The 71,391-nt window shown below is 47.2% G+C and overlaps 1 protein-coding gene across 2 annotated transcripts; it reads right to left on the bottom strand.

Moving 5' to 3' along the window:
• Positions 1-34,023: 34,023 nt before the first annotated feature.
• TBX22 (T-box transcription factor 22) lies at positions 34,024-54,553 on the bottom strand. 2 transcript variants are annotated; one of them, XM_048514538.1, is made up of 8 exons: positions 54,315-54,553; positions 53,076-53,223; positions 47,031-47,132; positions 41,716-41,890; positions 39,485-39,649; positions 36,787-36,851; positions 35,991-36,076; positions 34,024-34,901 (listed from the first exon to the last, which is right to left on the bottom strand). In XM_048514538.1, the coding sequence occupies exons 1-8, from the start codon at positions 54,451-54,453 to the stop codon at positions 34,309-34,311; spliced, it is 1,473 nt and encodes a 490-aa protein (XP_048370495.1). In that variant the 5' UTR covers positions 54,454-54,553; the 3' UTR covers positions 34,024-34,308. The 2 variants fall into 2 exon arrangements, with proteins under 2 accessions (XP_048370495.1, XP_048370496.1); XM_048514539.1 differs by lacking the exon at positions 54,315-54,553 and adding an exon at positions 54,130-54,233.
• Between the last annotated feature and the right edge of the window lie 16,838 nt (positions 54,554-71,391).

Genomic DNA, 71,391 nt, shown 5'->3' with positions numbered 1-71,391 from the left:
CTGTCCCTGGAGGCCTCAGAACATCTTGAAGAGCAATTTGCAAGCCCAAGTCAGCGCGTCTCCTCTCCATGCCATTGTGGTATTTCCTCCCCGAGCTGGATTGATTGGCATGTGTCTGTTGCGGGAGAGGTATCCTGTTTCAAGGAAAATACATGTCAGGTGCACATGTTGGAAAGAGGGCACTCAAACGCTGGAGGAATTAACAACCTTAAATAATTTGATTTAGCCCAGTTGATTGACGGGTGCAAACAAGCAAATGGAATGTTGAGTTCAGATGATTAACAGGGATGGGGGCTGGTCCCCCCCCCCCCCCCGTTCCAACTCAGTTGAAAATACCAACGGCATGACCAAATAATTAATACGCTGCTTATAAACACGCTCTAGGGATTTTTAAAGAAAGGAGCAACTGGAAACCAAGAGAGACTGATCTAAACAAGGCTGCGCGGCAAAGAAGAATCCGCCCGGGCAAACAAAACAACCGCAACAGATCAGCTACAATTGCCACATGTAACGCACATTTTATTCTGCAAGGCTACCTGGGAAGGAGGAGATGGAAAACCGAGTTGCTTTATCAAAGATGTATTGTGTGGTGTGTTTTAATAGGGCAGCCCATTCCAGCCGTTGGGGGGAAGCGTCGGATAAGGTTACCAAACGGTTCGACTTGGCTGGACAAGACGCCCGGCCTTTTTCAAGGCAAGCCCGGGTCTTGCATTATCTGTTTAATATGCTGCACGCCGTGTATGGCATAAACATTTCCAGTTCATTTTGACTTCATATCGGAGGAGAATGCGAAAGACAGCCCACTGATTGGCCACAGCTGTGGGCATGTGCTAAATGTAACCTTCCAAAATTGGGCTGTCAAACGGCCGGCGCAAGGGAGCATTGTTTTCCTTTCCAATATGGCTTTTAAAAAAAAAGAAGTTGAAGGTAGGCTTTTATGAAATATCCATGCAATTAAATCCTGCTTAGTGATAAAAAGCAATTTCTTGCCTATATATGATTACATATGTGTGCATATGTATGCATATACCCTGTTTCCCCGAATATAAGCCATCCCCTGAAAATAAGATGTAGTAGAGGTTTTGCTGAAGTGCGATATATAAGGCATCCCCCGAAAGTAAGACGTAGCAAAGTTTTTGTTTGGAAGCATGCCCGACGAACAGAACACAGAAAAATAAGACATCCCCTGAAAATAAGACATAGCGCATCTTTGGGAGCAAAAATTAATATAAGACACTGTCTTATTTTCGGGGAAACACGGTATATGAAGATGTTCATGCCTTAGACCAGTGGTTCTCAACCTGGGGGTCGGGACCTCTTTGGGGGTCGAACGACCCTTTCACAGAGGTTGCCTACGACTCTCTGCATCAGTGTTCTCCATCTGTAAAATGGATAACTGTTAGGGTTGGGGGTCACCACAACATGAGGAACTTTATTAAAGGGTCGCGGCATTAGGAAGGTTGAGAACCACTGCCCTTAGACTCACTCAATGGGAATTGAAATTCTCATTGTCTAGAGCGGTGAAGTTTGGTATACCTTTAATAATCGTTATTTGTAAATGAAACATACACTTTTCTGTGGAAGCAAGAAGATGCCAAACAATAAAACTACCTTCCGCTAGAGGCTTCTTCCGCCCGTGCAGAATAATGCACTTTCAATCCCCTTTCAGTGCACTTTGCAGCTGGATTTTACTGTGCAGAAGAGCAGAATCCACTTGCAAACCATTGTGAAAGTGGATTGAAAGTGCATTATTCTGCTGCAATTTCATGCAAACATGTGTAGCCCATGGCTTCTTGACTATAATGAAAGTCCAAAGGGGAAATACTTACACACCTCTCTGTCAAACCACAAGGCTCAAAGTGTACTCCAAAATAAGGTTTTGCAGAAGGGTAACCTGGCTATGCAGTAGATCCTTGGCATTCACTGTTCCAAGATGAGTGATTTCACTTACAAGCAGTCCACAATCCAACCACATGATATGGCTGGGCCAAAGCACATGACCTCTCTGCATACTGGGAAATGGAGAGCAGGCATAAGCCCACTGGGACTATACCTTTCCACTGCACCATCGAAGGCTTGTCAGAACCGTGTGTACCTGTGGAGGAAAGGTGTGCACCAAGCGAATGGCACAATACCCAGTTTCCCCCAGGCTCCATTCCTAAATCTCCAGGAGTTTCCCATACCTGCATACGGCTAGTCTACCCGTGCATCTGGCAGTGACGTTCACTATCTGGCAGTGAAGACGGTCCTGAGTCACTGAGTGCTATCAGTCACAGACCAGGAAAGGGATTTGGGCGTCTTAGTTGATAGTTCCATGGGAATGTCAACTCAATGCATGGCAGCTGTGAAAAAGGCAAACTCTATGCTGGGGATAATTAGGAAAGGAGTTGATAATAAAACTGCAAGGATTGTCATGCCCTCATATAAAGCTGTGGTGCGACGGCACTTGGAGTACTGTGTTCAGTTATGGTCGCCACATCTCAAAAAGGATATTGAAGAGGTAGAAAAAGTGCAGAGAAGGGCAACGAGGATGATTGAAGGATTGGAGCACCTTCCTTATGAGGAGAGGCTGCAGCGTTTGGGACTCTTTAGTTTGGAGAGGAGACGTCTGAGGGGGGATATGATTGAAGTCTATAAAATTATGCATGGGGTAGAAAATGTTGACAGAGAGACATTTTCTCTCTTTCTCACAATACTAGAACCAGGGGGCATTCATTGAAAATGCTGGGGGGAAGAATTAGGACTAATAAAAGGAAACACTTCTTCACACAACGTGTGATTGGTGTTTGGAATATGCTGCCACAGGAGGTGGTGATGGCCACTAACCTGGATAGCTTTAAAAAGGGCTTGGACAGATTTATGGAGGAGAAGTCGATCTATGGCTACCAACCTTGATCCTCCTTGATCTCAGATTGCAAATGCCCTAGCAGACCAGGTGCTCAGGAGCAGCAGCAGCAGAAGGCCATTGCTTTCACAACCTGCATGTGAGCTCCCAAATGCACCTGGTGGGCCACTGCAAGTAACAGAATGCTGGACTAGATGGACTCTGGTCTGATCCAGCAGGCTAGTTCTTATGTTCTTATGTTCTTATGAGTCCAGAGACTCATAGAAAGAGGAAATTGTCTTTGGATTTGCACCCAAGATTGACAAGACAAAATGTTCTCTTATGTATTCATCTTGAGTCTTTCAAATGGAAGGGTGTCTCTAAATGGAAGGGGTGTGACTAGCTGCAATGGCATGAGAGATTAAAATGAAGCTGCCCTTATTCACTTATTATGGTCTGGGAGATTTGGGACTGAGCAATTTAACATTGCCACAGGCTCTCCTTGAGTCTCCTTACAGGAGAGAAAAGTGGGGGTATAAATCCAAACTCTTCAACTCTTCTTCTTCTTCTTATTTCAGTTCTAATCCTTACAACAATTCAGTTAGTTTTACTATTCCCTTGCTGCAAGCACAGTGAGCGGGGCAAGGATGGATGACGCAGGAGGGCTTCTCGCCGTGGCAGAAGCAAGCTTCAAACTGAGGCCCTCCCGATTCGCGGCCCAGTCTCGTAGCTCCTATGGTATGCTACGTGTCATTATATTATTTTAATTTATTGCATTTTAAGAACACAAGAATGTAAGCAGAAACGTCCGGGGTCAGATCAAAGGTCTACCTAATCCGGTATCCGTTTTTCATCGACAGGAACCAGATGCCTGCAGAAAACCAACACCAAGGAAAGAAAACGATCACCCTGCCTCTGCCTAGGGTTGTCAGCCTACAGGTGGGGCCGGGAGAATTCCCAGAAGTACAACTGATCTCTGCAGTGGTGGGATCCAAAATTTTTAGTAACAGGTTCCCATGGTGGTGGGATTCAAACTGTGGCGTAGCGCCAATGGGGCTGGGCGGGGCACGACGGGGGTGTGGCTGGGCATTCCGAGGGTGGGGCATTCCTGGGCGGGGCTGTGGCAAGGACGCAGCCGCTGCGCCGGTCCTTGGGCGGGAAACGAATGCACGCCAGGCTGCCACGCACGCCGGTGCACCTCCTGCTAGACTGCTTCAAGTTCTGTGCGCTACTGCTGAGAGGAGGGGCATAACTAAGGCAAAAATCACGTGGCAAAATCCCCAATTAGTAACCCCCTCTCGGCACACACAAATAATTAGTAACCTACTCTCGGGAACCTGTGAGAACCTGCTGGATCCCACCTCTGGATCTCTGCCATCGGGAGACCAGTTCCTCTGGAGAAAATGGCTACTTTGAAGGGTGGAGCTGTATGGCTCTGAGGCAGGAGTGTAGCGCGGGCAGGGGGGTGCGACTCTCTGGGTGGAGCAGTGGTGGGGGTGTGGCTGGGGCATGGCGTGGTGTGGTGTGGTGTGGAGTTGCGTGGCATGGTGGGGGCATTCCAGGGGGTTCCGGGGAGGGGGGGCGCAGGGCACGTGCGTACCCCAGGTGTAGTTTCTCCTCATTCCACTCCTGCTCTGAGGACCTTCCCCTCTCCAAACATTGCCTTCCACAGGCTCCATACCCAAATCTCCAGGAATATCCCAGTCTGGAGTTGTCAGCCCAGATCTATTTTTCTCGCTCCCAGCCACAATTTTTCAGAGGTTCTAAAAGTGAGGGGTCAGTTTATCTATCTGAATGGGCAGCTTAATTTAAATCGGGGAGAGGAGTTTTGCAGCAGCTGGGAACGGCTCAGCAAAGGTGCTGCTCCGTTGCCTCCAAAGGGGCTTTGGGCTGCGTGGAAAGGAGGGAAAACAAAATACTCTCCTCCCACTTGAATTGCCTCACTGGGAAAACAGGCTTATACCACACTTCTGTGTGGCTAAGTCTCTGGGCTCGGAGTGTGGCATTCCCAGGCTGGAATGCTGGTGGAAGCCAACTAAAGTCAGCTCAAGAAGAAGAAGAAGAAGGAGAAGGAGGAGGAGGAGGAGGAGGAGGAGTTTGGATTTATATCCCCCCTTTCTCTCCTGTAGGAGACTCAAAGGGGCTTACAATTTCCTTGCCCTTCCCCCCTCACAACAAACACCCTGTGAGGTAGGTGGGGCTGAGAGAGCTCCGAGAAGCTGTGACTAGCCCAAGGTCACCCAGCTGGCATGTGTGGGAGTGCACAGGCTAATCTGAATTCCCCAGATAAGCCTCAACAGCTCAGGTGGCAGAGCTGGGAATCAAACCCGGTTCCTCCAGATTAGATACACGAGCACTTAACCTCCTACGCCACTCTACCCCTGGAAATGCTTCTGGTCTGGCTCCTCTGAGCTGGCATCAGTTCACTTGCCTGCCAGCATAGCTCCATGGTGGCACCCACTTCCATGCTTGGCCGCCACAGAGCTGTGTGACACCCAGATGCTGCCAAGCTTTCCCTCTCCAGTGGTGTGGGTGACCCTTATGTGGTGAAGGGGGCAGATGCACCAGCGGGGGCCTCTGCCGCTCCCAAACAGCGCCCCCTCCTGCAAATACAGAATAATGCACGTTCAATCCACTTTCACAATTGTTTGCAAATGGATTTTGCTATTTCGCACAGTAAAATCCAGCTGCAAAGTGCATTGAAAGTGGGTTGAAAGTGCATTATTCTGCAGGTGAGGAAGGGGCCAGCATTCCACACCCCTGCATCTCTATAAAAGTCTTTCATACGCCATGAACTAATCTGCTCATGTAAAGCCATCTAAAGTAGCAGCTGACTACCAGCAGCAAATGACATAAATTGTACACTATATGAAAAAGAAATTGTCCCGATTCTACTACCACTTTTTGGAAATTTTAAAGATGTTTTTAGGCTGCCTTTAGGCATGGCAATAAACATATTGGACTCAAACACACACCTTCACATCTGTTAACGAAACCATCATGTTTTAAAACATTTCATATCAAAATGTAACAGTGAAATAGCAGAAACTCATACCAAATAAGCATGTCAGCTTAAAGATCACTGTTTTCATATTGTCATCATAACGAATCTGTGCAATTAACTAAAAATAATTAATAATGTGCCCTGTTGTTGCTGATTTATCAGAGCACGGCAATAATCAAAGCTAAACCTCACAAATAAATGAAGAATTGTTCTCCCTCCCTGCAAATAAACATCCCAAAGGAAAGCAGGTTTGATAACAACAAATGCCCACAACTGATTCCTTGAGGTGTTGACTAGGGCCCCTTCCGCACACGCAAAATAGTGTGTTTTCAAACCACTTTCACAACTGTTTGCAAGTGGATTTTGCTATTCCGCACGGCTTCAAAGAGCACTGAAAGCAGTTTGAAAGTGCATTATTTTGCATGTGCGGAATGAGCCTAGGACAGCCATAAATAAGCATTGTAATCTGCTCCACGTTGTTCAAAAGCACCATGCTTCATATATTGTAGGCAATAAATATATTGTGCCAGTGTGGGATCACTAGAGCAAATAATCAAATCCATTTAAAAAGCTCCTTAATACATCCCAGACTGCCACTATATTTGAGAAGAATGCTTCAGAAAACTCCCAGAGGCACACAGGTATATTTAGTTCCTACTGGAATACATCATAGTAGTCCTCTTCACAGCAAATGCTGATGTACTTGCTGGTAGAAGAAGAAGAAGAGTTTGGATTTATATCCTCCCTTTCTCTCCTGCAGGAGATTCAAAGGGGCTGACAATCTCCTTGCCCTTCCCCCCTCACAGCAAACACCCTGTGAGGTGGGTGGGGCTGAGAGAGCTCCGAGAAGCTGTGACTAGCCCAAGGTCACCCAGCTGGCATGTGTGGGAGTGCACAAGCTAATCTAGTTCACCAGATAAGCCTCCACAGCTCAGGCGGCAGAGCTGGGAATCAAACCCGGTTCCTCCAGATTAGATACACAAGATCTTAACCTCCTACGCCACTGCTGCCGCAGGTAGGGATTTTCCCACTAGCTGAGCTCTCCAACATACTCTTGTCTCTGGAACAGTGGGAGAACAGTGATGGAAATGAGGTCACATGTTGGTGTCACATCCAGCAGAAAACTCAAGATGTGATGTCAGCACTTCAGGTGATCCTCTGGAAGCTCTGTGCTATTAAGTTCCCCCAGCAAACTTCCATGATAGAGTGAGAAATTTGAACCTGGATCTCACAGATCATACACCTGCAGCATGCTAGCCCTCTGCCATATTTTATCCTAAATGGCCAAATTGTGGCTTCAACCAGTGTAGTGCAGTGGTTAGGGCATCAGACTAGGATCTGGGAGGCCCAGCTTTGAATCCCCACTCTGCCACTCCCTGCACCAGTCACACTCACCCTAGCCTGCCTCACAGGGTTGCTGTGAGAATAAAATGGAGGAAAGAAGACCAATGTAAGCTAGTTTGGGTCCCCACAGAGGTGAAAAACAGGATATAAGTGGAGTGAAATAGAAATCCAGCTGCTTTGTACATCACTGCTATTATCATCTATTTTTGGATAGTGGTGGCGAACCTTTGGCATTCCAGATGTTATGGACTACAATTCCCATCAGCCCCTGCCAGCATGGCCAATTGGCATAACATCTGGAGTGCCAAAGGTAGTCCATAACATCTGGAGTGCCAAAGGTAGTCCATAACATCTGGAGTGCCAAAGGTTCGCCACCACGGATTGAGGTGGGAAAGAAATCTAAATAAAGAGACAGGCATGCATATTATTGATCTTTTTTGAAAATTCTTTGCTTGAGGCTTTAAACAAAATTATAGTAAGAGCAGCAGAAATTGGCTTGAACACCTAAAACGCTCTCGATTTTCCAGGAATAGGAGGAGAGTCCCATTTTCACCAAGCTAAGCGTAGGGAATATTTTGGATCCCAACCCTGTTTTATTCCCAGCCTTGACTTAAAGCAGATGGATCTGTCAAAGATCACTCACCCAGGTGAGCCAAATTGAGATGATTAGTTGCTAAGTGTTCACAGCTGTGAGGTTCCACCAGGAGGAAACTTTGCAGGGATCCCCTGCCTGCTAAAATATGAGATCTGAATCAAATACGTTAGGAAGAAACAACAGAGCTTAGCTGGGAAGCAATTCCGTTGATATAGACATTTATAACCCATAGCCTGTGGGCAAAATGCAGACATTTCCTCCTTCTGTCTTCACCTCCGCTATTCATGCTCAGAGCAGACAGGGATAGAACTGTTAACTCTTAAAGGGCACAAATAGACGCAGCCTGGCCCAGGGCCCACCCATCAATACACTTAAGAGGCGGAGTCAAGTGGGATCTCGGGCCAAGGGTAGAAAACTAGGGACAGGAGGCAGAGAAAAAGGGGTAAGGGGCACATCAGAGAAAATCCTAAATCATCTAAGGTGCTCAACGCATACACACAACCAAAATAAAATGTTTTGAGGCAGGAAATGGAATGCTCCCTCCAAGGAGTTCCGCAACATTATTAGCCAGAAACATTTTATTTTCCCCCTGAAAACAGTTTAAATGCATCCTTGATTTTAGCGAAATGTTTTCAAAATGTTTTGGCTTGCTTTGTGTATTTCTTTGAAAATGTTTCCCACGCCTCTGTGCCGTCCCTGGACTTTCTCCTCTGTGCTATTTTCTGAGCTTGCTCTGTCATCTTGCCTGTTTGTTTTCATCAGGTTTTTAAAAATTATTTTGGGGTGTGATATCGTCAAAGCGTTTGGTGCACAACATATGAAGAATCTGAGCACGAGGCTTTAAAGCATCGAAACATCAGATCCAAGGAGAAGTTTTAAAAAATAGAACAAGCAAAAAATGACATCCAAGAATCGTTTTAAGGGGGTACGTGCAAACAAATGGGGGGAGATTGAAAATGTTTTGTAAACGTTTTGAAACATTTTCACTGACTTGTGCGGAAATGGTGCCTGTCTTTTTCCATTCAGGTTCAGAAACTTTCCAAAAGAAAGGGGAAACAGAAAAGGCAGACAGCTGCATAGTTTTCAGAATCTCCTTTTGTGGCACAGAAAAGTGTGGGCAGAAAATAAAAGTAGAAATTGGCTGCAAACCTAGTTCCACGTAAGTCTTGCAGTACAGAAAATTCCTTTACCTCAAACATTACTGACCAATTAGAATTGTCCATGGCCCTTTCCCTACTTACCTTTGTCCGAGGGTTGCTGCGTGCAATTCCCAGCGCGCACAATTCCTGGTGCGCGCCCCAGCTTCCCCACAACCCCGCGCTCTGCGCGGGGTCAAAAAAAGGCGCCATTTCAAAAGGCGCCAGGAATTACGCACGCTGAGGGGGCGCGAGAGAGGCAGCGTCGGGGTGGCTGCGTTCTCGCCGCCCCTGAAGTGGGGAGTGCAGCTGGACCCCGCGCTACTTGAGGAGAGTAGCGTGGGGCTTAAGGTAAGTGGGGAAAGGGCCCATGACTTGGTTGCGCTGCCCATCTCCACCAGTTCCATACTGAGGTGATCTAGATGGTTCAGTTTCAACAGGTGGCTTTCTCATAAGCCTGTATTCTATAATCTGTATTCTTCAGCAGGTACAGCACATTAAAATGGCAGAGTGCGCATTAAGTGCCTTAGTATTCATGTACATGTGTTTATGTTGTTATATATTTCCTGCTTCCCTGAGCAGAGACATGTTCCAGAGGCAGCATTTAATCATGTTGGTTCCCTTTGGAAGAACAAGCCGTGGGGACATCTGGCATTTTTGTAATATTTGGTTTGTAAAGAAGTAAAGCGGCATTCCTGCAAGGCAGCAGATCTGCGAGCTCCCATCAGATGCCGGGACAAAGAAGACCTTTACCGTCAAGACATTTAAGCCAACTTGTGACTGTGTATTTCTTTATGCCTCTGCCTCCCCCACCTTTTCTTCCAAACAAACTGCTGTTTCTACTGACCCGGACCCTTCTGTCAGATAGGGGGAGGTCATCTTTCTCAAGCTCTGCTGAATACTTGACCAGAGCCATTTCCTGACAATTAGCCCCCAGGAAGAAACATCCACACCCATTAAGAACCACCGGGGCCAATCTTGTTCCCATTGACATGACCAGACGGCAGTATTCAAGAAAATCTGGTCCTCAGAGAAGGTTGCGGATCCTAACTGGCACCTTGGCAGGAGAACTGGGAGATGGGTGGCAAATAATCCAGCATTGCTCCAAAGCACAATATTACTTCTGGTGTGACATGGACCTGAAGAAAGATCTGTCCACGAAAAAAGGAACAGTGGAACATATCCATTACATTTTCAGAAAATAAAACTAATCAAGTCAAACAATGAGTTGTGTATATATATTTATTAACTTCAAATGAGCTATCCTCCCTCCCTCCCTCCCTCCCTCCCTCCCTCCCCCTTCCTTCCTTCCTTCCTTCCTTCTTCCTTCCTTCCTTCCTTCCTTCCTTCCTTCCTTCCTTCCTTCCTTCCTTCCTTCCTTCCTTCCTTCCTTCCTTCCTTCCTTCCTTCCTTCCTTCCTTCCTTCCTTCCTTCCAATCTGTGATTTTTTGAAAAAAAAAATTTCCTGTTTAGGTCCGTTTTCAAAATAGTTTACGTTTGCATTTAACATCATCATCTCTAATGGTTGTGGTGGGTTTTCCGGGCTGTGTGGCCGTGGTCTGGTGGATCCTGTTCCAAACGTTTCGCCTGCATCTGTGGCTGGCATCTTCAGAGGTGTATCACAGAGGGAAGTCTGTTACACACTGTGTCCAGAGAAAAGGGGATGTTTGGGGTATATATTCTCCATGTCCCAGGGTGAGAAACCAATCAGAAAGTGTTTGGGTGGAACTTGTTATGCAAAGATGTGGTTGATACTTCAACCACATCTTTGCATAACAAGTTCCATCCAAACACTTATTGATTGGTCCTCCCCTGCTCCCCCACCCTTGACATGGACAATATATATCCAAACATTCCCTTTTCTGTGGACACAGTGTGTAACAGACTTTCCTCTGTGATACACCTCTGAAGATGCCAGCCACAGACGCAGGCGAAACATTAGGAACAAGATCCACCAGACCACGGCCACGCAGCCCGGAAAACCCACCACAACCAGTTGAATCCGGCCGTGAAAGCCTTCAACAATACATCATCTCTAACGTTTGAAAAATGTTAAAATCTTTGTTTTCATGCAATGCAATTAGTATTCATCACAAAACCCAAGCCCTTTAGACCCTTCAATTTCAAAGGATAATTTGAAAGGCAGGATTTTGCCAGGACCATTTTGCATGACTTATGGCAGTCAATCAGAGGCTGCTTGGTAGAAAAAAGCAAGCTAGACAAATGGATTGTGAAATAGTTGTAAAACATAAGGTGTATTATAAGGAATCAGCTGTACGATACATGAGCCGGAAGCCTAGAAGCTATGAGGTAATCGTCCCCAACATCTGTAAAACTCTGCCAGTCAATGTTGTTCTTTATAATATATAGAGGATGAAAATCTAGCTTACCAGCAGAGCTGTGCTTACTTCAAACTAAGCCCTTTCATGTGAAATATTTATACGTTTCCTTGGCTCAATGAGGGGGAAGATCAACTAGAGCTCATACCTGGGGAATCCAATGAAAAAGTCATTGGATGCAATAATGCAGCCTTGACGGGTTTCTAATCAGTTTTACTGTGGGTTAGGTCAACAAAATGGTTCCTTGGGGTTCAGTGGACTGGATGGGACTTCATAGCAAGGAAGCACAGAGAAGCAGCCTTCTCACCCTAATCTTTTCAACTGTTGAATTATAGGAATAATTCAACCTTTTGTTCCTCCTAGGCCAGGTGGAATGGAACTTTCTTCATACCAGTGTGCCCTTTTCCATCCACCTACATAACCACCTACTTATTTTAATTGTGGAAGATCACTGCTGCTAGTGTTTTAATGTTTAATTTATTTATTGTTTTAATTGAAACTATTTGCTGTATTCAAATGTTGATTGTTTTGCAACCGCCCTAAGCCCTTCGGGGGTAAGGCAGTCTATTAAATTTAAATGATGATGATGATGATGATGATGATGATGATGATGATGATGATGATGATGATGATGATGATGATGATGATGATGATGATGATGATGATGATGATACCAAACCAGACCACTAGCTGGTCTAGTCTGGAAGCGTCTACTCTGCTTGGTGGGAACCTTCCAGGGAAAAGTTCTTTCCCAACTCTTTTTAAGAACCTTTAACTGTATAAGCCAGAGATGACAGACACAAAACATGAATTCCGCCCCTTAGCTATGACCACTCTGTTCTGGCTCTGCAGACAAGGGGTGGTTGAGTTACAAGAAAGAATATTTCCAAAGTAAGTACAGCGGTGCCATACTGATACTATCAGTCCATCTTGCTCAGCCTTGTCTGTTCTGTCTGGCAACAGCTCTGGGGAAGACAAAAATCTTTCCTTCCCACCTCTCATCTGAAATCCTTTCACTAGAGATGCCTAGGATTAAATGCGGGACTTTCTGCAGGCATGCTTTGCAATTGCTGACCTTGAGGTGGGACTTGGAGATCTCCTGGAATTATGACTGATCTTCAAACTACAGAGATCACTTCTTCTCTGTAGGAGCAGCAGTGGCATAGGAGGTTAAGAGCTCGTGTATCTAATCTGGAGGAACCGGGTTTGATTCCCAGCTCTGCCGCCTGAGCTGTGGAGGCTTATCTGGGGAATTCAGATTAGCCTGGGCACTCCCACACACGCCAGCTGGGTGACCTTGGGCTACTCACAGCTTCTCGGAGCTCTCTCAGCCCCACCCACCTCACAGGGTGTTTGTTGTGAGGGGGGGAAGGGCAAGGAGATTGTAAGCCCCTTTGAGTCTCCTGCAGGAGAGAAAGGGGGATATAAATCCAAACTCTTCTTCTTCTTCTGGAGAAAATGACTGTTTAAGGCATTATACCTTGATGAGGTCTCCAGGTATTCCCCAAACAGGAATGGGCAGCCCTGGTTTTCTGACGGCTGGAATCATAGCCCTTCCCTTCACAGCCAAGAAGAATGTGGGTGGGTGCATTCCTTCAACATTGGGTTAATCCAGGGGTGTCCAACTCCGGTGCTTCAGATGTTCATAGACTACAACTCCCATCAGCCCCTGCTGGCATGGCCAATTGGCTGATGGGAATTGTACTCCATGAACATCTGAAGCCCCAGAGTTGGACACCTCTGGATTAACTCATAGACTGATGAAGGGATGATTTTCAGTGGCAGCCAGGAATGTGTCAATGCTTAGGAAAGATAAAATTGGGTGTAAATCCTACGCAGTGCTAGTAGAGCTGTAGTGCATTAATAGTAACTGTCTTGCCTCTCTTCTACCTTTGTCATCTATGCTCCTTGACATCATTCTCCTGTGGTTCTGTCAGCATCTGGGGTTATGTTGCATGGGTCAAAGTGAGGAAGAAGAGAATTGGTGAAAAATCACCTTCCTTATCCAGAGGTGGGATTCAGCAGGTTCTGACAGGTTCCCGAGAGTAGGTTACTAATTATTTGTGTGTGCCGAGAGGGGGTTACTAATTGGTGATTTTGCCACGTGATTTTTGCCTTAGTTACGCCCCTCCTCTCAGCAGTAGCGCACAGAACTTGAAGCTGTCTAGCAGGAGGTGCACCAGCGTGCGTGGCAGCCTGCTCCTGCGTGCATTCGTTTCCCGCCCAAGGACTGGCGCAGCGGCTGCGTCCTTGCCACAGCCCCGCCCAGGAATGCCCTGCCCCGGAATGCCCGACCACGCCCCCATCGTGCCCCGCCCAGCCTCATTGGCACTACACCACAGTTTGAATCCCACCACCATGGGAACCTGTTACTAAAAATTTTGGATCCCACCACTGTCCTTATCTAATTGTGAACTGACAGGCAGCTAAGGAACCAACCAACCCTTTATTTACATACATCTCTATCTGTAAAACTGGAGGAAAGACAGCATGATGTAGCCCAGCCTGATTAAATTTTGGAAGCGAAGCAGCACTTGGAAGGGAGACCTCCAAAGAAGGCTGTGTAGAAGAAAGCAACGGCAAACCACCTCTGCTTCTCACATGCCTCAGAAGCTCCTTGCTGGGGGTCATCGGAAGTCGGCCGAGACTTGACGGCATTTTACAAACATGTATCTGCGAAACAGCCCCTCCACCCCCCCAAAAAACCCCAGATCAATAATGCATCTGTTTCCAATAATATCTGTTTACATATTAGGGTGCAGTACAAATTTGTAAACATGAACATTTGAAACTTTGGGAGGAAATGATACCAGCTCCCCTCCCCCCTTTATTGAAACAGCATGTCTGCAGTGGCTGAACCACAGATGTAAATAGTTTGGAGGGCGGACAGGTTTCAAGTAGTGTGTGTACCTTTTTGCCTGTTTCGCATTGCCATCCACTCCAGGTTTGTTTATAGAGTTCTGATACAAATTATCATCTAATTGCAGACCAAACTCGAGGAGATTAAATATATATATCTGAGGGAACAGATATCAAAGCAGCAAAGCCACCACTGTTTCAAGCCATGCGTTCGGTTTCCTTTTAAACGTCTACCGTAAACATTGCTTAAATTCGGGCGAAACCAGCTGGGAAACTGAACTTGGCTACAAAATGTGTTCCTGGAGGTTGGCTGCTGGAGTTTCAAATCGCAGCCCATTTCAAAGGGGCTGTAAAATCACAGGCCTTCGAACGCTGTCAAATCCATTCCTGCAGTTCTGTAAATGTAAGCAGACATTGGTGGAAAAGCCTTTAAATCAACCTCTCTCGTGCAAGGTTGAAACGTTTATTACGGGGGTAGATTTCAGAAACTAGAAGTGTAAGGGTTCTCGGAGAAACCTGGAGGGGAGCAGTTGTAGTCAAGCTCCCTCCTCCCTAAATATCTTTCTGCTGACTCAGCTTATTAAGTTATCAATCACACTTTGATCCCGAGGATCTTAAGGTAGAGTTATCCCATCCCCCCCCCCCCCATATCAACTCTGTGAGGTACGCTGGGCTGAGAGAGAATGATGATCCCAAGATTGCCTAGTAATTTTCAGGGTTTGTGAGGGCTTGAACCCGGGACTTCCCATTTCATAGCCAGTACTCTAACCAATATGACATACTGTCCTAAGCTATGGCACATTGTGCAGAAACCAGCGGACTTGAGAATCTCAGTTTTTCATTAAAAAATGTTTGCAGTCCTTGTGACTATCAAACAGGGTTGCCAACTGCCCGAGGGGTGTGTGTGTGTGTGTGTGTGTGTGTGTGTGTGTGTGTGTGTGTGTGTGTGTGTGTGTGTGAACAATGTACTGTCTCTTTAATGAAGACTTCCTGGGACCAAGTGAGATTATTAAACTTCACACCTGTTAAAGGTACAGAACATTTTTCCTTTTAGACTTGTTGGCAATTCCTTCCTTCCTTCCTTCCTTCCTTCCTTCCTTCCTTCCTTCCTTCCTTCCTTCCTTCCTTCCTTCCTTCCTTCCTTCCTTCCTTCCTTCAAACCAACTTTCTCACCCCTGGGTGGGTTTGAACCACCAACCTTTGGGTGAGCAGCCAAATGCTCTAACAATTGCACTACAGAGACACTGCTGGTTGAAGGTTGGGGGAAAGGCAACTAAAGTTTCTCCTGCAAGCTCTGTCACATGGTTCCCATTTATCTGATCTGACTTCTCGTTCCCTCGCGCACATGTGCACACATGCATATGTGCACACAACATTAAAACGAATGCAAAAAAAGGGCTGCGCACACATTGCGCATAGCCTGCTGCACTCCTATTGGCTGGAAGGCACTCTCCACAGCAGGATATTTGAACAAAGATTAGACCCCCGATCCTCCCCTCCCGAACTGGATTGGAGACGTGTTTTTTTAAAAGGTTCACATGCAAGCAGGTTTGGGAAAACACGTGATGGGGTGGGGGGAGTGCCAGAATTGGGATGTACCTGTGTTTGGCAGTTCAGCTGTGGGGAGTTTTTCGTGAAACTGGGGTCTTTCGAGTGAGTATCCCAGAATTAATCGGCAGTGGGGATATGGCCAAAGCAGTACAGCAATACGTTCATACCCACTCAGTGGAGACTGTACAGAATTGAGCAACAGATGCAAAATGAAGAGCTCTGAAAAGGACAAGAGAGAAAGTCACATGTTCCAAATTATTTACAGGGCCAAGGTTCATTTTCAGATCTGTGTCCCTGGCCCATAACTGATCTCTATGACATTTTGGAGAAAGGCTTTAGAAAGATCATCTTTTAAAATATTACTGGGTTCTTCATGGTCTAGATTAGTTATTCTTCAGATTTCAGATTTCTTTCGTGTCTCTAGAGATTGGCTCATTTTGCTGTGATCGGCAACATAGAAGCATTACAAGCGTATTCTGTAGCACGTTGTTACATCTCGAGAGGAGAGGGCTGGCTTCAAGGACCGACTTTGCCGTAAACCACCCCAGGACACATTGGTCCCGCTGGTACCATTTCCCTGCCTACTAGACTGCATAATGGACAGATCAAGAGTCTGATAACCAGTCTGAGGCAAGTGAGGTTTGGGGAGGGGAGCAGAGGTGGGGCCCAGCAGGTTCTCACAGGTTCCCGAGAGTAGGTTACTAATTATTTGTGTGTGCCGAGAGGGGGTTACTAATTGGTGATTTTGCCACGTGATTTTTGCCTTAGTTACGCCCCTCCTCCGCTCCTCAGCAGTAGCGCGCAGAACTTGAAGCAGTCTAGCAGTAGGTGCACCGGTGTGCGTGGCAGCCTGCGCCTGCGTGCATTCGTTTCCCATCCAAGGACCGGCGCAGTGGCTGCGTCCTTGCCACAGCCCCGCTTAGGAATGCCCCGCCCCGGAATGTCCGGCCACGCCACCATCGTGCCCCACCCAGCCCCATTGGCGCTGCACCACAGTTTGAATCCCACCACCATGGGGACCTGTTACTAAAATTGTTGGATCCCACCACTGGAGGGGAGGGACTTTAATGGGGGATAACGCCAGAGAGTCCACCTTCCCAAGTGGCCATTTTCTCCTGGTGAAGTCATTCCTGTCCCCTGGAAATCAGCCTGCAGTTTAAAACCAGACCTGGCCCACTGAAGCAAGCAGCAAGTGGGCCGCTTCGAACACCATGTGGAGATCAGGCAGAGCAACTGTCCTCATACTTGAACTCCACGTGGGGTTTGGAGGTGAGGCCAGCCCTGCTGGCTGTAGTTTGACTTGCCCCAGTCCCGAATGGCCCAGGGTGCAGTTGTGAGGGTGTGTGTGTCAGTTCGCCCCCCCCCCCGGAAGTGGCACCTAGGACTCTAGCCCACTCATGCCCCCCTCACTACACCTATGATTCTCCACTGGATTTTGTTTTGCAAGGGAAAGTTCTTGAGACAGACTAATGTCAGCCAGTTCGAAGCTTCCTTTGACACATGACTTCTCCAACCTTGCCGCCTCTTTCTTTTCTTTGACAAGGCTGGCAAAACACAAAGGTGGCATTTGACCTTCCAGAGATTTTGCCATCCCCTTAGAGAGCCAGAGTGGTGGAGTGGTTAAGAGCAGGTGGACTCTAACCTGGTGAACTGGGTTTGTTTCCCCACTCCTATATATGAAGCCTGCTGGGTGACCTTGGGCCTTTTCACGGTTCTTTGGAACACTCTTAGCCCCACCTTCCTCACAAGATGCTTATTGTGGGGAGGGGAAGGGAAGGAGTTTGTAAATCGCTTTAAGACTCCTTTCAGTTGAGAAAAGTGAGTATAAATCCAAACTCTTCTTCTTCTCTTCTTAGTCAGAGGCTATGCAGTAGGCATGTATCTTACCTAGGGCCACTCTTCTGGTCCGCAATGGGGAACACAAAATCAGTGCCTCCTCATATCGTGTCTCTTGTTGCCTCGTCGTTTTCGTGTGCCTCAACCCCGTCCAAGGCACGCAAAAACGATGAGGCAGCAGGACTTCCTACTGCCTCCAAGCGCCCTCAACCCCACCCTGGACTCCCCCCTCCCTTCCCCCCCCCCGACCGGCTGGGGTCCCAGCTGGCAGCCTGCAGTCTCTTCTGACCTCCCCTCCGGGCCTGGAGGGGAGGTCAAAAGAGATTGCAGACTGCTGGCTAGGAGTCCAGCCGGCAGTGGGCACCCTAGACCTTGCCCATGTCCATGGTGACATGGGTGGGGTCGAGGGCAGTGGGGGATGGAACCTGGGGTCATCAGGGGCGGAGCTGGGGTGGTGAGAGGGCAGAGCCTGGGGGGGCGTCCTGGAGACAATTTGTCTCCAGGCACCATTTACCCCCGGTATGCCTCTGCCAGGGTGGGTTTATCTGCAGTAAGATTTTCTTCCGGCTTGTGGCCCAGAAAGGGATATTCAGCATGGGCTTCTCCAGGGCCCTTTTCATTTCCTAGTATGCCCCAGACAGCCTGATTTTACACTTGCCCACTTGAATATGCTTGAAGTGCCTGCAGAGTTTACATGCTTCTGGCTGTTTCCTCACAACAGAAAAGGTGGCTACAATCCTCCTTTTCTTGAATAGAGGCTTAAACAGATGTTACGTACCGGTGATGTAGGTATAGATTTTTTATGGAGTTGGTTCGGGGTCAGGGCCACGCCTCCCCAAGCCCCGCCCAAGACCTCAGTGCTTATAAAAGCAGCTCTCCGAGGCCAGGGATGGCAGACTCCCCTGCCACTCCCCAGCCGGCAGCCAGTAGTCCCTTCTGCCCTTCCCTCCGGGCAGAGGCGTAGCTAGGGAAAATGGAGCCCGGTGCAAAATCTGAGTTTTGTGCCACCCCCATGGGCGGCTGCTGTGATGCTGGAATCCACCCCAAAACAGCATCATTTCAGTGATGTTTAAACTAGGGAGCCCAGATTCTCCTTTTAAATCCATCTTAAAGGGAGAATCTGGGGTCCCCAGTTAAAACAACATTGAAAGTGATGCTGTTTGGGGGTGGATTCTCCCCCACCCTGAAACAGCATCACTTTCAATGTTCAAACTGGTTCTCCCTTTGCTGAAGGGGGTGGATTTAAAAGGAGAATCTGGGGAAATTTGGGGTGCAATTGTTAAACTAGTAGCACCAAACTTTCAGGGTATCTTTAGGAGACTCTCCTGATGATACCACCCAGACTTGGTGAAGTTTGGTTCAGGGGGTCCAAAGTTATGGACCCTCAAAGGTGTAGCTCCCATCTTCTATTAGCTCCCACTGGAAACAATGGGGGATGGGGCACCCCCTTCGAGAGTCCATAACTTTTGACCCCTTGAACCAAACCTCGCCAAACCTGGGTGGTATCATCAGGAGAGTCTCCCAACAAATCCCTGAATTGTTGGTGCTGCTAGCCTAAAACCATGCCCCCTGCAGGCCAAAAACTGAAAAACACCAAAAAAACACAAATGGGGTGAACCTTCGGACATGTAATGGGGGGTTGAATCCGGGAACCCCCCCCCCCTTACCTATATCCTTGTTACATACCCAGTGATATTATTTACTTCCATGCCATGGGGAGCTGTGGTTCGGTGAAAGAGCATTGGCTTTGCATGCAGAAGATCCCAGTTTCCATCTCGGGCATCTGCAGCTAAAAGGTCCATACAGTCGTCTACATGAAGACTTCTCCCTGGGGCCCTATAAAGCAGTGGTGGCGAACCTTTGGCACTCCAGATGTTATAAACTACAATTCCCATCAGCCCCTGCCAGCATGGCCAATTGGCAATGCTGGCAGGGGCTGATGGGAATTGTAGTCCATAACATCTGGAGTGCCAAAGGTTCGCCACCACGGCTATAGAGCCACTGCCAGTAAATACTCAGACTGATTTGATCTGAGGCAGCTTCATATGTGCTTCAAGACACCAGCTGCCCATTTCCACACATTATGTTTTTATTAAAGGGACAGATTTTTTTTCTCCAGGCATAGTGACTTCCCTGGGGTTTACCTGCCAGGTACTTGTTGCAAAGCTGAGGTATGGGGAAAGAAGAGGATCAGAAAAGGGAAGGTTTGTCTTCCTTTGCTATTCTCATTCTCATTCAGTGGCGTAGGAAGGAGCAGCAGTGGCGTAGGAGGTTAAGAGCTCATGTATCTAATCTGGAGGAACCGGGTTTGATTCCCAGCTCTGCCGCCTGAGCTGTGGAGGCTTATCTGGGGAATTCAGATTAGCCTGTACACTCCCACACACCACCAGCTGGGTGACCTTGGGCTAGTCACAGCTTCTCGGAGCTCTCTCAGCCCCACCCACCTCACAGGGTGTTTGTTGTGGGGAGCGGGGAAGGGCAAGGAGATTGTCAGCTCCTTTTGAGTCTCCTGCAGGAGAAAGAAAGGGGTGATATAAATCCAAACTCTTCTTCTTCTTCTTCTTCTTCTGACAAATAATCAACTGGTGCTCTTTCCAAGCACAAAGTGAATAAATGCACTTCTTCTGATCCACTTCTCAAGGCACTTTGCAGCTGGATTTTGCACAATGTATGGAAGAGCAGAATCCACTTTTAAACTATTGTGAAAGTGGATTGAAAGTGCATTATTCTGCTTGTGCGGAAGGGGCCCAACAAGTCACAATGGAAAGGGGCTCCATGATCTCACTTGACATCATCTGAGATGTTCCGATCGTAAAAGAAGCAAATAAATAATTTGAGAGCTTTCCTCCGAATCTGGAAAAATCCTCACCTGGCAACCAGCCAGAAGGGAGAAAACAGGCGTGGATACCTGTTCAAAACCTGGCCTATTAAGAACTCTGAACTGAAGTTTCTCTGATGAGACTTTCCTGCTGCATTTAATAGCTGCTTAACTTTTTTGCGTCAACCATTTTGTGGTTGAGCAATGGACACGTTTGAGAAAGGCTAAAGAATTTAATAATTCAAAAGATTTTAACAACTAATGTACAGATGAAACCCGAGGCTTATCTGTTGGAATTTAGGGACTGATCTCTGGAAAAGAAAACATGGAACTTTTGTTTTGGATATGACATTAGCAAGTGAAAATATTATATGCACGGAAATGGAAAACTCCAGCTATTCCTGCGATTTAAGAGTGGTTGGTGAAGGTACCCAAGTTGGCCAAAATGGTCAAGTTAACTTTGCTACTTGAAATAAAGAACTTCAAGTTCATGGACAACTGGAAATCCTTGATAGAACCTCCTAGATAAAACAGGGGAAAAAAAATAGAATTGATGGACTAGTGATTTTGAAAGTCAAAGGATGCGTTAAATTAAGATGTGATAGGTAACTGTAGAGACTTTTTTATTGATAACGATGCTAAAGATTTAATTCTTCAATGGTGTTTGCTGAATGGCCAAGTGCTGAAAAATGTAAGGTTGAAGGGTGAATATTTGCAGTGTGGAAGAAAGAGCTGGAAGTCTATCTAAAATAAGTTATAACTTGATAATTTGGTGAATTCCTGTCTTTGGTATGTTTTGGACTTTGATTTTGAAGTACAAATTTTAAGAACTGCACAAACAAAACAAACAAAACCCAAAATAGAATGGACACATTTGGCAATACCTCTTTCTTACTGCTTCCAGGTCAAGGTGCAGGATAACAAGTTGAGGAAATAAGGCAAAGCTGTTTTGTTGTTTAATCACACCAATTGAAAGTCTAGCACTGGGTCTCCCAAATATTTTCTGGTACATAAATCTTGAAAAATACAGAAGTATCTGCATTTGTGCCTTTCTCACAGCACAATGCTTCCCACAAACAACATTCCTGTTGGAAGAAAAAAACTAGCTTGTTAGATAAAAGGGTTAATAATTCCTATCTTTTCTACCCAAAAGCTCATTCCGCGACATGCAGGAATAATGCACTTTCAAACTGCTTTCAGTGCTCTTTGAAGCTGTATGGAATGGCATAAATCCACTGCAAAACAGTTGTGAAAGTGGTTTCCAAAATCGCGATTATTTTTATGCGTGTCTTGAGGAAGGGCCAAAGTCTAGTTCTCTGTGTGGAGGAAATGTCTAAAGTGGTACCTGCTGAAATTGGCTTACTGCCTCCTCGGGCCTTGGTGGACTGTGATCTGACCTTGCAAGACACTTCTTTAATGCTCTGGAAGAGCTCATGTTCAGGAGGACTTATACATTAATGCAGTGATCTTCTCAGACAGGAGGGCCCAAAGGGAGATTGTGAGCCCCTATATAGCTGCTCGCTAGGGAGGAAAAAGGCAGTATGGAGTAGCCCAATCTTATTAGATCTCAGAAGCTAAGTTGGGTCGGTACTTGGAAGGGAGACCTCCAAAAATGTAGAGGAAAGTGATGCCAAACCAACCTCTGCTTCTCACTTGCCTTGAAAGTCCCGTGCTGGGGTCATGGAAGTTGGCTGCAACTTGAAGGCACTTTACATGCACATATTGCTGCTATGTAGAAAAGAGGCCACATGCTGGCATGGGTATGTCAAGAGCGAGAACCCCCCCGCCCCCGCCTCCCGCTGCCGCCTCTCTGCATATGCTGAGAGGAGGAATGACAGAAATGGGAGGCAGGTCATTCAACAGTAGAGAGCATTCCTTTTTAGCACAAGCAGGTTCAGAGAGGCTGGTGGACTCCACTCTGGAGAACCAGGTTTGATTCCACCCTCCTCCAGAATGAGCAGCCAACTCTCTTCTGGAGAACCAAGAGCCAGCACACGTGATTAATCAACGAGATGAAGAGCACACATCTCCTTGCTATAAAATATGTGTATCAGGCTTGTCCAACCTCAATTAGTCTTGAGGCCATGCAGGGAAGGGAGTTAACCCTTTGCGCTCGTGTAGTGTTGCATTTGAAGCTGAGCTCGTTGCTTTGTTAGGACCGCCGTTTGAAGAAAGAGAAGCGTGGTCCCCTTAAAAATACAACAAAATCTCCCCTCCCCTTTTAAAATGGCCATCAGCCAAGCTGAAGGCCCAGTTTATTTTATGGGTGGAACAAGATGCACAATCTTCATTTAACCTGTTTAAGCACCCAGAGTAGGATCTGCAGTCAGTGTGAAGGAAAGACAACAGGAAAGCGTGACATAAACTGAGACATTTGTAGCTGGCAGTGGGATGGGCTAAAGACACATACTACGGTTAATTTTGCTGACAGAAGCTGGTCTGAATCTGATCAGTGTCTACAAAGTGGAGAATCTGGGAATCTATTGTCGAAGGCTTTCACGGCCAGAATCACCGGGGTGCTGTGTGGTTTCCGGGCTGTATGGCCATGTTCTAGCAGCATTCTCTCCTGACGTTTCGCCTGCATCTGAGGCTGCCATCTTCAGAGGATCAGGAAAGAACACTCACTGTGTTCTCTATTTAGATCCTCTGAAGATGCCAGCCTCCCTGAAATACAGCGTAAACGTCAGGAGAGGTCGCTGTTAGAACACGCTAAGTCTGAAAACCACACAGCACCCAAATCTGGGAATCCCCTGATCTGTTACATGATGAAGCAATTCAGTGGGAAATGTAACAGTAGGAAGTTACCGTGTCAATTAACACTGACAGTGGGAGACTCACAAGATTGAATGTTCCTTCAAACAGATTCTTTTTTGCAGCTAGAAAGTTAGCATTTCAGGAGGAGGAAAGTGGCTCTAATTTTTTCTCCCTGACCTACTAATTTTCCATATGCATGGATATTTTTTTTAAGTACTGGGGGGGCAAGCCTTTAAATCAACCTCTCTCGTGCAAGGTTGAAACGTTTATTACAGGGGTAGATTTCAGAAACTGGAAGTGTACGGGTTCTCAGAGAAACCTGGAGGGGAGCAGTTGTAGCAGAGACAGGCAGAGCCCCCTCCTCCCTAAATATCTTTCTGCTGACCCAGCTTATTAAGTTATCAATCACACTTTGATCTCGAGGATCTTAAGGTAGAGTTATCCCATTCCCCCCCTCATATCAACTCTGTGAGGTATGCTGGGTTGAGAGAGAATGATGATCCTAAGATTGCCTAGTAATTTTCAGGGTTTGTGAGGGTTTGAACCCAGGACTTCTCATTTCATAGCCAGTACTCCAACCAATATGACATACTGTCCTAAGCTATGGCACATTGTGCAGAAACCAGAGGACTTGAGAATCTCAGTTTTTCATTTAAAAATGTTTGCAGTCCTTGTGACTATCAAACAGGGTTGCTAACTGCCTGTGTGTGTGTGTGTGTGTGTGTGTGTGTGTGTGTGTGTGTGTGAGAGAGAGAGAGAGAGAGAGAGAGAGAGAGAGAGAGAGAGAGAACAATGTACTGTTTCTTTAATAAAGACTTCCCGGGACCAAGTGAGATTATTAAACTTTACACCTCTGTTAAAGGTACAGAACATTTTTTTTCCATTTAGACTTGTTGGCAATTCCTTCCTTCCTTCCTTCCTTCCTTCCTTCCTTCCTTCCTTCCTTCCTTCCTTCCTTCCTTCCCCTTCCTTTCTCTTTCTTATTTACAACATTGATTAGCCACCATTTCTTTTGCAGAACTCAAGATGACTTACAATTTAAACAAAACATTATTTAAATAAATGAACAACCAAGGTCAAATCCCCACTGAAAATTAAATCTAGATAAAACCAAGTTTCAAAATAAACTGCACCTTTTCATGGAGGTTTCAACCTCCCCACCGCAGTATGCTTCTAGCGAAGATATCTATGTCTATCTTGGATTTTAAAAATGTAACAATCCCCACAACCACGCTATCAGCTTTGCGGGTCTATCCTGATGGGCTTTTGTGCCGTTTTGGGGGTGGGAACTTTTTATTTTCTTCCGTGAAAAAACGTGCTTGGCAAGGAAGGCAGAGAAAGAGTCTGGGAGAGCAGAATAAAATAACACCAACTTTCTCACCCCTGGGTGGGTTTGAACCACCAACCTTTTGGTCAGCAGCCAAATGCTCTAACAGTTGCACCACAGAGACACTGCTGGTTGAAGGTTGGGGGAAAGGCAACTAAAGTCTCTCCTGCAAGCTCTGTCACACGTTTCCCATTTATCTGCTCTCACTTCTCGTTCCCTCGTGCACACGTGCATACGTGCTCACAACATTAAAACGAAAGCAAAAAAAGGGCTGCGCACACATCGCGCACGGCCTGCTGCACTCCTATTGGCTGGAAGGCATCCTATTGGCTGGAAGGCACTCTCCACAGCGGGAAATTTGACCAAAGATTAGACCCCCCGATCCTCCCCTCCCGAACTGGATTGGAGACATGTTTTTTGAAAAGGTTCACATGCAAGCAGGTTCGGGAAAACACGTGATAAGGGGGGGGGGGTGCCAGAACTGGTTCGGCAGTTCAGCTGTGGGGAGTTTTTCATGAAACTGGGGTATTTCGAGTGAGTATCCCTGAATTAATAGGCAGTGGGGATATGGCCAAAGCAACGTTACAGCTTATACGTTCATACCCACTCAGTGGAGACTGTACAGAATTGAGCAACAGATGCAAAATGAAGAGCTCTGAAAAGGACAAGAGAGAAAGTCACATGTTCCAAATTATTTACAGGGCCAAGGTTCATTTTCAGATCTGTGCCCCTGGCCCATAACTGATCTCTGTGACGTTTTGGAGAAAGGCTTTAGAAAGATCGTCTTTTTAAAATATTACTGGGTTCTTCATGTTCTAGATTAGTTATTCTTCAGATTTCAGATTTCTTTCGTGTCTCTAGAGATTGGCTCATTTTGCTGTGATCGGCAACATAGAAGCATTACAAGCGTATTCTGTACCACGTTGTTCCATCTCGAGAGGGGAGGGCTGGCTTCAAGGACCGACTCTGCTGTAAACCACCCTGGGACACATTGGTCCCCCTGGTACCATTTCCCTGCCTACTAGACTGCATAATGGGCAGATCAAGAGTCTGATAACCAGTCTGAGGCAAGTGAGGTTTGGGGAGGGGAGCAGAGGTGGGATTACTAATTATTTGTGTGTGCCGAGAGGGGGTTACTAATTGGTGATTTTGCCATGTGATTTTTGCCTTAGTTACACCCCTCCTCTCAGCAGTAGCGCGCAGAACTTGAAGCAGTCTAGCAGGAGGTGCACCGGCGTGCGTGGCAGCCTGCGCCTGCGTGCATTCGTTTCCCGCCCAAGGACCGGCGCAGCGGCTGCGTCCATACCACAGCCCCGCCCAGGAATGCCCCACCCCCAGAATGCCCGACCACGCCCCCATCGTGCCCCACCCAGTCCCATTGGCGCTACACCACAGTTTGAATCCCACCACCATGGGAACCTGTTACGTAAATTTTTGGATCCCACCACTGGAGGGGAGGGACTTTAATGGGGGATAAGGCCAAAGAGTCCCCCTTCCCAAGTGGCCATTTTCTCCTGGTGAACTCATTCCTGTCCCCTGGAAATCAGCCTGCAGTTTAAAACCAGACCTGCCCCACTGAAGCAAGCAGCAAGTGGACCGCTTCGAACACCATGTGGAGATCAGGCAGAGCAACTGTCTTCATACTTGAACTCCACGTGGCGTTTGGAGGCGAGGCCAGCCCTGGCTGCAGTTTGACTTGCCCCAGTCCAGAAAGACCCAGGGCGCAGTTGTGAGGGTGTGTGTGTCAGTTCACCCCCCCCCCCCCAGGAAGTGGCACCTAGGCAGTGGTGGGATCCAAAAATGTTATTAACAAATTTCCCCACTCAACCTTCCCTCAGCAAAGGGGGCAGAATACCTAGGCAAACCCTGAGTCCTAGACAGGAAACCTGGAGGTTGGATGCCCCGCGCCCAAGATACAACCACCCCACCACTAAAACTTTTTTTGCACCAGGTCATTTCTAAATCATTATCGCATTATAGAAAATGCCCCAACTCACAAATCTGAACACAGCAATGGTTCTTTGATAGAGACTGGTGAGATAAAAGGTACGAAAGGCTGAGAATCAATGAATTGCAGTACCTGAAAGGGATCAACCCAGTTCAGGGAGTTACATTATTAGTCACAATTGCTACATGGAACCTTCACGTTCAAAGGCAGGATGCCTCTCGGGGAGGCAACAACGTGGAGATGGAAAAGCGGACCCAATTAGTAACCCCCTCTCGGCACACACAAATAATTAGTAACCCACTCTCGGGAACTGGTGAGAACCTGCTGGATCCCACCTGTGCACCTAGGGCTCTAGCCTGCTCACGCCCCCCTCACTACACCCGTGATTCTCCATTGGATTTTGTTATGCAAGGGAATGTTCTTGAGACAGACTAATGTCAGCCAGTTCAAAGCTTCCTTTGACTTCTCCTCCAACCTTGCCGCCTCTTTCTTTTCTTTGACGAGGCTAGCAAAACACAAAGGTGGCATTTGACCTTCCAGAGATTTTGCCATCCCCTTAGAGAGCCAGAGTGGTGGAGTGGTTAAGAGCAGGTGGACTCTAACCTGGCGAACTGGGTTTGTTTCCCCACTCCTATATATGAAGCCTGCGGGGTGACCTTGGGCCTTTCACGGTTCTTCGGAACACTCTTAGCCCCACCTTCCTCACAAGATGCTTATTGTGGGGAGGGGAAGGGAAGGAGTTTGTAAACCGCTTTGAGACTCCTTGCAGTTGAGAAAAGAGAGTATAAATCCAAATTCCTCCTCCTCCTCCTCCTCCTCCTCCTCCTCTTCTTCTTCTTCTTCTTCTTCTTCTTCTTCTTCTTCTTCTTCTTCTTCTTCTTCTTCTTCTTCTTCTTCTTCTTCTTCTTCTTCTTCTTCTTCTTCTTCTTCTTCTTCTTAGCCAGGGCGGGTTTATCTGCAGTAAGTTTTTCTTCTGGCTTGTGGCCCAGAAAGGGACATTCAGCATGGGCTTCTCCAGGGCCCTTTTCATTTCCTAGTATGCCCCAGACAGCCTGATTTTACACTTGCACACTTGAATATACTTGAAGTGCCTGCAGAGTCTACATGCTTCTGGCTGTTCCCTCACAACAGAAAGGGTGGTTACAATCCTCCTTTTCTGGTTTGGGGGCAGGGCCATGCCTCCCCAAGCCCCGCCCCAGAACTCAGTGCTTATAAAAGCAGCTCTCCGAGGCCAGGGATGGCAGACTCCCCTGCCACCCCACCTCCCACCGGCTGGGCTCCCAGCCGGCAGCCAGCAGCCCCTTCTGCCCTTCCCTCTGGGCAGAGGCGTAGCTAGGAGCAATGGAGCCCAGTGCAAAAACTGAGTTTTGTGCCACCTCCCCCGCCCATGGGTGGCTGCTGTGATGCTGGAATCCACCCCAAAACAGCATCACTTTCAATGGTGTTTAAACTAGGGAGCCCAGATTCTCCTTTTAAATCCATCTTAAAGGGAGAATCTGCGATCCCCAGTTAAAACAACATTGAAAGTGATGCAGTTTTGGGGTGGATTCTCCCCCACCCTGAAACAGCATCACTTTTAATGTTCAAACTGGTTCTCCCTTTGCTGAAGGGGGTGGATTTAGAAGGAGAATCTGGAGAAATTTGGAGGGTGCCTGCTGTCAGCGGTGCAATTGTTAAACTAGTAGCACCAAACTTTCAGGGTATCTTTAGGAGACTCTCCTGATGATACCACCCAGACTTGGTGAAGTTTGGTTCAGGGGGTCCAAAGTTATGAACCCTCAAATGTGTAGCTCCCATCTTCTATTAGCTCCCACTAGAAACAATGCGGGATGGGGGACCCCCTTTGAGAGTCCATAACTTTTGACCCCTTGAACCAAACCTCACCAAACCTGGGTGGTATCATCAGGAGAGTCTCCCAACAAATCCCTGAAATGTTGGTGCTGCTAGTCTAAAACCACTCCCCCTGCAGGCCAAAAACTGAAAAACACCAAAAAAAACACAAATGGGGTGAAGCTTTGGACATGTAACGGGGGGGGGGGGGGGGTGAATCCGGGAACCCCCCCTTACCTACATCCTTGTTACATACCCAGTGATATTATTTGCTTCCATGCCATGGGGGCAGGGGGAGCTGTGGTTAGCGGCACCCAGAAGATCCAGAAGATCCCAGAAGATCCCTTTGCATCCAGAAGATCCCAGTTTCCATCTCGGGCATCTGCAGCTAAAAGGTCCATACAGTAGTCTACATGAAGACTTCTCCCACTGTCAGTAAATACTCAGACTGATTTGGTCTGAGACAGCTTCCAGGCATAGTGACTTCCCTGGGGTTTACCTGCCAGGTACTTGTTGCAAAGCCGAGGTATGGGGAAAGAAGAGGATCAGAAAAGGGAAGGTTTGTCTTCCTTTGCTGTTCTCATTCACTTCTCTTACAAATCATCAACTGGTGCTCTTTCCGCACAAGCAGAATAATGCACTTTCAATCCACTTTCAAGGCACTTTGCAACTGGATTTTACTGTGCGGAAGAGCAGAATCCACTTTTAAACTATTGTGAAAGTGGATTGAAAGTGCATTATTCTGCTTGTGCGGAAGGGGCCCAAGTCACAATGGAAAGGGGCTCTGTGATCTTACTTGACATCATCTGAAATGTTCCGATCGTAAAAGAAGCAAATATATAATTTGAGAGCTTTTCTCCTATTCTGGAAAAATCCTCACCTGGCAACCAGCCAGAAGGGAGAAAAACAGGGGATACTGTTCAAAACCTGGCCTATTAAGAACTCTGAACTGAAGTTTCTCTGATGAACTGAACTTTCTCTGAAGTTTCTCAGCTATGCATTTAATAGCTGCTTAACTTTTTTGCGCCAACCACTTTGTGGTTCAGCAATGGACATGTTTGAGAAAGGCTAAAGAATTTCATAATTCAAAAGATTTTAACGACTAATGTACAGATGAAACTTGAGGCTTATCTGTTGGAATTTAGGGACTGATCTCTGGAAAGAAAACATGGAACTTTGTTTTTGGATATGACAGTAGCAGCAAAAATATTATATGCACAGAAATGGAAAACTCCAGCTAATCCTGCGATTGAAGAATGGTTGGTGAAGGTACCCAAGTTGGCCAAAATGGTCAAGTTAACTTTGCTACTTGAAGTAAAGAACTTCAAGTTCATGGACAACTGGAAATCCTTGATAGAATCTCTAGATAAAACAGAAAAAAATAAATTGATGACTAGTGATTTTGAAAGTTAAGGATCGTTAAATTAAGATCTGATAGATAACTGTGAGACTTTTTATTGATAACGATGCTCAAGATTTAATTTCATGGTGTTGCTGAATGGCCAAGTGCTGAAAATGTAAGGTTGAAGGGTGAATATTTGGTGTTGAAGAAATTGGAAGTCTATCTAAAATAAGTACTTTATAATTTGGTGAATTTCTGTCTTTGGTATGTTTTGGACTTTGATTTTGAAGTACAAATTTTAAAACTGCAAGCAAACAAACAAACAAACAAACCCATAATAGAATGGACACATTTGGGAATAATTTCTTACTGTTTCCGGGTCAAGGTGCAGGATAACAAGTTGAAATAAGGCAAGTGTTTTGTTGTTTAATCACACCAATCAAAAGTCTAGCCCTGGGACTCCCACATATTTTCTGGTACATAAATCTTGAAAAATACAGAAGTGTCTGCATTTGTGCCTTTCTCACAGCACAATGCTCCCCTCAAACAACATTCCTGTTGGAAGAAAACTAACTTGTTCGATAAAGGGTTAATACCTATCTTTCTACCCAAAGGCTCATTCCGCACATGCAGAATAATGCACCTTCAAACTGCTTCCAGTGCTCTTTGAAGCTGTGCAGAATGGCAAAATCCACTTGCAAACAGTTGTGAAAGTGGTTTGAAATCGCATTATTTTGTGTGTGCGGAAGGGGCCAAAGTCTAGTTTTCTGTGTGGAGGAAATGTCTAAAGTGGTACCTGCTGAAATTGGCTTACTGCTTTGGTGAACTTTGGTCTGACCTTGCAAGACACTTTTTTAATGCTCTGGAAGAGCTCATGTTCAGGAGGACTTATACATTAATGGAGTGATCTTCAGACAGGGCCCAAAGGGAGATTGTGAGCCCCTATATAGCTGTTAGCTAGGGAGGGAAAAGGCAGCATGGAGTAGCCCAATCTTATCAGATCTCAGAAGCTAAGCTGGGCCAATAATAGGAAGGGAGACCTCCCAAAAAGACTGCAGAGGAAAGTGATGCCAAACCCCCCTCTGCTTCTCACTTGCCTTGAAAGTCCCTTGCTGGGGTCATGGGCGTTGGCTGCAACTTGAAGGCACTTTACACACACATATGTCTGCTATGTAGGGAAGAGGCCACATGCTGGCATGGATATGTCAAGAGCAAGAATCCCCACCCCCCCCCCCCCGCCACCCCAGCCTGCTGCTGCCTCTCTTTCTGCATATGCTGAGAGGAGGAATGACAGAAATGGGAGGCAGGTCATTCAACTGTAGAGAGCATTCCTTTTTAGCACAAGCAGGTTCAGAGAGGCTGGTGGACTCCACTCTGGAGGTTTGATTCCACCCTCCTCCAGAATGAGCAGCCAACTCTGTTCTGGAGAACCAAGAGCCAGCACATGCGATTAACCAACGAGATGAAGAGCACACATCTCCTTGCTTCTGTCTATAAAATATGTGTATCAGGTTTGTCCAACCTCAATTAGTCTTGAGGCCATGCAGGGAAGGGAGTTAACCCTTTGAGCTCATGTAGTGTTGCATTTGAAACTGAGCTCTTTGCTTTGTTAGGACCGTTTTGAAAGAGAAACGTGTCCCCTTAAAAATACACAAATCTCCCCTCTCCCTTTAAAATGGCCATCAGCCAAGCTGAAGGCCCAGTTTATTTTATGGGTGGTGGAACAAGATGCACAATCTTCATTTAACCTGTTTAAGTACCCAGAGTAGGATTTGCAGTCAGTGTGAAGGAAAGACAGCAGGAAGGTTTGACATAAACTGAGACATTTGTAGCTGGCAGTGGGATGGGCTAAAGCAGTGATGGCGAACCTATTGCATGGGTGCCAGAGGTGGCACTCAGAGGCCTCTCTGTGGGCACGCACAAACAGAGTTCTTCATGCGGGGGGAACCACCACCACCACCACCCCCACACACACACATCTAGGTTGGCCTGGGCTGCTGGACTTGATTATTATCATTAAACCTAAGACCTAGTTTTGGGGAAGCAGTGTAGGTAACTCTGTTAAGCGCTGTTAAACCCCACTGATTTTCATGCAAAGAACTAAAGCGTGATCCTTTGCCTGGGAGTAAGCTCGGTTGCTGGCTGTGTGGCTTGCTTCTGAGTAAACCCTCCTAGGGCCGTGATTCACCCATTGGAAGAGTTGCACGGTTGCTTCAAAGCAAAGCCAACAACTACCACCAAGCTTACTCCCGAGTAACGCACGCCTCGAAGCCAACCGTTTTTTCTAAACTAAAACGTCAGTATTCAGTTTAAATTGCCATGTTGGCACTTTGCGATCAATAAGTGGGTTTTGAGTTGCAGTTTGGGCACTACTCGGTCTCAAAAAGGTTCACCATCACTAGGCTAAAGACACATACTACAGTTAATGTTGCTGACAGAAGCTGGTCTGAATCTGGTCAGTGTCTACAAAGTAGAGAATCTGGGAATCCCCTGATCTGTTATTTGATGACACAATGGAAATGTAACCGTGTGGAAACCTGTGCCTGGGCTGTTAACACTGACAGTGGGAGACTCACAAGATTGAATGCATGGATTTTTTTTTTTTAAGTACCGGGGAGCATTCAATCAGACGAGTCTCTCTCTGAACTGGAACAGTCCGGTGTGTGTACCAGCTCTGTGAGAACTAAGTCTATAGCCCTTTCCCCACTCACCTTTTGTTGCACGCTAACCTTGCCAATTAGCCCGGGGTCCAGCGGCACTCCCCACTACAGGGGTGGCAACAATGCAGCCGCCCCGATTCTGCCCCTCTCGTGCCCCCTCAGCGCGCGTCATTTCGGCTCGTCTTTTGAACAGAGCCTTTTTAGTAACCCCACGCAGAGCTCGGGGCAGTGGGGAAGACCGGGTGGTTACCCCATTTCCTTTTTTCCCAGCAGCCCCAGTGGCGTGGACCCCTCCACATTAATCAGGGCATGGCGGGGCGTCCGAAATAGTGGAGGGAATTTTACTTTCATTTTCAACTGGACGAATCCTTGACTATTTGTGGACACAAGATGTTGACAAGATATGTCCACAAATAGTCGAGGATTCGTCCAGTTGAATTTTTTTAAAAAAATCCCGCTGCATCACGAATGCCCCGCCATGCCCTGATTGGACGCGAGGAGAAATCCCTCGAAGCAACAGCATCCCTGAAATGCAACAGCCAATCAAGACACCCCCTGAGCGGGATCATGGGGGAGTCCTGCCCGCAAGCTGCTTTCTTCCACCAGCCAGTCGTTGGGAAAGGGGCAGAAGCTGGGGTGGGGAACATGATTGCGAAAAAAGGATTCCTTGAATGGCGGGTAAGCCTCCACGTTATTTTTAGAGTGGAGAAACGCCCCATGAGACTATGGTATCGGAGTAACTATCAACAGGGAGACAAGAGAGGGAAAATACTAAGTGCTTTACCTGGTGGGCTAAGTTTGGTTACAGGCAGAAGGCAAGAAGAGGCTTAGGGTGAAGCATCGGCCCTTTAAAAGATTGAGGCTATGCAAACATATTCTCAAAATACGTTTTGGCGCAGGTAAAGACAAAATGCAAAGGTCTGTTGAAGATAACAATCAGATCGTAAAGCATGGTGGTGCCCACGTTTATAAAATCTTGCTGCAAAGTGCAAATATGAAAGAGGACAGACTGCAAAATGTCTAAGATTCTGAAAACAATAAAAGAAATGTGCAGACGTCAGGGGTGAACCAAACAGAGCCAAAGGAGGCCCACTTGGCTTGGAGCTGGGCTATGGCAATGCTAACCAGCAAGGGTGGAGGCTCACCCATTGGGTGAACCTCCACCCATTGTCATTGTGGCTGGGGCCCAGGTTTGGCAACCCCTCCCTCCCATGCTGGCAGGACTGCAGGGGCCTTTTGGCTCAGCTTGATCCTGGGCTGTTTTCAAATCCCAGTCTACCTCCATTAGCTGTAACCCAAAGCACAGTCTCTGCTCAGAGGTAGTTCATTGCTAGGGATGCCAACCTCCAGGTGAGACCTGGGGATGCCCTAGAATTATAGCTCATCTCCAGATTACAGAGGTCAGTCCCCTGGAGAAAATGGATACTATGGAGGCTGGACTAGTGGTGGGATCCAACAATTTTAGTAACAGGTTCCCATGGTGGTGGGATTCAAACTGTGGCGTAGTGCCAATGGGGCTGGTAGGAGCCTGATGTAAGAGTCAAGCCAGGCATTCCCTGGGGTGGGGAGCATTCCTGGTAGGGGCTGTGTGGTGAGGCAGCAACCTTTCTTTGCCGAGTCCTTGGTAGGAAAGCTTGAACGCATAGCATGACATGAGCCACACACTGCTAGTGCACCTCCTGCTAGACTGCTTCAGGTTCTGCACTGCTACTGCTGAGAGGAGAGCATAACTCCAGAAGCCAAAAATCACTTGGCAAAATCACCTGTGTGGTGTGCCCCTCTCGTTTTACACAGCCAATTGGTAACCTACTTTTAGAGACCTGTGAGAACCTACCTGATTCTCTGAAACAGACCCAACTGGTGTCCCCGACCTCCCAAGAACAAATCTCCAGGAGGTTTACTTCCAGCGTGAATCTGACAACCTTATCCCTCCCATCCCCTAGGTTGCCCTTTGAAGTTGGCAACCCTATTTGCTGCCATCTGTATCTTGTCCGGATAACCCACGGGGTCATGAAGTGCTTGATGGCCAACAATCCATCAGTCTTTGGCAAAGAGTTAGAAAAAGCTGGTGCAGGGGGGGATCAGATGCCTGCCGTTGTGATGTCCGGAGGAGGAACCCACTCAGAGGCAGTGGTTAATGTTCAAGGAGCCAGTGGGGGTGACACCTGCTCTACTTGAAGAGGGGACGAGGAAAAGTGGCTCACTTTGAAATGGCCAGCTGCGCTCATCAGCCTGGACGGGACTGCCAAGTTGTAGCCGTAGAAACCATATGGCGGGTGCAGAGCACAATTAAGTGCTTCCCGCGTAATGGGATTGGAGGGGAAAATGTTTCCAGATGCATGTAAACCGTAGAACATGTGACCAGCAGAAGCAGGCCCTTGCAGGCCGGGTCCGTTCGAATCCTCCGCTTTGCCGCTTTTGACGTTCCGGATGCTCAGGGAAGAGAGCGAGGGCACGTCCACCATGAAATGGGGCAACAGGGCCGGGCTGGCGGCGTGTCCCAGTTTGTCGTGCCCGGGGAACATCAGCGATGACGGCCTTAAAAGGCCCGTCGGGCAGATCTTGTAGCAAACAGGGAGGCTGAGGTGGTGGACGTAGGATTCCGGACAAGACATCCCAAGGTTGCTTGCAGACAAATGGAACGCAGGAGGAGAGCAAGCGGGGGACAGCAGGGAGGCCAGAGGAGAGGGGGTCCCAGCAGTGTGGGTCGCAGGGGAAGAGCCGGGACTTCCACCTGGAGGGGAGCAAGCAAAAGAATATTAGCAAATGAAAGAGCACAGCCAGGTATTTTTCCCCCTTTCTCTCAGTTGGAATTGTCCCGGGAAACCGAACTGCATGTCATAGCGAACAAGGGAATATTGTTTTGCACAATTTACAATTAAGAAGAAGAAGAAGAAGAGTTTGGATTTATATCCCCCCTTTCTCTCCTGCAGGAGACTCAAAGGGGCTTACAATCTCCTTGCCCTTCCCCACTCACAACAAACACCCTGTGAGGTAGGTGGGGCTGAGAGAGCTCCAAGAAGCTGTGACTAGCCCAAGGTCACCCAGCTGGCGTGTGTGGGAGTGCACAGGCTAATCTGAATTCCCCAGATAAGCCTCCACAGCTCAGGCGGCAGAGCTGGGAATCAAACCCGGTTCCTCCAGATTAGATACATGAGCTCTTAACCTCCTACGCCACTGCTGCTCCTGTACTGTAACAATTGCCTTAGATATACTGTCTCTCAGGGCCAAACTACACAAAAAATTGGGGATCACGGAAAGGAACCTCAAAGATATACTTTTAAGAGCAACTGTTATGTGGGGAGGCAGATTGATACACCTTGAGGATGAACCACTGGGTAGCAGGTGGGTTGCCTGCCTTTTTCCCTAGCAGGACGACCAGCTGAAATCACAAAAAGGCACAAAGGGAAGATCTGATTGGGGTGCCATGCCTTAAAAACTATGAGGACAAACTTAAATGGGTCAGAAGAAACCAGTGAACATAATTGAAGGTCTGGAAAAGGCTAAGCATTAATATCATCCCAGAATAAGTCATCTGCTTGGGGAGAAAAAGAGAATAATCTTTCCAAAATTATTAAATTTTAAATAATAATCTTTGTAGTTTAAATTATATTAAGTTAAAAAGAATAGTCTTAACAAAGACAGATTTGTGCATATTGCAGGCTAGAGTTCAAGACATTTTCCTGAAAAGTAACTCCAGATCATCGCTCTGGTGTATTGGTTCCAAAGCGCTCGTTCTAGTTGAAGCTGCCGTAAGCACAAGAGAGCATTCAATATAATGTCCAATAGCCACCTTCAGATGCACCAGTGAGTCAGTAGTCACCTTGAGTTTCTCCCCCAAAAGATTTGAAGTCCAGAGTAAGGGACGGTCTCCATGGATATGATTCCAGCAGCCCATCCAATACGCCTCTGGAAGGTGAACATTGGCAATTAATATTAGAGTGTGGAAAACATTTTTTTAAACAGTTGGTTCAGATATTAAATGGGTTCTATATCCTACTTTCGCAAAGGGTCAAAGTTCTCATCAACACACACAGCTATAATACCCCACTCCTATAAGGCGATTGGAGGCAGGGCAAGGCCTGCTCACTGACATTCAAGTGTGCTCCTGTCCTGGACACCACAGGGAGTCCCACATTGGGATGCCATTGCGAGGGGGTGTATGAGGATTGACTTTACCTGACAAACTGTCTCCTGGAATCTTGCTTTTTGTCTAATGAAAATGTGCGTCCACCAGGGGTCTGCAACCTGTGGCTCTCCAGATGTTCGTGGACTACAATTCCCATCCCCCCTGCCACAATGGCAGGGGCTGATGGGAATTGTAATCCATGATCATCTGGAGAGCCGCAGGTTACAGACCCCTGCTCCAGACCTTCAGTGCCCCCTCTAGCTACGCCACTGGTTTGGTCAGGATTTTTGCTAATGTTGTTGGGTTTGTGGATAGCTGTTGTTGAGACTCCTTTATTGCTGGTGCTTTATTGCAGTTTAACTCCTAATTGCATTTTCCTTTGAACACCATTTTATTAATATTATTGTTTTGGAATCTGACAGAAAAAAATATTTTTTTCACACACATGAGTTTTTTTATTTGCAATAAATAATTGATAAAGCTTACATACCTGTTCCTTCCGGGGTCTCTAAATCCTTTAGCAAAGGGATTCCGATCTATCTTCAGTTTTGTAATCTAGGAATGTTTTTGCATCAGTGAAAAAAAACCCCAAGACATTATGAGTCACACAAAGCTAAAAGATTCAAATGCTCGGTCGATGGAATATTACCCACACATCATCATTATTCTGACATGCATAAATGTCTACACCACTGACCGAACCACTGTACTGCAATTTGAATTAATTATTCAACTCCAGCATTTAGCAGAATCTCAAAATATTCATTTTTCCACTCAGTCGCTTAATTGGTCATGGCAGGGAAATTTAAACAGGCCAACGACTTCACATAAAATCATATTAACGTACTGGTTCTCCCAATCTGGTAATCACCCAGGGTAGCTAGCTTTCAGAGGTACCCGATTAGTTGAAAGTGAATGTCTATTTTACATGATTCTTTTTGAATGCCAAGTTAATTCTACTTTTTCTCTGTATTGAATGCGATGGGGGTAAGGAGAAGGATGTGCCAAACTCATTGTTCACCAAGGGCATGGAAATCCTTTGACTAGCCCTACTCTCAGGGAAATCTAACAGTTGCTGTGATATCCCTCCTCCTTTCTTGCTCAGTTTCCAAGTTGACTGAAAGATTATACACTTTTTCAACTGTCTGTATATTCTGTTGCTTTAATCTTGGACAGATAGTTGGAACAGTTACTGGGAAAAGTTACCGTAGTTTAGTTGCCTTTTAAGAGATTAGCCTTCTTATCTCGCTATATCAAATGTATCTCATATGCACTTCATAACTGGCTTATTTACACTTATATCACCTATCTCTTATTGTAACCAATCAGATATCTCTAAATAATCACATGATGGTGATCAATCAAATTAGAGAAAGATAAGATGGCTATTTTTGTGTAAATAATCACTTTTGTAACAAGCAGATTGGATTTCTCTGACTGGAAGCCTCGGAAGAAGAATAGTTGAGATCTCTGGGTAAGATTCTTAGGTGATTTGGGGGGTTTGTTTGTTGTTTGAGAATCCCTAAAAGCATTGAGACAAAAACTGAACCCTGATCTTTTTTTAAAAAACAACCCTATTATTTGTTATAGTATGATTAAGCAATGCTAGAAATGCTGATAATGTTAGCATTCAATTTCACAGTAATTGTAAGATTAATTCTATCATGCCTTTATATTCTTCCGTATTGCTCGATAAAAATAATCTTTTCCTTTTTCAATAAAAGATAAAAGCTTATGCCGATGTTCTGCCTGGCTTGCTGGTTTAGTTCAGAGAACAGAATTTATCACCTACATTTCGTATTGTCAGAGGTAGGGTTAAATCCTAGAGAACTCTGCCTAATCAGTTTTTTTAAAAAATAGGTAACAGTCTTTAAACTTATTTAGTGCATAGCCTTTAACAGGATGCAGCATGGAACCTCTCACTACAGAAGTGTTTTTTTTAATATTCCTGACTTAAGTGGTCTCCTATTGGAGTTTCCATTCTTGGTTGAGAGACTTAGGCGAATTCTGCATGGGCAAAAACCAGCGCCTCGGAACGGTAAAAGAAACCACTCCGGGAACACTATTTGCACGGCTGCCTTGTTATATGCTGGGATGCCCTGGCTTGGATGGTCCAATTCAGCCTATTCTCATCAGATCTCAGAAGCTAAGAAGGGTCGACTCTGCTTATTACTTGGATAGGAGACCGCCAAGAAATGCCAGGGTTGTTGTACAGAGGAAGGCAAACCACGTCTGTTAGCCTTGAAAACTACTGGGTTGCCATAAGTCTTTTGCAAATTGACAGCAATTTATACACACACACATAAACCAGCTCACTAAGCCAGACGCCAGATTTCAAAGCTGAACTTTCTGATTGAAAATCTGGCTGTCAAGCCTGAATTTGGCTATCATTGCATTGGGTCGTGGCGGTCACCAGAGAGGTCTGTCAGATTATCCTTTCTGCAAAGCTACAAAGCAGAAATAGATGCAGACTTTTCCTACCATATACAGTTTCCACTTTTCATGCATCCCTTCTAACTGTTTATAGACTGCACTCTCAGCCTTCACCTGGCTCTTAAAAAAAGGTTTTAGACACCCAACAGATAGAAATAACCGGGGCTAAAATCTCTTGCCAAAACCAAGAGCAGAACCACCTAGACCAGTGATGGCGAACCTTTTTGAGACCGAGTGCCCAAATTGCAACCCAAAACCCACTTATTTATCGCAAAGTGCCAACACGGCAATTTAACCTGAATACTGAGGTTTTAGTTTTTAAAAAATGGTTGGCTCAGTGGTGTACATTACTCGGGAGTAAGCTTGGTGGTAGTTGGTGGCTTTGCTTTGAAGCAACTGTGCAACTCTTCCAACGGGTGGATCACGATCCTAGGAGGGTTTGCTCAGAAGCAAGCCCCATTGCCAGCAACCGAGCTTACTCCCAGGTAAAGGTTCATGGTTTAGTTCTTCGCATGAAAATCAGTGGGGTTTAACAATGCTTAACAGCGTTACCTACACTGCTTCCCCAAAACTAGGTCTTTGGTTTAATGCAAATAATCGAGCCCAGTGGCTCAGGCCAGCCTAGATGTGTGTGGCAGGAATGTTTGAGCGTGCCCACAGAGAGGGCTCTGAGTGCCACCTCTGGCACCCGTGCCATAGGTTCACCACCACTGACCTAGATTGTTCAGACCCCGCTGATGAGGAGCAAGGGTTACCTGCTGGTTTTGATACGCCGTGACAGTTGTGAATTCTGTTTCTTTGAAGGAGAAAGTCTGAACGCCAGCAGCTGGTAAGGACTGGATCTGGGACAAGTCAAATCGGGAATCCTGGACGATGACGTGAACTCGAGGCTTGTATTTGTGCATGGACTGCAGAATAATCTGCAAACCAGAGGGGGAAAAAATGAAAATTACCCTCATTTCTGGAGGAAAAAAAAATGAACTAGCAAGTCTGATTCCAAGTCCACTGGAATTCACTCCCACCTACTCACCTCCCACTAACGCAAGCAGATTTGCACTTGGGAACGTAGATGGGCAGAACTCGCCCAAGAGTTTCCAAAAGGCAACTGGACTGGAGGACTTCCCAGTTGGGAAGGGAAGGAAAAGGGTTCCAGAGGGGTGGGAAGGCAGATTCTCAGCCAAAACAGGAAGGGGCTGCTGCTCCAGCAGAGGTTACGAAAACCCCTGATTCAGCTAATTGGAACTGGCCTCAGGTTAGGAAATGCTTTAACTGTGGGGGCACCGACCATTTGCGATCACTTATGCCAACGTTCCAGTAGCATGGAACTCCCACAGGCAGACTTCAGTCAGCCTGTCTACTCAATTTCAATTTCAATAAGCCTTTATTGGCATACAGAACATACAATATAAATACAATTAAAATTACTAGATAAAACTTCACACTGGATCATAAGTTCAGTTCGCAAACCTCAGCCAGAAACTTTGCCACTGCGAGACAACAGTCAAGGTCATTACAGTTTAAGAGCATATTTACTTTATCAAGCTCTGACAGGGTTTTCATAGAGTCAATGATTTGTAATAAGCTGGATCTTGGATTCTGGTAAAGTGGGCAGTGGAGGAGAATGTGCGCAATGGAATCCAACTGCCCTGGACTGCAGGGGCAAAGCCTCTTATCATTTGGTAGACCCTTGAGTCTTCCTCTATGGAGCGGGGATGGCATAATGTTAAATCTAGCCAGCATGTAGGCTCTCCTATATGTAGGGTTGGTAAGCGCTGCAATATAGTACAGCCTGTCTACTGCTGAAGCCGAATTCTGTGCAATAATAGAAACTTGTAATGAATTACTATGGCTGAAAGCGTTGTTGACAGAACTAGGTGAGAATGTCCAACAACCTATTCCACTACTAGAAGACTCGCAAACAGCCATCCATTTAGCTGAAACGGAGAACTTAAAAGCCAGAACGAAATACATAGGTGTCAAATATGAACATGTACGTGAACTGTTACAGAGTGGGTTCATCAAACTGAAATATGTTGATTCAAAACTAAATGTGGCTGATGCATTAACAAAACCTACTTTGAAAGAAAAATATGATCTACTGTGTGAACAGCTAAATGTGGTGTCTGTCAATGTTGTAAATAATGTACCGATTTTGTCATACCAATTTTGGAAGGGGTGTCAGAACACGTGTAGATGTTTAGATGAGCAAAATCTAAATGACAGCTGGACCCTCCTTCTAACAGGTGCCGTGTGCAGATTAGGACCGAGTGCACAGTTTGTACCGTGTAATTACCAAGCCTGATAAGATGAGGGCACCTGATTGGGTACCACTTTTTGTATATAGTTAGCACAGACAACAGTGTGATGTGTGCCTGAAAACACTACTGTGGTCTGGCTAAGCACTTTGTCAGTAGATAGCAATAAAATAGAACTGCACTGGTGACTGTGTGTCTATCAGTTCTTGTCTACATTGCGTCCTACAAGGTGGTCTACTCTGAGTAAATCCGCTGCTTCAACAGGCTTGTCCACAGTTACAAGTGGAGACCTCCAAACCGTCTCCAAAAGCACCAACCAGCCCAAAAGTAAAGGAGGGGTGGGTAACTGTAGTGAACCATGAGGGCCTCTTTGCCACAACGGAGCCTGCAGAGGCCTTGGGTGACCATGTGGAGCCAGTGCGGCTGAGGGACCAGTTGGTTCTGGGATATTGGCTATGCTGGCAGGGGCTGATGGGAATTGTAGTAGATAGCATTTGGAGTGCCAAAGGTTCGCCACCACGGGTTTAAAGCATAGGTGTCAAACTGACGGCCCTCCAGATGTTATGGACAACCTTAGTCCATAACATCTGGAGGGCTGCGAGTATGACACCTGTGATATAGGGGCTGAGATCAAACCCGAGTGCCACTGTGTTCCAAAGGAACCTGTGCTTTGCTCCACGTGTGCCCTCCTTCTCCCACTCCAGATGTCCCGTCCCCAAATCCACACCTACATGCCCTTTGTCGTCCATCTCGTTGTTGGTCAGCTTCACCCGATCGAAGCTGATGATCTGCCGCATCCAGGTCTCTCCAGAACATGGAGAATCCGGGTGAATGTACAGCCGGGGCATGATGCACGAGTGGTCCGTGTTCCCAGCCACCATCCACTGGGAGCTGTGGTAGACGTACCTGCCAACCAAACCAGGGGACAAGTCAATGACCATGTGGAGATCATAGAACAGTGGTGGCGAATCTATGGCACGCGTGCCAGAGGTGGCACTCAGAGCCCTCTTTGTGGGCACGCGCACTGTCGTCCCAGTTTGGGGACTCGGCAGTGGAATAGCACCAAGGGGGCGAGGAGTGCACAACGCACGGGGTGCATGCCCGTGGGGCTGTGGCAAGGGCATTCCGGGGGCACTCCAGGTCAGGACGGTGGCATGGCAGGGGCACAGGGTGCACACGTGTCCCGGACGCAGCTTCCCCTTGCTCTGCCCCAGCACTCGGTCTCTAAAAGGTTCGCCACCACTGCCATAGAACCATAGAGATGGAAGAGACCACAAGGGCCATCAAGTCCAACTCTTGCAATGGAAGTAAAGATTACTGAGGTTATCTGAATGAGAGCCTTAAGATACTCCAAAACACTAAATGTTCTGAGCCGGGTAGCCCCAGGCTAGCCTGATTTCATCAGATCTCAGAAACTAAGCAAGTATTTTGATGAGCAGTCCCCAAGGAATACCAGGATTGAGGCAGGCAATGGCGAACCACCTCCAACAGTATCTTGCCTTAAAACCCCAAAGAGGTCACCATAATTCAGTTATGACTTGACAGCACACACACACACACACACACACACACACACACACACACACACACACACACAACTCTCTAAATAGATTTTTAAAGAGATATTTTAATTAGCAAATGCACTGAGAATATCAGAGGCTCATTCCGCACATGCAGAATAATGCACTTTCAAACTGCTTGCAGTGCTCTTTGAAGGTGTGCGGAATAGCAACATCCACTTTCAAACAGTTGTGAAAGTGGTTTGAAAATGCATTATTTTGTGTGTGCGGAAGGGGCCTCAGAGTGAAAATATTCCTGCTTCTCACAGGGAAGGTCCCAGGTTGTTTGGACCCCACCCTTCCTCCATGGTGGCATACCTGGTTGTGCTCTTCTCCATTTTGATCCTTAGCACAACCCTGTGAGGTGGGCTTAGTGGAGAGCGAAGTCCATGACCCACCCAAGGTTACCTAGCAAGCTTCCATGATAGAAAGGGGATTCAATCCGGCTTCTCCCACATCCTAGTCTAGGGCCCCTTCCGCACACGCAAAATAATGCATTTTCAAACCACTTTCACAACTGTTTGCAAGTGGATTTTACATTCCACAACTGTCCCTTTGTAAAACACTAACTTTAGTTGAAAGTGCGGTAATGTAATGCTGAATAGCCTAGCACTCTAATAACTGCACGATCCTGGCTTCTCCTGGCTGGCTTCCCTCTGCCAATCCAGCAATATTTTGACCGGTTCTTATAATACTAAGGTAACATCAAACGAGACCTCTCTACCCCATGTCTTCTCTATGATGGTGCCCACTGAAAGAGACTGTGCTGCTCAACTGAACCACGGTGGTGAGGGGAAAGTCTCCCTGTTCTTTTCATTCCACATACCCTCTGGGGCCCCTTCCGCACATGCAGAATAATGCACTTTCAATCCATTTTCACACTTGTTTGCGAGTGAATTTTGCTATTCTGCACAGTAAAATCTAGCTGCAAAGTGCATTGGAAGTGGATTAAAAGTGCATTATTCTGCATGTGCGGAAGGGACCTTGGAGTGGTTCAGGGTCACCCAGCAGCCAGGGTAAACAGACCTTCAAACCTACATCTCCCAGGCCTGGTACACAACTCATACATACATTAGCCTTTATTGGCATTGATCAAGCAACAAATATAAAATACAACAGTAACAGGAGCGAAGACCAAGGAAGAACCGTAATATATACATGCTGTTACATTCTCTCAACTATCTCCATAATAAAATTATCAACCTCTTCACAAAAACCAGAGTCAGAGTTGTTCGACAGTAGGGGTAATCTAATCAGATCTGGTAACTCAGATTGAAAAAGAGGGTGTAAATTGGAATATTTGGATCTGATTTTAACAAATCCGCTGCAGGGCAGAAGCTGGTGAGCCAGTGTTTCGACCACGTTGGATTTGCAGCTCCATAACCTTGCAGATTTTTCTAGGTTGCTAAACCTACCATTTAGTAGGACAAAGGGCGTAGGGTTGAACTGTGCAATAGTGAGAGCTCTCCTTGAGCAGGGATTCATTAAAACATAAAGATAATAGACTGTAGGACTCTGCCCGAATGGAATTAAAAATTGTGTAGGGGAGCAAGTTTGTTCAGCTGGGTACAACACTCTAGCCATTACACCATGCCATCTCGAGTGTTAGCTAGAGTTGCCATCTCTCGTTTGGAAAATTCCTCGATGTTTGGGGTTTGGAGCCTTGCAAGCCAGCTCAGAGACAGATCTTGCCCCGTTCTTCTGGCAAAGTAAGCGAGGCTCCATCTACTCTATAAAATCCTCCTGACTCTAGAGCAAACCTACTGCCCCTTTAAGCAAACCTGCTTTCTGCCCACAATATCAGTTCATGGACATTCTCCTGCCACCCTGCTGAAGGAGAGCAAACCAGAAGGGTCTCCTCACTAGTGCAGATTCTGCATGGACCAAAAACAGTGGTGTGAAAATGGTTGAAAAGGGTATAAAACGGTTTAAAAGGGTTTACACCATTTTCATACCATTGTCACATTGCTGTTTTGGGGCCAATGCGGAATCAGCCAAAGGCAGAGAGCCAGGACCTGAATAAGAACATAAGAACATAAGAACAAGCCAGATGGATCAGACCAGAGTCCATCTAGTCCAGCTCTCTGCTACTCGCAGTGGCCCACCAGGTGCCATTGGGAGCTCACGTGCAGGATGTGAAAGCAAGGGCCTTCTGCGGCTGTTGCTCCCGAGGCACCTGGACTGTTATGAACCATTAAGCAAAATGAACCATTAAGCATGAATGAACCATTAAGCAAAAATAAGCACCTGTTGAGGGCCTCAAGTAATGAAGGGTTTTTCCCCTCTTTATCTCTGCTATCTGCTAAGTATTGAAGCCGATTTGTTACATCAGATTAATTTTGAGGATATGATCCAAGACTTTGCAATGGAAAAACGCAGGAGAAAACTTTTGGAAGTACCAAATGAAGTTGCGCGTAAGCAACAGGAGACGTTATTTTGCATCTTTACACCAATCAAAAACGCAAAACTACATTCACTGGTGCTTGCTTACAACTTTATACTGCAAAACGTTTTCTGCTACGTGTGACAGTTTGCTGTTATTTTTTATTTTGAATTACATCTGCAGGGCCATAATCTTTTTCAGTGTTTAGGGTTTCTGAAGGTCTTCATCTGGCCCTGCCTGGGAGAGGGAAGGGATTTCCAGAGGTCTGGACTGGCTTGATAGAAAATGTCACCTGCAGCAGAAGAAACTGATCTGGGAGGACAATGAAATCCAGAGTGAGCGAGCGCAGGGAAGGACAGACTCTTCTCTGCCTGGTTTGGGTTTCAGGCACTCTATGCAAGATCTGCCATCACTTGCTCAGCCCTTAAAGAAGTGAAAGTCCTGGGTCCATACTTTCCATTACTTAACATGCGCAGATGGACCCTTGACTCAGACCCCGGTCCCCTGAGCTCGCTGGCGTTGGGGATCTGGCTGAGCCCGCTCGGCTCTGGGTGGGCAGGGTCCCCCGTTCCGGGTTCCTCCAGCCCGACCCCCTCCCCGCGGCCTCCTCATCTGAAATTGGCACGACACGAAATGAACACGGAAATGAACGTCGGAACTCGCCTGGCGGCCGGCTCTTGAAACCCGCGGGATCAAGAGGTTGTGCCACCTGGGCTGGATGGCTTCCATGAGACATCTGCGCTACCCTCAACGTTGCGTGCAAGACTCGTGTCCTGACGCAATGGCGTCACTTCGGAATCCTTGGCTTGCGCGTTGGGAACGCGTCCTGTTCGGGCGCGCAACTCTTTGTGTCTGTTCTCTCTTCCCCCCCTCCTCCTTGTTGCATGGGACTAACGACCCGACTTTCACATTCTCACGTTACGCTTTTTTCCCCCCGAGGGCAGAGAGACAGCTGCTAGGAGCAGCAGTTTGCAGGCGCAGCGGACTGGGAAGGATTGGGAAGGAAGAGCCAGAAGGCAAAACAGCCCCGGCGCGATCTCGGGTTAAGTCCCATTCATTTCAATGGGAGAATCCAGCACATCCTTCAACGGGTGGCATTGAAATCGCAGGGTAGTTAACAGTGGTTGGATCAGGCCCCGGGGCGTGGGGGCAGGGAAGGGCCCCGATCAAACCCGGCGGCTCCGGAGACCTGCCTCGGGACATCTTACTTGGGAGTAAATTGTAGCGAAAGCAACGGGATTTCCTTCCAGATAAATGAATGTGGAATGGGTGGGCTTCCTGGCTTCTCCAAGAACCTGATCCAGTCAGGAGGGTTCGGGAACTACAGACCCGACTGCAAAGGAAATTCGGAGATCGATATTTTTCATCGGTTACTTGGAAAAACTAGGCGCAGAGAGGTGACTATTTCCTTGCAGGCCCCCGGGCTCCAAAGGAATGCCTTGCCAACGGGGATTCTGCGCTGCGTATTTATAACGTCTTTAGAACGAATTGCAAACGCCATAAATACGATGTGCGGAATCCACTCAAGTTTCCCTTAGCATCTTTATTTGGAGGTAAGCCAGACTATGGCTCATTCCGCACATGCAGAATAATGCCCTTTCAAACTGCTTTCAGTGCTCTTTGAAGCTGTGCGGAATGGCAAAATCCACTTGCAAACAGTTGTGAAAGTGGTTTGAAAACGCATTATTTTGCGTGTGCGGAAGGGGCCTACGTGTGAAATGATTTAAAACAGTATAAAAGGATTTACACTGTTTTCACACCATTTTCACACCGATGTTCTTGGCCCGTGTGGAAGCCGCCTATGTAGCAGCGCTAACGTGGGAGTCAACAGAGCGAAGTTTCCGATTCGGCCATCAATATGGGTTGGCCTTTCTCCAAAGTATTACGTCATTCATTTTTCAAACTGTGGCCCCCCCCCACCTTTCTGACCCCACAAGGTGCATCCAGATGTTCTGGCAAAGGAGAGAGATGCAAAACTATGGTGAGAACACACCCCACATCTGCCTCGAATGACAATCTTTGACTTTAAAAAAGCCCACCGTGCGTACATGCACACGAGTGGGGGGGGGGGGGGATCCTTCGGAGAAGGACGCTTGACGCTTACCTGTATCTTTTCGAGTCGACCGGCACCACGTCGATGGCGATGTAATAGTGTTTCCCCGGATCCAGCCCTCTCACTTTGACTCTCACCGAGGGAAACATCCTCCTAGGGGAAGAAGCAGAGCAGAAGGGGATGTTAGCCCTACACATTCCTTTGGGGAGGTTTACCCCCAGGGGTGGTTACTGTTGGAAGTGAAGGACTTTACACTGTCATGCTGTTTCCTGCCTCAACCTACAGAGGGGGTTTTACTAGAGAGCTAGTGGCTAGATAGGGACCTAGGGATTTGACACCTTTACTCTATCATGCTGGTTCTATCCCTTTGATGTTAGACTGATACTCTCAGGGACTTCCTTCCTTCCTTCCGGCTTCTTCCTTGACCCCTTCTCCATTCTTTTTCCTACCATGCCTAGAGAGAGGATGGATGCTCCGTGCATCCATCTCCATCCAGCTAGATTAGGATAGCATAGTGACTCTATCTACCTACCTTTCTGTCCAGAATGGAGTTCACTAATAAATACTCTTTTTATTAGGCTAGAAACTACAACTGACTCCGACTTTCTTTTGTGTAAGCTTGCAGCACATTGGGATCCATCACGCACACACGGTATAAGGGCTTCTGCTGTGTTCTAGCCACCCCTGCCGCTCTGCTAACGATGATAAGGGATAATCTCCAGCTACCAGGAGCACTTTTCCCAACTGTTACCTGGGGTGGGCACCCCTGTCCAATGTATGTGGCCCAGGGAAATATTCATTCCCTTAAGAATGGGAGAAGGGCAGGAGTGCCCAACTCTGGCCCTCCAGATGTTCATGGACTAGGATTCCCATCAGGGAGTGTCCATGAACATCTGGAGAGCCAAAGTTGGACGCCCCTGGGCTAGAGGCTTAGATTAGGACCTGCGAGACCCTGGTTTGAATCCCCACTGTACTATGAAGCTCGCTGGGTACTCCTGGCTTCCTCAGCCTGAACAGCCTTCTGGGGTTGGTGGGAGGTAAAAATGGAGAAGGCAGAAACACCCCTGAGATTGTTGGAGGAAGAGCAGGATGAAAATGTGCTGGATAGATTGACCTTCCCTGATTTTCTAAAAAAGCCTACCTGCCAGTAGAAAACTAGCTCCTCAGGGAGTAGGCTGGGTTTGGATTTTTCTCCATCTTGTGCTTATTTGACGCTCAGGGGGTCTGGCATCTCTAAGGTGCGAATGGTCTTGAATCCAGATGTTCTACTTCACCCCATCTTCTGAATCTAGCCCCGAACACCATAGTGATATCAATAAGGACTTGCTACTTGGCTGTCCTCAAGGTATTTACTACCTGTTGCACTCCCGTGTGTTTCAATGGGTCTTAAGGGCGCTAGGCAGGATTAGATGAGTGAGGATTCCAAGCGTTTTAATATTGGGTGTACCGTCCTTTACAACTGCTGGTTGGTGGGATCGATTCTAGCAGCCACATTCCATGCATATTTATGTGGCTACAAGAGCCAAGGATCTCAGCTTTCTCGCAAGTTAAAGCGAACACTGCTTGTTCTCTTACTACCCAGTAGTAGCAGCGATTGCATTAATACTGCGGTAGACTTTTCAGCAGTGCTATCACCCCACCCCTGGAGAGTTTGCAGTTGTGTTCATCTTTAACACCTTCAGCCTAGCGGCTCCAACCCTAGCCCCACTGGAAGGGAAGTCTTCCAAGTCAGATCAATAGAAGGACTTGTAATTGTTGGCGGTCTCAGTCGTTACTAACAGAAGTAGTATTGCTCAAGCTAGGACTAAAGATAACAGACATATGCGAAAATATAGGTTAAGAGTCATACTAAATGGTAGAAATGGCAACTCAAAGGCCCCTTCTGCACATGCAGAATAATGCACTTTCAATCCATTTTCAATGCACTTTGCAGCTGGATTTTACTGTGCAGAATAGCAACATCCACTTAGTAGAAGTAGACTTTATTTACAGTCAATGACCAAATATCAACATCCACTTGCAAACAATTGTGAAAGTGGATTGAAAGAGCATTATTCTGGATGTGCGGAAGGGGGCAAAGTGCTTGAAATGTGCAGGGATTTGCTTTGGGCCAAGCAGTTGTGTCGTTAATTTTGGGCAAAGCGAAGCAACGCAAAACCAAAGAAGGGAGGTGCCTTTCCTTGGTCCAGTGAATGCTGGGGGTGGGGAGAGCCGCAGGCTTTGGTATCACACAGAGTTCTTCAGTTCTAGATAAAACTTTTTTAAAATAATGTATCCTTCCAAAGGGGATGTTAGCCCACCAAAGTTATGCCACATTGGGGTGGGGGAGATTTGTGGCCCCCAGAACCTAGTTTTACGCAAAGGTGATGTGTGTGTGCATGTACTTACGCAATGTTTTCTCTTTTTAAAATTTCCCTGAGATGAAAGAATTTGAACAAGGGTTTAAGATCTGCATTCTTAAGAATACACCAAGCTGACATTCTTCCCGCTTCTAGCTCAGTGATGTATAGGATAAGTGATCCAGAGTAGATTTAGTCCCTGGGAAATTCCACTGATTTTTATAAGGATGACTGCTCTCAAGTAAGAAGAAGAAGAGTTTGGATTTATACCCCACCTTTCTCTCCTGTGAGGAGACTCAAGCCGGCTTTCAAACCCCTTCCCCTTCCTCTCCCCACAACAGACCCCTTGTGAGGTGGGTGGGGCTGAGAGAGTTCTGAGAGATCTGTGAACTGGCCCAAGGTCACCCAGCAGGCTTCCTGCTGTAGGAGTGGGGAAACAAACCCAGTTCACCAGATGAGCATCTGCAGCTCATGCATAGGAGTGGGGAATCAACCCCAGTCCTCCAGATTAGAATTCACCTCTCTTCACACTACATCAGGTGCACGTAGCTTCGCGGGTGTATATATATATAAGGCGATCTGAAGCACGAATTTCTACAATCCCCATCCTAACTATGTAAATTCAACGAGTTCCCACTTTATTCCACAGCTCTGACGCCCAGGAAACTAGGGCCCCTTCCGCACATGCAAAATAATGCATTTTCAAACCACTTTCACAACTGTTTTCAAGTGGATTTTGCCATTCTGCACAGCTTCAAAGAGCATTGAAAGCAGTTTGAAAGTGCATTATTCTGCATGTGCGGAATGAGCCTAGTTTTAGGATGACGTCTGCGCTCCAGTCTTAAACACACAGAAATCCGTGGGCTTAAACCGGCACAACGTGGCTGAAAAAGTCCCGTCTCCTGCAGCTTTACTCAGAAGTAAGTCTCCCTGGTTTCAGTGAGTCCCAAATTAATAGGCAGAGGGTTGTGGCGCAGCATGAACTAGCCCCACATCTGATTGCGAGGGACTCTTTTAGAGGGGGAGGCTGTAGGGGGGGAAAATCGAAAGAGAAGGATGACATTCCTTGGAAGCTTCTTATATGGCCACCGGACCATGTCAGCAGCAAGCCGGTGGAGCTATTATTGTCGAAGGCTTCCATGAAAGGAATCGAATTGCTGTTGTGGGGTTTTCCTGATTTTCCGGGCTGCGTGGCCGTGGAAAACCCCCAGCAGTCAATCCGTGCAGGTTTTGCTCTGGGTTTGTGCCGGGCTAAGCTCTCTCTGGCACATCTCCAACCCGAAGGAGCAGTGTGGGTTCGAACCCCCACTCCGCCAGGGAAGCTGACGAGGTGACATTGGGCCAGCCTAGCCTACCTCACAGGGTTGCTGTTATATGGATAAAGTGGAGGAAAGGAGGACAATGCAGTTCGTCACTTTAGGCCCCTGCTGGAAAGGAAAGGGTCCAGAGGAGGGCAACCAGAATGGTAAAAGGTCTGGAGCCCATGCCCTACGAAGTGAGGCTTGGGGAGCTGGGGATGTTTAGTCTGGAGAAGCGAAGGTTAAGGGGGGGGACATGATAGCCATGTTTAAATATTTGAAGGGATGCCACACTGAAGAGGGAGGAAGCTTGTGTTCAGCTGCCTCAGAGACTAGGACACGGAGTAATGGATTCAAGGTGCAGGAAAAGAGATTCCATCTGAACATTAGGAAGAACTTCCTGACCTCCAGGGCTGTTCGACAGTTGAATTTGTTGGAAGAAAGGGACTTTACGCTGTTTCCTGCCTCATCCTACAGAGGGGTTTTTTTTTACTAGCGAACTAGTGGCTAGATAGGGACTTAGGAATTGCTCACCTTTACTCTATCATGCTGACTCTGTCCCTTTGATGTAGACTGATACTCTTAGGGACTTCCTCCCTTGCTTCCGCCTTCTTCTGGGAACCTCTCCATCTTACCTTCACCATGCCTAGGGAGAGGATGTGCCTCCTACGCATCCGCCTCCATCCAGCTCGATTAGATTAGATAGTGAACCTATCTCTCCACCTTTCTATCCAGAATGGAGTTCACTAATAAATACTCTTTTCATTAGGTTAGAAACTACAAACGACTCTGACTTTCTTTTGTGTCTGAAGTTCTCTCTAGCCAGCTCAGGTAAGCTTCCCTGTGTTCAGCCTCTGTGCCGCTCTGCTACTTTTGCAAGGGAAACACACGCACCAGGTGTGGTTCTCCCAACAGAATTCACTGCCTTGGAGAGTTGCTGAGTCTCCTTCTCCTTCTTCTTTGGAGGTTTTTAAACAGAGGCTGGTTGAAGCTATGTTGGAAGTGCTTTGATTGTGTGTGCCTGCATTGCAGGGGGTTGGACTGGATGGCCCTTGGGGTCTCTTCCAACGATGAAAGTGCAGTATAAGTATCTCAATCAAAGGAACAAATGTGCATCTGCTCCAGAGGCGCAAACCCAGAGCTGGGCATTTTCCTTGCGTTTTCTCCCCCACAAATATTTGGATTTCCTCATGGAAGGTCTTCAGTGCCCTCCGGAGTCAATGGCTGCCAGTCAGAGTCTGAGACGACCCTGTGCTCTGACTCTGGGCACCAGCATGTTGGAAGTGAAGGACTTTACACTGTCAAGCTGTTTCCTGCCTCAACCTACAGAGGGGGTTTTACTAGAGAGCTAGTGGCTAGATAGGGACCTAGGATACCTTTACTCTATCATGCTGGTTCTATCCCTTTGATGTTAGACTGATACTCTCAGGGACTTCCTTCCTTCCGGCTTCTTCCTCGACCCCTTCTCACTTCTTCTTCCTACCATGCCTAGAGAGAGGAGGGATGCTCCTCGCATCCATCTCCATCCAGCTAGATTAGGATAGCATAGTGACTCTATCTACCTACCTTTCTATCCAGAATGGAGTTCACTAATAAATACTCTTTTTATTAGATTAGAAACTACAACTGACTCTCTCTTTCTTTTGTGTAAGCTTGCCGCACATTGGGATCCATCACACACACGCACGCGCACGAGGTCAGGCTTCTGCTGTGTTCTAGCCACCCCTGCTGCTCTGCTAACTACGAATACAGATAATCTCCAACTACCAGGAGCACTTATCCCAACACAGCAGAGGACCGAGTTCAAATGCTACCTCGCGCACCAGAAGACGGCGAATCCCAGCCAGGAATAAAAACCCCTTACCCTAAAATTCTGAAAGAAGGGGAGTGGAGTCAAAGGACCTTCAAAGAACTTCGGAGGACATGCGCACAACGCTCCTAAATGATATCGGTGGGGCTGTTTTTCTTTTTCTTTTTAAGTTGGGCACGATGCGGTCAACACGATGGAACACTTTAAAAACGGCACGGGAGGGCCCCACCGTTGGAACGCACTGAGCCGTGCCTGGATCTTGCCGCAGCTAAATAGGATCGAATAATTCGCCCTATTACTATACCTATTTTAAAATCTTGGGCAGGGATTCCGGTTAATGCACCAACGAATCCCAGAAAAAAAAATCTTCTTTTCTAAAAGGAAACGCAATACACGTTTTTGGATTTTTTAAAATGATTTTGCACCCGGAGAGAAAACACCAAGGGATTTTCCCAAGGAAAGGAAAGCAAGCGCGCAGAGGCCAACCCACGGGCTTCTTGGAAAAGTGAAGGTGAAAGTAATGCCTTTTAAAAAAAAATGGGGATTCATCCGGGCCAATGAGATTCAGGACCTGCGATTTGGAGAAACCGACCAGTCCGGGAGACCAAGGTGCGCGCCCCCGTGAAGCCGAGCGCGGGCCCGTCCCTACCTGCCGGCTTTGGTGATGATCATCTCGGTGCCAATGTCGTGAAACCTCTTCCAGAGTTCGGACCCCTGGAGGTCCACCTGGACCTCGCTCGGCGCGTCTCTGGTTTGCTCCGGAGCAGCCGCCGGCATGTCTGCTTTGGATTTCTTCTCTGCGAGGGAAAAAGCAAAATTGACAAGGAAGGCGCATTCGCACGGTGTCTGAACGACGGGTTTGCACCGCAGGAGATCTATGGCGGAGGAAACGGGGAGGGCGGTTGTACAGTCTGCTTCCTGCCGTAGAGAGTTGTGTCCCTTCAGGGTTGCCTGATTCGGATTATGCGGCCGGTTCACACATACGCTTAAATTCGCATCGATTCCCATGCTTTAAAGGAGGGCAGAGAGTGAAGGGTTGAGGTGAAGGCCCCTTCCGCACATGCAGATTAATCCACTTCCAGAATATCCACTGTGCGGAATAGCAAAATCCAGTTGCAAACAATTGTGAAAGTGGATTGAAAGCGTGTTATGCTGGATGTGCGGAAGTGGCTTAAATGCTGCAGAGAGGGGATACCTTTAATTTGGACCATCGCAAACAAAAGAAGAAGAAGACATCTTTCAATCAAGGGCCCTTCATCAGTTTGGTTCTTTAGTGGAAAGAAAGAAAGAAAGAAAGAAAGAAAGAAAGAAAGAAAGAAAGAAAGAAAGAAAGAAAGATAGATAGATAGATAGATAGATAGATAGATAGATAGATAGATAGATAGATAGATAGATAGATAGATAGATAGATAGATAGATAGATAGATAGATAGATAGATAGATGGGGGGGGGGGCTTTGCCTCTTTTGGGACTAATCCTAGCCCTGGTAGTCTGCCTCCGCAAACCAAACCCGGAGTCCGGCGGCGCTCTGGGCGCCCAGTTGGAGCAACCAGCTCTGGCCACTGGTGTCTGTTGGAATCGGATCCGCCTGGACTCCTGCAGCGCCCGGGGGCTCCGCGTTGTGTCCCTTCCTTGGCTTTCTGGGCCCCGGAGAAATTATTTTGCTCCTCTCCCCGCGAGCACAAAAAAACCCCCCCACTGACTTCGCTCGGTCTGCTGAAATGGGCTTATCTGCAGGTGGCGCGCTCGAAGCCGCCCGCCGGGGGCTGACCCAAAAGAGCGCGGTGCGTCTCTGAAGCCGGCCGCGTTGCCTCGGGAGTGGATTTGCGGCCAGAGAGAAATGGAACGGGGGGGGGAGGGGGGGAGAGGGAGGGGACGGTGTCTTTACCTGGTCCGTGGCTTTTCCGCAGGCTCCCCTCCGCTCCCTTCTCCGGCCGCTCCTCGTCCACCTCCAGCAATTTGCGCTTGGGAGAGTTCCCCACCAGGACTTCCACGGAGAAGGCGTGCGCCCTGGAGCTGAGCGCCATGCCGGCCCCCGCGCCCGAGGCCCGCTCGTGTCCTTCGGCAAAGCCACGAAAGGAACCCCCCTCCCCCGTCCTCTGCCCCCAAGCCCCCTCCCCAAATCCTGAGCCGGACTAGGGCAGCCGAGGGCCGCGCTCCGTCGCGGGCTTGGGGACCTCCTTCGGTGGCGGCATCCCAGGCAGGATTGGATCTTGGGGTCCCGCAGCGCTCAGGTTCTCCAAGGGAGTGACTAGCGGGAGGGGAGGGGGCGCGCGCGACGGGACGGCCCTCCTCGGCGACTGGGCCGGGGCCAGGAGAAGCTGCATCGGCTGGACCCGATTTTGTCTTGGGGCGGGGGGGGGGAGGTTGAAGCCTCCCCTGTATGTTTTGGAGAGGGATGGAGCTGCTTGAGTGAAAGGGGGACATTTCGGAGAAAACGGGAGGGCGGGAGAGGAGGGGGAGAGGAGGGGGAGGGCGACGGGGGAGGGGAAGCGGCCCCTCCTCGCAGGGTCGGCCAGGGCGGTCTGGGCCACTGGCATCCGACGGGAGGAAACGCGACGCAGTTGCAGCTCCCAGCTGTTTCGCGGGGCAAAGTGCAAAACAGCCCCAGGACTGGGGAAATTTGGGGGAAGGCCCCCCCCCGCTCTTCTTTGGTTCCTCCGGCTGAAACAGGGAGCGTTTTGGGGGTGCGGATGGGGAGCGGGGGTCCCCTTGTGATGGAAAGGCAAAGGAAAGGATTTCCACTCACGGCCGCTTTAAGGTTGCTCCGCGATGCCCCCTCCCTGGCGAAGAACCCCCCCCCCCCCCAGCTCAGCCAGGCCTGCTTCCGAAAAAGCGAGCGGAAAGCTGAAAGCCTGGACGGATTTACTTGGGAGTAAATCCCGTAAAGAGCCCTAGAATTGTCCTCCCAGCGTAGCGCAGGTTAGGGGGGTTTTTTTTTGGGGGGGAGGTGTTTTTACCTTGAAGAGGTGCCTCTGAAACCTACCTGGGTCTTTTCCGGGGGGGGGGAATCTATTATGATATTTGATATCTTATCCTTCCCTGATGAGGATCAAAAGCGCCTCCCAATATTGTTTTTCAAGTTTCTCCCCACAACAGCTGCCCTGTGTGGTAGGTTAGTCTGAGAGAGAGAGGCCCAAATTTACTACTCTTTCTTTCTTTCTTTCTTTCTTTCTTTCTTTCTTTCTTTCTTTCTTTCTTTCTTTCTTTCTTTCTTTCTTTCTTTCTTTCTTTCTTTCTTTCTTTCTTTCTCTCTGTCTTTCTTTCGCTCTTTCTCTCTCTTTCTCTCTCTCTCTCTCTCTTTCTTTCTTTCTTTCTCTCTTTCTCTCTTTCTTTCTTTCTCTCTCTCTCTCTGTTTCTTTCTCTCTCTCTTTATTTCTCTCTTTCTCTCTTTCTTTCTTTCTTGCTTTCTCTTTCTTGCTTTCTTGCTTTCTTTCTTTCTTTCTTTCTCTCTTTCTCTCTCTCTTTCTTTCTTTCTCTCTCTCTTTTTCTTTCTCTCTCTCTTTTTAATTTCTTTCTTTCTCTCTCTCTTTTTCTTTCTCTCTCTCTTTTTCTTTCTCTCTCTCTTTTTCTTTCTTTCTTTCTCTCTGTCTTTCTTTCGCTCTTTCTCTCTCTTTCTCTCTCTCTCTCTTTCTTTCTTTCTCTCTCTCTTTCTTTCTTTCTTTTTCTCTCTCTCTCTCTTTCTTTCTCTCTCTCTTTCTTTCTCTCTTTATTTCTCTCTCTCTCTCTCTCTCTCTCTTTCTTTCTCTTTCTTTCTTTCTTTCTTTCTTTCTTTCTTTCTTTCTTTCTTTCTTTCTTTCTTTCTTTCTTTCTTTCTTTCTTTCTTTCTCTCTCTCTCTCTCTCTCTCTCTCTTTCTTTCTTTCTTTCTCTCTCTCTTTTTCTTTCTTTCTTTCTTTCTTTCTTTCTTTTTCTTTCTTTCTTTCTTTCTTTCTTTCTTTCTTTCTTTCTTTCTTTCTTTCTTTCTTTCTTTCTTTCTTTCTTTCTTTCTTTCTTTCTTTCCTTTGCTGACAAGCAAAAGGGAACAATTTTCTTTCCTTCAGAGCGTTGGCATTTAAAGACAGGATCCCGTGAAAGCCAAACGCTTTGGAGCGGCTGGGAGAGAAAGGAAACGGGGCCAAGAGGAACTAAACAGCGGTTTCCCTCGGTCCGGATTCTGCTGTCCCGTTCTTTCCAAATCGAGAAACAACCAAGGGGGACTCCCAGCAAAGAACACGAAGGGAGGCAGAGAGGATCCCAGACCCCTGATATTTTATTACTGGACAATGCCGAATTACTCCTGCCCAGGGACTAGCGAGGCGATGCTTTGGAGGGCGATGCAGGAAGCCCAGGCGTGGTGGCAGGCCAGCTATCGTGTCAACGGTGTGTTGGGGGGTGGGGTGGGAGAGGGTTAGGACGGCTCCTCCCGAGACAAGGCCTTTCTGCCGCTTCTGCTTCCTGGGGGGGGGGGATCCCGCTTGCTGGGCTGCCTTTGGCCCTTCGGCACCCAGGACTTGGCCTTTGCGCCCTGTCCTTGCAGGAGAACCGGGCTGCTGAGGAACCTCCCATGGATCACAGCCCGGAGCCCTGGATCAGAGTCTCGAGTTTTCAGGCCATCATTCAGCGGCGTTGACCTGCCCAGCTGTTCCCCCGGCGTGCGACCGGCCCAAGAGCAGACCAAGCAAAGCCCCCTCTTCCGCCTGTTTACTTTGAAATAAGCCCCTCTGGATCCGATGGGATTTGCTTCGGATTCCAGCGGAGATTTGGCCGAAAGCTCGTTTTTTAATTAAAAACCACACACACTCTGCGGGCTAAACGCGTGCTTGATCACGGAGATCCCATCCCTGCAATAAACCTGATCTATGAATTATTTTATGCAGCCAAATCTGATTCAAATAGAAACGCAGCGTCCCGCGTCTTTGCGCACTTCAGAAGCGAAGTTGCCAGGTCGGGTCCAAGCGGGAAAGGCTTGTATATTTATCCTGGCTTAATCTGTACACACACCGTGCGCTCCCCGCTTAAGGACAGCCAGGGAACCCCGGGGGTCGAGTGAGTTCGTTTTCTTTCCTGCCTTTCGATGGTATCTCGGGGGGGGAGAGTCGGAGGCGGCACCGCCAGGAGTGCTGGAAACGGCGTTTTTTTCAGAAAAAAGAAAAAGCCGGGGTCTCCTGCACAGGAAACGATTACAAATCCTCCGGACTCGCATACACACGGAGGAGGAATTCCCAGCCCCTTCGACGGGCCCTTGCAGGGAGAAGAATGTAGGCTCCACTAAACATGCGGAATAATCCACTTTCGATCCACTCTGCCGCTGAGCGGAATAGCGAGATCCACTTGCAAACAATTGGGAAAAGTGGATTGAAAGTGCATCATTCTGCATGTGCGGAAGGAGCCGCCTAAGAGTTGGAAGATTTAATTCTTGCAAGGATTTATGCCTCTGTTGGAGATCAAACTGGGCTGCCTGTTTGGGCCCCCCCAAAGGTCTGGGTCCAGCTTCCGCTAGAACTGGGGGCTTGTCCATAAGCAATGAGTCCTGCTGTCCGCATAGCCGTATACAGGGGTAGGGAACCTGCGGCTCTCCAGATGTTCAGGAACTACAATTCCCATCAGCCCCTACCAGCATGGCCAATTGGCCATGCTGACAGAGGCTGATGGGAATTGTAGTTCCTGAACATCTGGAGAGCCGCAGGTTCCCTACCCCTGCCGTAGAACATAGGTGTCAAACTCGAGGCCCTCCAGATGTTATGGACTACAGTTCCCATCATCCCCTGCCAGCATCATGCTGGCAGGGGATGGTGGGAACTGTAGTCCACAACATCTGGAGGGCCGTGAGTTTGACACCTGTGCCGTAGAGCCTCAAGCATCACATGATGCCGGTTCTGAAGGTTGAACAGTGCCATCCTAAGGAGAGCTACTCCTATCTAAGCCCCTTCATTTCAATAGGCTTAGGCTGCATAGTGGTTGTCTTGGGTTCTCCAGGCTGTGTGGCCGTGGTCTGGTGTTTTTTGCTCCTAAGGCCCATGTAGGCCCATGGCGGGCATCTTCAGAGATGTGGTATAGATGCGGGTGAAATGTTTGGAGCAAAAAGGTTCCGTGGTACCCTGGGGTGCCCTGCGCATGTCTCTGGGGTACCGTGGCAACGCTACCAGCCCCCCACACTTTTGTGGTGTCTCCCGCAGGCGCCAGCAAGGACATGGAGCTGGCCCAGGAGGCAGGGCCTGCCGCAAGATCAGCAGCCAATTCCTGCCCCCCCCCCCGCCGTGCTTCCCTTCATCCTGGGAGGGGAAGGGGGGGTACCGTGAGATATGAAGAGTGAGGTCATGGGAGGGGAGGGGAGGGGGGTACCCTGAGATATGACGAGTGAGGGCAAGGGAGGGGAGGGGGGGTACCCTGAGATATGATGAGAGAGGTCAAGGGAGGGGAGGGGGGTACCCTGAGATATGAAGAGTGAGGTCAAGGGTACCGTGATGTCGAAAAGGTTGGGAAACACTTCTAGCCGCTAGAAGATGAGTCGGTGCCCCTTGGCAAAAGTGTGTACTGAGGCTTGAAGGCTACAGATGAAGGGGGGCAGGGGGGGGGGGCTATCGGAGTCATAAAGCAATCGACACTCTTGATTGAGAAGCTTTTCAAGCTGAGATGGGTCTGTTATTACCAACCCCCCCCCCCCCCCCCCGCAAATCAGCAAAGGGACAGTGGACTTTAAAAAATTTTTTTAAGCCCAGGGCTTTTCTACAAGAGAGGTGCAAAGAGGTCCAAGGGCCGTGGGTGATCCTTTAATGCTAACCTCTCTCTGTGTGTGTGTCTCTCTGTCTCTCTGTCTCTCAGGGATACACCTCTTTTCATGGGTTTCAAGGGTTCATATGTGGCCAAAGCGGCCCTCCAAGCTGTGTGATTCAGACACACACAGTCCTTTAAGCGTCTAGTCTGCATATTTATGCCCTTTCTTGGATCATAACAGTGCGCAGAAGAAGACTAATGACCAGCGGCTCCTAAATAAATCCATTCTGAGAGGATCACAGCAGTGGACAGTGGACACGTGGCCTGCGGGTCAGGAAACCATGGATCTCCTGGATTTAGGGCTCTGATTCCTGCAGTCAAAGCTGCCTCGTTGTCCTCCACTAATGTATCAGGATTATGTTGGAAGAGAAGGACTTTATGCTGTTACGTTGTTTCCTGCCTCATCCTACAGAAGGGTTTTTACTATAGATAGCCAGTGGCTAGATAGGGACCTAGGAATTGACACCTTTACTCTATCATGCTGGTTCTATCCTTTGATGTTAGACTGATACTCTCAGGGACTTCCTTCCTTCTGGCTCCTTCCTTGACCCTTCTCCATTTTTCTTTCAACCATGCCTAGAGGGTGGACGGGGGCTCCGTGCATCCATCCCCATCCAGCTAGATTAGGATAGCATAGTGAACCTATCTCTTCACCTTTCTATCCAGAATGGAGTTCACTAATAAATACTCTTTTTTATTAGATTAGAAACTACAACTGATTCCGACTTTCTTTTGTGTACGCTTGCAGCACATTGGGATCCATCACACTAATGCATACAAGGTAAGGCTTCTGCTGTGCTGTTTAAGCCACCCGTGCACTCTGCTAACTACGAATAGGAGTAATCTCCAAATACAGAAGAAGAAGAAGAAGAAGAAGAAGAAGAAGAAGAAGAAGAAGAAGAAGAAGAAGAAGAAGAAGAAGAAGAAGAAGAAGAGTTTTGGATTTATATCCCCCCTTACTCTCCTGTAGGGAACTCAAAGAGGCTGACAATCTCCTTGCCCTTCCCCCCTCACAACAAACACCCTGTGAGGTAGGTGGGGCTGAGAGAGCTTCGAGAAGCTGTGACTAGCCCAAGGTCACCCAGCTGGCGTGTGTGGGAATGCACAGGCTAATCTGAATTCCCCAGATAAGCCTCCACAGCTCAGGCGGCAGAGCTGGGAATCAAACCCGGTTCCTCCAGATTAGATACACGAGCTCTTGGTGCTGCTCCTCCAGGAGTTCTTATTCCCAACAGACTAAAAGGCATTTTTATTGTCATTGACACAACCCTCCAACAGAACCAGAGTAGTGTTGTGGTTAAGAGCAGGGGACTCTAATCTGGAGAACTCGGTTTGGTTCCCCACTCCTCCACATGAACGATGGACTCAGTGGAGGGCTAGAAGAGGGCTAGGGGAGGCAGACAACCCAGGCACTATTGGTCTGGTTCATGTGGGGTGCATTTAGGCCACCCACCCACCCTTTCCCTCATCCATGCTCAGTCCTTGGCTGAACTCCCCCTGCCCCATCGACCCCTACCAACCCCCCCTGCCCCCACCGTTGTCAGCTACAGCACTCCTGGGAAGGATGGAAGAAAGTTAGATGCATTTTAAAATGCACTGTAGACTCTAGTCTGGTGAAGCAGGTTTGTTTTCCACTCCTACACATGAAGCCTGCTGGGTGACCACAGTTCATCAGAACTCTCTCAGACCCACCTGCCTCACAAGTTGTCTGTTGTGGGGAGAGGAAGGGAAGGAGTTGTAAGCCGCTTTGAGATTCCTTGCATTAGGGGAAAAGTTGGGAATAAATCCAAATCCTTCTTCTTCTGATACACAGTGTGATTGAACCTTCAGGGAACTGTGGGCAGGGAATCACTGAAGATGATGGCTGAAATGACTGGAGCCCCCCCCCCCCCCCTCCACCAAACATGGCAGCAGCTCCCCCCAAAGTCACACAAGGGTGATCTTTGTTACCCAAGCTGAAAAAGATTTTGCCAGAACTTCCCCATCCAGGCAGCTGAAGGCAAATGGGTTGCTGTTAAGCAAGGGAGACAATTTGTTTCTGAATTAGTTCTCTGGGAGTACCTGTGGATAGATTAATTGTAGCCCGGTACCTTTATCTCCTGGTTGAGGCCTGGTGGCATAGAGCAATCACCTTAGCTAGGTGTAATGCCCTGCCTTCTTCCTTTAGCCTTGGACGCCACCTTGGAATTCCACATAAAGAAATGCCCGTGTGGCATGGGTTCTGTGGAAACAGTATCTCATGTGCTGTTGGATTGTCCTTTTAATGAGATAGGTAGGAAGAAGCACATAATCCCCTTCCTGCATGGAAGTGAAGGCATTACAGATAAACAGAAGGGTATATATCTTTTAAACAGCCCCAACTACGAGCTGTTGGAAGCGGTGGCTAAATTTTTAAATGGTGTTATTTTAACTCGTCAGAAGTTGTAAAGGCTGTTATTGTCTTGCAATGTTAATGTTAAACTATTTATATGCCATTAAAGGTATTCGAAATCGAAATCGAATTAGTTCTCCATGAGTCGCCCAGCTGAAATGCTGCCTAGCATGGGAGTCAGCCCTACTGAACTCAGCGGGGTTTGAACTCCAAGGATTTGAATCCTGCATTAGGAAGAGCTCAGGTCTGGCTCAGGAAAAATAGCAGGAAGAGTGAAGGGAAGCTCAGCCTGATAGTGTGGCAGAGGGGTTAGCTCTGCCTCTGGGTGTGAGAAGAGAGGGCTGGATTGGAAGGCCTGTCTTTGGGGGTGGGCAGACCTGGCACCGTTGAGTCTGAGGCCCCTTCCGCACACGCAAAATAATGCGTTTTCAAACCACTTTCACAACTGTTTGCAAGTGGATTTTGCTATTCCGCACAGCTTCAAAGAGCACTGAAAGCAGTTTGAAAATGCATTATTCTGCATGTGCGGAATGAGCCTGAGGCTCATTTGTTTAGCCTCCTTCTTTTCTGGCACCTGTGCTTTTTTCCCTTGCATTGCTTATCTTGGCTATTCATTCATTCATTCATTCATTCATTCATTCATTCATTCATTCATTCATTCATTCATTCATTCATTCATTCATTCATTCATTCATTCATTCTCCAATTAGAACGTACCAAGGGCTATTATGCAGTTCCACATTCCTCAAGAGAGTTAGCTAGCCAAGCCTGGTATCCTCACATTTGGAACAGAAGGGAAGGGAAGGACTTTACACTGTTTCCTGCCTCAACCCATAGCGGGGGGGGGGGGGGGGGGGTTAGCCAGTGGCTAGATAGGGACCTAGGGATTGACACCTTTACTGTATCATGAATGACTGAATTTTATTGTTGCGGTCAAAGACCAATCCTTAAAAATTTCTACATCATTTCGTCCAGCTTTACTGTACCCCTACTGTACTCTATCCCTTTGATGTTAGATTGCTATTCTCAGGGACTTCCTTCCGCCTTCTTCTCGGACTCTCTCCATCTTACTTTCAACATGCCTAGAAGGAGGAGGGGTGCTCCGTGTATCCGTCCCCATCCAGCTAGATTAGGATAGATGAGTGAACCTATCTACCTACCTTTCTATCCAGAATGGAGTTCACTAATAAATACTCTTTTTATTAGACTAGAAACTACAACCGACTTTCTTTTGTGCAAGCTCATATGAGATCCTCACACATGCACACGAGGTAAGGTTTCTGCTGTGCCCTGCTCAATGTGAACAGGGATAATCCCGTTACCAGGGGATTATTCCAACACTCACCGTGCTAGACCCTGTAACGAGACACCTCTGAATGGGTGAGATGAACAGGTTTAGGATTTTTTTTAAAGTCTGTACATTGGTGGAAAACCTGCTGCTATTCAGGGTCTCTGGAACGCTAGGAAATCTAGTTCTGCAGACGCCACAACTCTTAAGAGCTGAATGCACAGCGATGTGTGTGAATGTGTAAATAGGAACACGGTGAAAAGATTTAAGAGAGAGACACTGCATTTTTAAAAAAGTTTCGTTTCTAATTAAAAATAGGCACTCATAACCAGGATGAAGAGATATTGGCCCCTTCCACACAGGCAGGATAATTCACTTCCAATCCACTTTCACAATTGTTTGCAAGTGGATGTTGCTATTCCGCACAGTAAAATCCAGCTGCGAAGTGCATTGAAAGGGGATTCAAAGTGTGTTATTCTGCCTGTGCGGAAGGAGCGATTAAGGGGTTGGACTGGGGTCAGTGAAAGGGGGGGGGAATTCATCAAACGCTTGGGAGGCACCTGCACTTCCCGGCACCCTCTAGTTCGCCTGTCCCGTTCTTCTTCCCAAGGGCCCTTCCTGCGTCAAAGGGAAATACTCCGATTTAGGCGCTTTCCCCACTGGAGGATATTCCGCACGCGCAATTGGCTCCCGGTTTGGCAACGGCAGGGCGTTGGTAGGGTTAACTCCGGAGAGCCCTGGAAGCGGAATTCGCCCATTCAGCGGTCGGAAGATTGTCGTGTTGGAGACCTCGAAACCTCGGCGGACTCCTTTACCGGGACACTGGGATGCAACATGCGAGCGAAGATCGCGCCCATCCAGCGAGGCACTTGGGGGTCGATCCCCGGACTCGAAAATCTCGGTCGGTTTGGGAAAGACGCGTCTTCTTTTTGCCACCTTGGCGAGGTCTGGATCCTGGCGATCATTTTGGGCAACGCAGCAGTACGGAAATGCTGCTCGCAGGCTACGTTGAACAAATAGAAGAGTTCACCGGAGAGCTCAGCCTGTGGTTTATGACAGAAGAAACGAATGCTGGAGTACGAGAATCTGTTGGCCAAAAATGCAGATTTATGCTCCCCTAATTATCTTTCTGATTTTATTGTCTTTCAGGAATGAATCTATCTATCTATCTATCTATCTATCTATCTATCTATCTATCTATCTATCTATCTATCTATCTATCTATCTATCTATCTATCTATCTATCTATCTATCTATCTATCTATCTATCTATCTATCTATCTATCTATCTATCATTCTATCTATCATTCTATCTATCATTCTATCATTCTATCTATCATTCTATCTATCATTCTATCATTCTATCATTCTATCATTCTATCTATCATTCTATCTATCATCTAACAAGGGCTCATTCCGCACATGCAGAATAATGCCCTTTCAAACTGCTTTCAGTGCTCTTTAAAGCTGTGCGGAATAGCAAAATCCACTTGCAAATAGTTGTGAAAGTGGTTTGAAAACGCATTATTTTGCGTGTGCGGAAGGGGCCAAGGTTTCCAAATGGATCCCTGAACACTGTTTGCCTGGTCATGTGTCTTTAATTCGTTTCCTTTAGAAACACATTAATGGCAAAGAAGAACATGAGCTTAGATGTTGATTTTGCACCGAAACCCTAAAAATATCGGTACATTTTTCCCCACAAAAATGTATTCCTCAAAGTCACATTTTTCAAAGCAAAACACACACACAAAGGCATGAAATTGGGAAGGGTGGGGGGAGGAATCATTGCCACATTTTCTTAGGACTCCAAAAGGCAGCGTAATTCCTTCGGAGAAGTCATACGTTACGCAGCAATTTTTAATTAAAAAATAAGTTTAAACATATTCAAATGTGGTCAGAGTTTAATATCGGCTTGTTAGGCAACCCAAATCCATTCTTGTGAAAAGGAACAGGATTTCTCTGGACTAGTTCTTTCAACTTCCCCAAAAGTCAAAATCAAGCATTGTTGCCAATGCAGACGAGGCCGGGCACCTTGGAGAGAAGAGGAGAGAAAACAGCCCAGAATGTGCTTTGCTTGAACTGTTATTTTATGGGCTTCAGCTCCCCCCACAGGTTCTCCAGAAGTTAAATCTATACCCCAAGTGTTGGAAGAAAGGGACTTTACGCTGTTTCCTGCCTCATCCTACAGAGGGGTTTTTTACTAGCGAGCTAGTGGCTAGATAGGGACTTAGGAATTTGTCACCTTTACTCTATCATGCTGACTCTATCCCTTTGATGTAGACTGATACTCTTAGGGACTTCCTCCCTTGCTTCCGCCTTCTTCTCCGAACCTCTCCATCTTACCTTCACCATGCCTAGGAGGAGGAGGAGGAGTTTGGATTTCTATCCCCCCTTTCTCTCCTGTAGGAGACTCAAAGGGGCTTACAATCTCCTTGCCCTTCCCCCCTCACAACAAACACCCTGTGAGGTAGGTGGGGCTGAGAGAGCTCCGAGAAGCTGTGACTAGCCCAAGGTCACCCAGCTGGAGCGTGTGGGAGTGTACAGGCTAATCTGAATTCCCCAGATAAGCCTCCACAGCTCAGGCGGCAGAGCTGGGAATCAAACCCGGTTCCTCCAGATTAGATACATGAGCTCTTAACCTCCTACGCCACTGCTGCTCCTACGCATCCACCTCCATCCAGCTAGATTAGACTAGATAGTGAACCTATCTCTCCACCTTTCTATCTAGAATGGAGTTCACTAATAAATACTCTTTTCATTAGATTAGAAACTACAAACGACTCTGACTTTCTTTTGTGTCTGAAGTTCTCTCTAGCAAGCTCAGCCACGCGTGTGTGCTCAGGTAAGCTTCCCTGTGTTCAGCCTCTGTGCTGCTCTGCTACTTTTCAAGGGAAACACACGCACCAGGTGTGGTTCTCCCCAACACACAGAAGGATTCATCTCCATTCTATGGCCAATCCATGTGCCTGTGCAACCACGTGCAAGTTCCCAATTAATGCAGTGATCTTCAACACCAGAGTTGGGGCCCTCAGACAACCTGACTCTTTGGGCTGACCTCTTCCTCCTGATAGGATCTAGTGAGCATCTGTAGAGAACCAGGTGCCATCCCTCTTTGTGTGTGTGAAAAGGTGCATTAGATCCAAGTCTTGATGTTGGAGGGGTTCACTATGCATGTTGTCTTCCTTACAGAAACTCATTACTGCCTAACATCCTCTATAAATTACAGTCGGTGAAAAAGCATACAGTCTTTACAAGGCTGCCATACAGCTGGAACTTGAGGGCAATTTCCTCCAAGCCAGCATCATTTATTCAGGGCAAGAGACGGCCATCCTACAATCACATGCATGTTGCACTTCTATTTCAGTTTTCTGTGCAATCCACATACAGGGACGGGGTGGGGACATTCAAGTTCACCTTCCTTTCAAGTAAACATGTTACCAACGCATTGTCTCTCTTCCATACCGAAGCTATTTCTCTCAGGAAACCATGACAGAAGTGGAAGATTAAATCTCTCTGAATCAGGGGTGAAAATTTTAATCTCATTCTCCCAACACTAACAGCAGTTGGTTGTTGTGGGTTTTCCAGGCTGTGTGGCCGTGGTCTGGTAGATCTTGTTCCTAACATAAGAACATAAGAACATAAGAACATAAGAACAAGCCAGTTGGATCAGACCAGAGTCCATCTAGTCCAGCTCTCTGCTACTCGCAGTGGCCCACCAGGTGCCTTTGGGAGCTCACATGCAGGATGTGAAAGCAATGGCCTTCTGCGGTTGTTGCTCCCGAGCACCTGGACTGTTAAGGCATTTGGAATCTCCGATCAAAGAGGATCAAGATTGGTAGCCATAAATCGACTTCTCCCCCATAAATCTGTCCAAGCCCCTTTTAAAGCTAAAAGCTAACAGTTGTATTCCATATACCGCACTCTGTCTGGAAGCGGGACAACATCTCCTGGCTACGGAAGCCTGGCTGGTTACCTTGAAGTTTTAACCGGTCCGCCTGTGCTTTAACTTAGATACTGACAGTCTCATCTATCTTATCCTCCCCCAGCTTCATGAATCCAAGTGGTGGCGGACAGTGGAAACTAAAATACTTTCCCTGGGATTTTCCTGGGAAGCCTTGCAAATGCTGCCGGCTTCTGAAATCTTCTCTCAATTAAAAAGGCGACTGCTAGATCAAGAGTTTCAACTTCTGCAGGACAAGGCAAGAAGCAATTGTTCCCCCCTCTTTTTTAACATCAAATTTAAAATCAATCACATGGCAAATTATTTGAGTTTACTTCAGGAACCCAAGCATAGATGGATAATCACTAGGGCCGTTTCCGCACGGCCAAAAGCAGCGACGCGATGACGTCGCAAATTGCGACGCATACGAAAAAAAGCGTTCACACAGACAGGCGGAGCTGCGGGCGTCCGCAGCCCCGCAGAAATGTGGACGGTTCGCACTGAAGCGCTGCGGAAGCGGCGTCTCAGCTGACGTTGCGCCTACGCGCACCCTCCTTGGCACTGGCCGTGCAGGCCCGAAGCGCCATGCCGCATCGCAGCAGTGCGATGGACAACGTGATCGTCTCTGATGTCCTGCCCGTCCCCCATCTGTCAGTGCCTCCCACTCCCAGCTACTGTCAGTCCCAGTAGCATGGAAGTCTGGGAAAGGAATGCTTTTGGCCATGCAGGGAAAGCACCAGGGAACAAACGTGTGTGTGTGGGGGGAAAAGGTGACCCAGCTTAATGGCCTGCCTGGCAGTCGCCATTTTGAAGACGGCGCTCCTTTAGCGCTGTTCTCGCGACGAAAAGTGCGCGCGTCGATGCGTCACATGGGGAAAAAGAGTGGATTTAAAGCGTTTTCTGAATCCCTACGGGCGTCTTCGCCGGTTTAGCGCTTCAACTGGCGACGGGCGCTAATGCGCTATCCGCCAAGGCTGGCGTCACGAGCAGCTCTGCGCTATGGCGGTTCTTTTTTACCGCCTTCCACGGACGTCATATTACGCATCGCGTGCAGCGGAAACGGCCTAGGGCTCTCGCTTGTAACTCCTTCCCGCTTGCTCTATGCTACAAGGAAGGTTCCAAAGAATCGACCCATGCAAGAGCGGAAATGTCCTCATTGTATCACAGCAATACAAATCTATGGAACATATATTGCTTCCTGACTGGCATCCCAAATCAATGGTGGGATCTAGGACCACACTCTTTTGCTCTTTTGTCCTGTAATCTTTAATGAATCACTCTGTTGTGGGGAAGATTACGTTTCTACTAAATAATTCTGCCTCCAAGATTTTAACTTTTGTAGCTAGGTTCCTTATAGAAACTTTGAAATGATTACCTGCGATGGTTCCCATGTATGGGATACTTGTTTGGACAATGTTGGCTGTTATATGGATTCTATGCCTAATAAAGGTTTATCTATCTATCTAAAAGCTAACATTTCGCCTGCATCTGTGGCTGGCATCTTCAGAGGTGCAGTATCACAGAGAGATGTCTGTTACACACTTCCCTCTGTGATACACCTCTGAAAACACCAGCCACAGATGCAGGCGAAACGTTAGGAATAAGATCGACCAGACCATGACCACTCAGCCCGGAAAGCCCACAACAACCAGTTGAGTCCGGCCGTGAAACCCTTCGACAATACGCTAAAAGCAGTATTCCTCCAGCTTCTGAGATGCCACTAAACATTTTCCTGAGCATTCCCCCTTCCCCTTTATTTTCCTTCTTGTTCTATTATAGCAGTGGTGGCAAACCTTTGGCACTCCAGATGTTATGAACTACAATTCCCATCAGCCCCTGCCAGCATGGCCAATTGGCCTTGCTGGCAGGGGCTGATGGGAATTGTAGTCCATAACATCTGGAGTGCCAAAGGTTCGCCACCACGGTATTATACCCCATCCGTCATTGGATTTACATTTTGGGGTGCCATCATTGTTTATTATACTGCTTTACGGTTTCACCATATTAAAGGTTGCAAACCTCTCTGAGCTTGTATAACAGGGAAGAGTGGTCTAGAAATTCAATAAACATAAACATTTTAACCCCTCCCCCCCTCCAAATCCATGAGGATTAGCAACTTGCTTTTCAAATAACAAAAGTCAAGATCCACAGGGCGGTCTACAAATCTAAACAATAGATAGATAGATAGATAGATAAACAGACAGACAGACGGACGGACGGACGGACGGACGGACAGATAGATTTGACATGCTTCCAAATCCCACATTTCTCTCACAGGCTTGCAAAACATATAATTGCCAAGTTGTTTTCATGTGTACTTTTGAATCCTGCCTATTTGAATTTGCTATTCAAGTAACAAAAGTGAAGATTTGCAGAATGCTGCATCTGATAGCTAATTCTGTGCATCTGTGGAATGCACGAAGAGTATCAATAGCCAAAAGGTTTTTGTTCTGACAGTTTTATTTTCCTGCATATGGAGTTTTCCTTTCTCTTCCATGTAAATGTAGGCTGCATGATCATAGGCTTGGTGATAATATACCATTACAATTCAAAAATGAACAGTTCATATGTCTTTAGAGCGTACCTACATGTTTCTTTTTCTTTACCCTCTTATTGAAGTTGATTGAATCCAGCTGAGGGCATTATGAAGGAATCCTTATCTTTGCAGAAATGACATGTTTTTTGGTTTGTTTTTTTTTAAAAAAAGGAGGATTGCAAGTAATCTTTTATTTCCTTTGCACAGCAACACATTTGGGGGGAAAACTTGGCCAAGGATCAACCAAGCTTTTAAACGTTTCCCATGATAAAGCAAAACATGATTGGAATGATATAATCAGGAACGGTTTGGAGGCTGAGGTCATATTGATGTATTAACCTTTTTTAAAAATATAGAAAATGCATTCCCGTGGCTCGGAGAAGCCTGCGTTTTCCTAGACTGGCGATCTTCTGCGATCTTACTATCTTTAGTAAAGGATTTCGGGGCACACCATCTGATCTACTCAGAGCAATCAGTTCCTTGTCAAGCGGCTCACACTGAACCAATCCAATTGTTTTATTTATTTTTTTATTTTATTTTATTAGACTTTTATACCGCCCCATCCCCGAAGGGCTCTGATTGTAAAACGAAGCTAACAATGTTGACTGTGGAAAAGAATTCTGCAGCGCCACCAATAGAGGAAGAAAGGGCCCATGTCCTAATCCAGATTCCATGTTCTGCTCTTGTCTGAAATAGCTTCCCTCTTCGCTTCACTGAAGGGTGCTTCCAAAATTCTCTGCATCCAAACTTCTCCCTGGAACTCTGAATTGCATTCCTTTTATATTGCTGAATGTCGTGCAGAGAAGGAGATGTGCGCAACAAGTTCAGTTGTCTAGTTGTTTTCTGTTCTGTTGTGGACCTTATCACTAATGTCTGCACCACTGTATACATACAATGTATACAGAGAAGTGTTGAATTAATTGTATGTCGGATGAAGCCTGCTGGGTGACCTGAGGCAGACACAGTTCTCTCAGAACTCTCTCAGTCCACCTGGAGGCAGGCAGTGGCAAAGCACCTCTGAACATCTCTTGCCTTCATTCATTCATTCATTCATTCATTCATTCATTCATTCATTCATTCATTCATTCATTCATTCATTCATTCATTCGTAGACCGCCTCACCCCCGAAGGGCTCGAGGCAGTTCACAGGTACGGCAATAACCAGTGCCGCAGCATATAAACATAGAGTAACCCCATTAAAACAAAGATGCATCAGCAAATACATTAAAATGAATAAAACAGAAATAAAAGAGCAGAACATCAAAACAAAAGAACAGCGCCTGATCAAAAAGGCCGGGAGGGGAAGGCAGGACCCAAAACAGAATCACGGCCCTGCCAGAATGGAAATGGCAGCCCTCATTTGGGGGGGCAGGCAATGTAAATCCAAGCTGCCAAGTCTGCAAATAAGCGTCTGTTTGGGAACAGCTCCATCTTACAGGCCCTGCAGAACTCACCAAGGTCCCGCAGGGCCCGGACAGCTGGAGGAAGAGCGTTCCTCCAGCTTGAAAACACTACAGGGTCACCATGAGTCAGAATGGGAAAGAGCTGAATGAAGAGTCAAAAATCAAGTATGGTTGAACAGCTTAAGTTATTTAGTGTTACTAATACACTACTAATATAGAGGGGTAAAAATGAGGAACTCTGTCCTTTCTATTGCATCTGAGGAAGTGAGCTCTGACTCTCAACATTTCATCCTGGAAGAAACATTATTAGTTTTTAAAGGGCCACTGAACCTTTGTTTTGTTTTGCTACACAGATCAGAGAGGCTGTGACCCCAGCTGCCCGATTCGCTGCTGTGACTTGCTGCTGCATTATAACATGGCCACATGAGGCGCTGAAGATGGCAGACAGCACACAGCAGGAGGGCCAGAGGGGGATGTGCGTCTGGTGCGGGGGGAGGAGGAGGAGGAGAGTTGGATTTATATCACCCCCCTTCCTCTTCTGTAAGAAGACTCAAAGGAGCTTACAAATTCCTTTCCCTTCCCCCCTCATAACAAACACCCTGTGAGGTAGGTGGGGCTGAGAAAGCCCTGAAGAGCTGTGGCTAGCCCAAGATCACCCAGCTGGCATGTGTTG

Source organism: Sphaerodactylus townsendi, linkage group LG13 (genome assembly GCF_021028975.2).
Source record: "Sphaerodactylus townsendi isolate TG3544 linkage group LG13, MPM_Stown_v2.3, whole genome shotgun sequence".
NCBI lineage: Eukaryota > Metazoa > Chordata > Lepidosauria > Squamata > Sphaerodactylidae > Sphaerodactylus > Sphaerodactylus townsendi.
This window is presented reverse-complemented; position numbering and strand designations above follow the sequence as displayed.

Excerpts from the sequence above, each read along its gene's own strand:
- TBX22 (XM_048514538.1), bottom strand. The coding sequence starts at position 54,453 with ATGGCGCTCAGCTCCAGGGCGCACGCCTTCTCCGTGGAAGTCCTGGTG. Across the intron at positions 41,891-47,030 it reads GTCGACTCGAAAAGATACAG|GTACGTCTACCACAGCTCCC; the intron begins GTAAGCGTCAAG and ends TTTGGTTGGCAG. Across the intron at positions 39,650-41,715 it reads AGATGGACGACAAAGGGCAT|ATTATTCTGCAGTCCATGCA; the intron begins GTAGGTGTGGAT and ends TCTGGTTTGCAG.